This window comes from Alosa sapidissima, chromosome 17 (assembly GCF_018492685.1).
Source record: "Alosa sapidissima isolate fAloSap1 chromosome 17, fAloSap1.pri, whole genome shotgun sequence".
In the NCBI taxonomy this organism is placed as follows: domain Eukaryota; kingdom Metazoa; phylum Chordata; class Actinopteri; order Clupeiformes; family Clupeidae; genus Alosa; species Alosa sapidissima.
In genome coordinates, this window is record NC_055973.1 from 34,355,639 (window position 1) to 34,427,727 (window position 72,089).

At 40.6% G+C, this 72,089-nt stretch overlaps 2 protein-coding genes and 1 long non-coding RNA gene across 3 annotated transcripts; 2 read left to right on the forward strand and 1 right to left on the reverse strand.

The window, feature by feature from the left end:
• Nucleotides 1–5,336: 5,336 nt before the first annotated feature.
• Nucleotides 5,337–21,662, forward strand: enosf1 (enolase superfamily member 1). The gene is made up of 15 exons (XM_042068194.1): nt 5,337–5,514; nt 5,739–5,841; nt 6,497–6,612; nt 6,809–6,895; nt 7,400–7,426; nt 7,607–7,679; nt 8,409–8,447; nt 8,555–8,637; nt 9,334–9,456; nt 11,443–11,577; nt 13,919–13,960; nt 16,287–16,416; nt 18,060–18,159; nt 18,272–18,353; nt 21,344–21,662. The coding sequence occupies exons 1-15, from the start codon at nt 5,431–5,433 to the stop codon at nt 21,434–21,436; spliced, it is 1,317 nt and encodes a 438-aa protein (XP_041924128.1). The 5' UTR covers nt 5,337–5,430; the 3' UTR covers nt 21,437–21,662.
• Nucleotides 21,663–23,240: 1,578 nt separating this feature from the next.
• On the reverse strand, nt 23,241–35,784 carry tyms (thymidylate synthetase). Its single transcript, XM_042068195.1, has 7 exons — nt 35,394–35,784; nt 35,113–35,186; nt 32,372–32,546; nt 31,094–31,195; nt 30,155–30,330; nt 23,831–23,902; nt 23,241–23,654 (listed from the first exon to the last, which is right to left on the reverse strand). Exons 1-7 carry the CDS (start codon nt 35,779–35,781, stop codon nt 23,517–23,519), a joined length of 1,125 nt encoding a protein of 374 aa, XP_041924129.1. The 5' UTR covers nt 35,782–35,784; the 3' UTR covers nt 23,241–23,516.
• A 17,880-nt stretch (nt 35,785–53,664) lies between these two features.
• LOC121688391 lies at nt 53,665–55,354 on the forward strand. The gene is made up of 3 exons (XR_006024573.1): nt 53,665–53,711; nt 54,640–54,684; nt 55,059–55,354. It is a non-coding gene; the product is annotated as an uncharacterized LOC121688391 (long non-coding RNA).
• The last annotated feature ends 16,735 nt before the right edge of the window (nt 55,355–72,089 follow it).

The following is a 72,089-nucleotide window of genomic DNA, read 5'->3' on the forward strand; positions in this document are numbered from 1 at the left end:
TTAGTGATGAAAAATGACCTTTCTGCGCTCCATATCTGTCACGAACTGTGATTTATAAACATGCTGCCACAAGAACAGACAAAAACGTGGGGTAAGTTCAGCTATATGAAGTTATTATTTTGCTGTCATTTCGTCTGTTTTTATAAGCCAGAAGGATGATAAACATGGTACCAATGGATAGCCCTGTGTCCCCTCTTTCATCTGATATGCTTGCCATATCGATGCGATCACGGGTTCGCGAGTAATTCAAACGAGAGTAATGGGTGTGCAGGTGAATGCAGAGAAGTATAGACTGTAAATATGATGCAATTTGATTTAATTTCATGTTTGTTTTTTTTTTATTTTCATACTTGATCGTACAGACAAGTGTGTAGTCTCTTTGGAAAGCCCCACGTCTGCTCTGTCATGCAATAAAGGTTTCATCTCGCTGCGATGAACAGTTCCGGAGCAATGTAACAGAGAAGAAAGGGTGTGTTTTTTGATGCACTTTGCGTCAATCGGGTTCTAAGGGTTAAATGTGTAGTTAACATTAGGTAGGCTATTAAGTTTATTGCACACATATATTTAATTAATTGGTATTACTAGTGGTGTTGAGTGCCTGATTAGATGCTTTGTAATGTTGTAAAATTGTCTGACTAACTTTATTGTAACTTTCTTTTTTGCAGATAAGATATGGGTGATGGCTGAATGTACTGGAGGTGGTGGCAAGGTAGTCTCCATGGTCTACATTAGTCTGCAAGGGAATGCCTACGTGAAGTGGTTTGGCTGGGGTGGTCTGAGGAGGCATGTCTTTCCCCTTTCTCCAAGTCCCCTAAAATCCATCTCCCTGACATCATCACCCACCGTCACTGGATCAACCTGAAGCCCCTTATACATGGGACATGGCATAGCACCACTATGTTCTGAAAACACATGACTTTCAATAACTTGCGTAGCACCAAGAAAGGTCTGCCGCTGCTCTGAACCTTCTGTTAATGTGACATCATTCATACTTGAGGCTGTACACATCCCTTTGTTTCTATTTTCTTTATTGAAGTCACCCAAACTTCAACTTTCTGAATGCCCCTGAACTCACACAAATTGTAAATTGCAATGCACCATTTAACCAGTGGTGTAGTCTAGTTAGCTGTAGTGTTGGGTATACTGTGAGCAACCCCAAATGTTATTAAATACATATCCTTGCCTATTTTAAATGGGTATACTGAGATGATGATGCTTTTTAAATGGGTTTACTGTGTAATCCTGTGTATCACATAGACTATACCACTGCATTTAACTGCCTTGGTATTTAAAAGTCAGAGGCCATTGCTTAGTATTTAACAGTAGCCTACACAAAGATGTAGAAGTTAGAAGAATATTAATATCAGAATAGTTATTGGTTGATACTAAATCAATATTGAATGTTTTTTATTCCTTTTGTTTGATACATCATTCAGAATGCTGCAACATGACTGGTCTTCAATCAGCCAAAGAGGACACATTGTAACTCCTCTCCTAGTTACTCTCCATTGGCTCCCTACAGTAGCCAGAATTAAATTTAAATCTCTCACTTTGGCCTATAGGACATTGACTGGATCTGCTCCTTGTTATTTTAATTCAGTGATCAAGATGTACATCCCCAACCGCACACTGTGGTCTTCTGATGAGCGTCTGTTGTGTAGACCAGTCTTAAACGCTAGGTCAAATTCAAGACTCTTTTCATCAGTGGTTCCATGTTGGTGGAATGAGTTGCCCAGTGCTCTTTGTTCTTGTGATAGTTTTTGGTCTTTTAAGCACTTCTTATACATTATGGTTTGTATGCTGTAGTACTGTTTTATTTTCATTATAGGCTGTTGATTAATTTGGCGTTGTTTACTATTGATATTCTCCTTAATGTAGTCTTACCATTTTATTGTTATTATATTATTGATTGAATGTGCATTATTATTTATTATTGCCCCCCCCCCCTCATTGTTTATTTCATTAGGCTATTGATTGAGCCCTGTTTTAAGTATTATATTGTTTTGTATTTGTTAAGTGTAACCATAACCATCATCATCATGATGTGGTATTTTCTCATGTACTTGAAACAAAGAATAAAAATAAGTTTCTTTAAATGTAGTACCACTTTAAACACATCACACACTGAACAGCAAAGTAGCTTCCTGATTATGTGTAAAATGTTTACAGAGTATCCTGATGTAGTAGGTCCATGTTCTCATATTTTTACAGCTGGCATGAAGGCTGCAATATTACATGTTTTAATAATAATGGAGCACCCTCTCTGGTGAAAGACTAGCAAGCCTGCAGAGGCATACGATTACAGACATATTGAGAGAGCCTATCAATGAGTTGTCACAGTTTTCAATTTATACGTATTATTTTGAAATGGGGTACATCTACGGGAGGATTTACACATCACTGGCAAGACCGAACGCATTTTCAGATACCGCTGTTCTGAGCATACTAAGCAAATTGGCCATTTGTAACTTTGAATCCCTCCTCACGTTAAGCTATGGTCCAATATGTGTTCACTAAAAAAACAAATAATGTTATTTGTCGGGCTAATTCATAAATGGTCATACCGAGGTTGTCGACCTAGCAGGCTAGGTGACGTTTGTTGCCATTCGTGCAAAACTAAGCAAGAGTTAACGTTAATGAAACTTAACATCGCCTTCTCCCAGTGACTTAAGTGTATTCAAATGAAGTTGCAACGGTGGTGGCGGCAATCACTGGTTACGTTAAACCATTTGAAACAAGTATGAGCTATAACCAGAGACTTTCTAATGAGGAGACACAGCACTCAAAAAACCCTCCATAGAAATGCATTTGTCTACACATATCCCACCCCTTCCTCGGGCAAAACGTTGACATGTGAATACATTGAGCCAATCATGTAGTGTGATGTGAATACATTGAGCCAATCATATGTTGTGTTGTGAAGACATCGTGCCAATCATGTGTTGTGAACTCGCCGCTGGAGCAAGATTGGTGTCGTGAAGCCTTGCGCACGCGCATTTCTGCTGAATAGGATGCCCGATGAGTGCACTGCTATATGGTCACCGAGTGGAGGGACTTGCCTAAAATGACTTTGGTTAAACCATTTGAAACAAGTAGGACTGTAAATGATGGTGACTATGGCTAACGTCACTTCGGATCAATATAGACTAACAGAGCCCTTTTACTTTACCTATCAACTGGCTAATGCTAGCATGATTTAGCATGCTATGAGCTAACTTAGCATCTACGAAAGAACAGCACATATCTTTTTTCACAAAGAATCTGTCACAACTAACAACGATGTCTCTTACAAACAACTGCACAATGTATGACTATCAATATGTATTTAGTCAGACTGTGATAAGATATAGCCTAATGATAATAACAGCAACACTGATTTAGGGTAGATTATGTGTCGAAATCTGGTGTAGTTAAAATAAGGGAGCGATGACGTGGTCGTGTCTGCAGCCTAGACGGTAAAACATAATGGACAAAGCGTTGTGTCTGCAGCCAGCCAGATGTCAATCATAGGTGTAAACACGCCCTTTTTAGATTTGTTAATATAACATTAAACAAAATAATTTCAGCGAGAAAAGAAAAATTGTGTGTATTGAAGCATCTTGAAAAATATTTTTTCGAATAAAAAGTTGTAGATGCAAAAATAGTTTTAGGTGAGAAAAGTGACACGGAAAGTTGGCTACTTGGCCATTGAAATACATGGGGATGGGCGGAGTTACACATTGTACTGCAGCCAGCCACCAGGGGGCTCTGGACTAACGCTTGCATCACTCTGGACGGCAGACGGCACACTGTCCAGTTCTATATATACAGTCTATGGTCTTAACAGCTACTACTGTACCATTGAATTTCTAGACAGCTCTGTTCTGAGTTTGACGGGCGTAGTAACAATAACTAGGGGGCGTGGCTTTTGCGAACGGTCAATTACATGAATTTATTTTAACGTTGGGAAATCCCATTCAAGTCAATTGAGCGTTCTACTAGCATTCTGAAGAGCCGTATAATAAACGGTAACACTAAAACAAGGGGCTACATTGAGATTTTTGGTGGAAAAGATCAAGCAGTCTGCCAAGAGACCTGTCCCAATGGGCATCATTTGACCATTAAACCACACAATGATCCAAAACATACAGCCAAACAAGGCAAGAAATGGTTAACTGAGAATAATATCAACATTCTAGAGTGGCAGAGCCAGAGTCCAGACCACAATCCGTCAAAAAAGTGAGCGCAAGGCCAGAGTGATGGCAAATAATCGTTTCTGACTGAAAACCCGGATTGCTGTTAATTGCTGACATGGAGAGGCTTGGTAGATATTATAAGAACCATTTTGAGAGTTGTGAATGCAAATAAACATGTTTCCATTGATTATTTTAAAAGGGTATGAATAATTTTGGACATGCCATTTTTCATAAAAATGTTAAAAAAGATGAAAATGCTTCTCTTTTTAATTCCATGTTTCTCCCACATTGTCTTACAAACTTTTGGCATGTGACAGTATCAGCATTAAATCAATATTTGCCAGGAGTATGAATAATTTTGTTCTTAATTGTATGTTGTGAAACTTTCAATAAAAAGTTAAACACAAAAAATATATACATAAAAGCTTTTATTTTTAGTGGTTATTTCATTATTGAATCTTAAATAACATGTAGGCCTAGTATAGCTATTTTAAATAACATTTAGGCCTAGTATAGCTATTTCATGATTGAATTTTAAATAACAAGTAGGCCTAGTATAGCTACTTTAAATAACATGTAGGCAGGCCTAGTATAGCTATTTAGTGGTTATTTCATTATTGAATCTTAAATAACATGTAGGCCTAGTATAGCTATTTTAAATAACATTTAGGCCTAGTATAGCTATTTCATGATTGAATTTTAAATAACAAGTAGGCCGAGTATAGCTACTTTAAATAACATGTAGGCAGGCCTAGTATAGCTATTTTAGCAACACTGAACTCACTTTCACGTGTACAAAGCCTACTATTTTCCATATTCTATAGTATTATTGCAGACTATATTCTGCAAAAGAAGACTGCCAGCCTTGGGTTTTCTCCTATTTTTCTTGAACACCGGAGACCATTTTTTTAAAACCTCGCACTTTGGATCCTGTGGGCACCCTGAATGATTCATTATTATCAGTAGGCTAATCCTAATATCGCCTAAAATGCCACTAAAATGCCGTTACGCCTGCCTCGGGTTTTAAATGCCTAAAATGCCGTTAAGTTTATTTAGCTTTAGCTCACACACACAGAGACACATTCTAATTTGGGAGGCAGATCACCAAAATGACAAGCCACCTTACAGGACCTGTTAGGTGTCTGTGGTTTTAGCCAATGAAATCGCAACACAGGAGGAGCTTGGGAAGTCGGTGAGTTATGTGTAGAGGAAATAGAATCTGCAAATTCAGAACTTCTCCGAACAGCTTAATACAATGCCTTCAGGGAGAATCTGTGGTCTGGCAGTGAAAGATGTGCGCTTCCCCACATCGCTCGAACAGCACGGCTCCGACGCCATGGTGCGTAACATTTTGGCGAACTTGCAAATCCGCGAGCACCGCCGCGTGACAGCTTCTGTGTGTCGGTGCAGGATCAACGCGTGATAAAGTTCAGCTTTGATCCCGTTTACTGCAACTGCGGGCTACTGGTGTCTACGGAAATAAATGCATTGTTTGGTGATAGCACAATAGCTCTAACGTTAATGTCTCATTGACCTGTTGAGTTTGTCATGTGACTTCAACAGCACACGGATCCCGACTACTCCGCAGCCTACGTCATCATTGAGACGGACTCGGGAACCCGGGGCTTCGGCCTCACCTTCACCGTAGGGAAAGGGACGGAGATCGGTACTACTATTTTTGTTCTCTTGAAGCGGCAGAAAAAGAATAGAAAGAACTGACCGGGTAGAGTCAGATATCTTGTAATGTAGCATCATCTGGTGGCCGGACGGATACGCACACACACAGACATACACACACACACACAGATATCTTGTAATGTAGCGTCATCTGGTGGCGGGACGGGACTCTGCATTGTGATGGATGAATGTTCATAGGTCCACCTCGCAGCCCACTGCACTTTTAAATGTATGGGCTGTGGTGAAAGAAGACAACCCTTACTAACCTGATATTTTTCTCTGTATAAAATAAATCTGTTCAGTGTCTAAAAGAGTTTTAGTGATGACATTTCAAAATCCCACGATAACAATTGACCATTAGTTGGGCAGGTTACAGCAGACTGACACAAGCATAGGATACATATGGACACAAGCATATCCATGTCTTTATAAACTTGCAACATGCTTCCATTCATGTTTGGATCTGTAATAGAACTTGTTAAAATGTATTGTGTGTGTGTGTGTGTGTGTGTGTGTGTGTGTCTCTTTCTCTATCTGTGTGTGTGTGTCTCTGTGTGTGTGTGTGTCTGTGTGTGTGTCTCTGGTCTCTGTATCTGTGTGTGTGTGTGTATGTTGGCGACTGTGTGTGTGTGTTCCCTGTGCAGTGGTGTGTGCTGTGCAGGCTCTGCGTCCATTGGTGCTGGGGAAGACTCTTGATGACATCACCGCAGACTTCAGGAGCTTCTACCGTTTACTCACTAGTGACGGACAGATGAGATGGGTCAGACACACACACACGCTATACACACACTATACACACACACACACCATGTCACTGCAGGAAAGAGGACCAGCAGCACACACACACTTAAAGGGAGCCAGATTCTCTCTACCAAGTGACTAACTTCTACCACTGAGATGTATGAGTGTGTGTGTGCGTGTGTGTGTGCGTGCGTGTGTGTGTGTGTGTGCACCAGGTTGGACCAGAGAAGGGGGTGATTCATTTGGCCACGGCAGCGGTGCTGAATGCCGTATGGGACTTGTGGGCACGAGCCGAAGGAAAGGTGAGACACATGCACACACACTCACACACACACACACATACATACACACACACACACACACACACATATACAAACACACACACACACACACACACACACACACACACACACATACATACATACACACATGCACACATACATTCACAGACTTTAGTATTACTTAAAAATGTAGAATTAAAATGTAATACTTATTTTGTAAAGACTTTAGTATTACTTAAAAATGTAGAATTAAAATGTAATACTTATTTTGTAAAGACTTAAAGACTTTAGTTTTATTTGAAAATGTAGAATTAAAATGTAATACTTATTTTGTAAAGACTTGCTAACACAGGAGACTTTTACAGGAAGTTAGACACATGCAGAAGCAGGTTGATGACTGTGGGTATGGTTGTGTGTGTGTGTGTGTGTGTGTGTGTGTGTCTGTCTGTCTGTGTGTGGGTCTGTCTGTGTCTGTGTGTGTATGTGTGTGTGTCTGTGTGTGTGTGTTCTCTACTTCTCTTTCAGCCGGTGTGGAAGCTACTTGTTGATATGGTGAGTGTGTGATGACCAGTGTGTGTGATGACCAGTGTCTGTGTCTGTGATGTGTGATGACCAGTGTCTGTGATGACCTGTGTCTGTGTCTGTGATGTGTGATGACCTGTGTCTGTGTCTGTGATGTGTGATGACCAGTGTCTGTGATGTGAGATGACCAGTTGCTTTTCTCTACTGTAGACACCTGAGCAGCTGGTCTCATGTATCGACTTCAGATACATCAGTGATGCCCTGACTGACCAGGAGGCATTGGGTAGGACACAAACACAAACACACACACACACACACACACACACACACACACACACACACACACACACCATGACACTGCAGGAAAGAGGGCCAGCAGCTCACACACACACAAACACACAGACAGATACGCACACACACACCATGTCACTGCAGGAAAGAGGACCAGCAACACACACACACACACACACACACAATGAAGTTAATTGATGACAACATTAAAAGGTGGAAATATTTCACCGTAAAACAGACATGCGCTCTCATGGGCAGTTGTGGTACATACTGTACAAGGGAATAGCTAATTAGGCCCCTTTTACGCTTCTCCATCTTTCAACACGCTACTCCCACTCTCCCCTGCCCCTCCTATGAATGCATATGCATGAGACGGAAAAGTGCAAATTGCCATTCTCAGCTCCCGCGACAGGCAGTCTGCGCTTTTACCACCGTGCCCTGCATTAATGTGTACTGAGGGAAGTACGGGAATTGGAATTCACAAACACACACACACACACAAACACACACACTATTGAACACAGCCTGTTTCTTCTCCGTCTGCCCTGTTAGCTGATAGGTGCAGATAGATGGTGATAGCTGATAGATGCTTTGTTGTGTTGGTGCCAGTGGAGATGTTTATGTTGACATTAGTGTTTGTCTGAACTTCAGCTCTTGGTCTGATTGTGATTTAGCAGCTCTAAGTGCTTTACTGGGTTTTAGCCGCCTGTCTCTTTTCCAGACATACTTCGCAAGGGCCAGGAGAGTAAACAGCAAAGAGGTGTGTAAACACAAACACACTTTCTCTTTCTCTCTCTCTCTCACACACACACACACACACACACACACAAACAGTGATGCTGTAATGCTATTGTTGTTGTTGGTCAGAGGAGCAGATGATGATTGAGGGCTATCCAGCTTATACCACCTCTTGTGCCTGGCTGGGATACCCTGACCAGCAGCTCACACAGGTACACACACACACACACACACACACACACACACACACACACACACACACACACACACACACGCGCGCGCACACACACACACCAGCAGCTCACACAGGTACACACACACACGCACACACGCACACACACACACATGCGCACACACACACACACACATAAGCACACACACACACGCGCACATACACACACCAGCAGCTCACACAGGTACACACACTCACACACCAGCAGCTTACACAGGTACACACACACAGGTACACACATAAGTACATACACACACACACACACACACACACACCAGCAGCTCACACAGGTACACACACACACAGAGGTACACACACACACACGCATTTGATTGTGGATTCAAATAAAGAATTAAAATGTGTGTGTGTGTATGTGCGCCTGCACACGCATGTATGTGTGTGCGTGGGTGTGTATGTGCGCGTGCGTGTGTGGGTACGCGTGTGTTTGTATGTGTGTGTGTGTGTGCATGCGCGTGTATGTGCGCCAGCATGTGTGTGTGTGCGTGTCTACTGTATGTGTGTGTGTATGTGCGTGTGCGTCTGTGTATGTGTGTGCGTGCGTGTGTGTGCGTCTATGTGCGTGCATGCGTGTCTATGTGTACGTGCGTGTGTGTGAGTGTACGTGCGTGTGTGCGTGTGTCTGTGTGTGTGTGCGTCTGTGTGCGTGTGTGTGTAGCTCTGCTCCCAGGCCCTGGCTGATGGTTGGACGGCGTTTAAAGTGAAGGTGGGGGCGGACCTTGATGATGATATTCGGCGCTGCCGTCTGATTCGCCAGATGATCGGTCCTGAGAAGATCCTGGTAAACTAACCTAAGTGTGTGTGTGTGTGTGGCTATAGACAGCCTTGCGTGTGTGTGTTTTTGCGTGTGTGTGTGTGCATAGGCGCCGCGGCCGTAATGCTGTACGCACTGTCCTGTACGTATAATTTTCAACGCTTTATTCATGAAATCATTCAATACAACAATACAAATAGCTTGTGTACTGTCTTAATTGAAACATGCTTCGCCCACAAATGATGAAAGAGAATGGACATCTCACAAATGATAGCCTATGTTTAGGGCAAAGAGAATGGACATCTCAAGGATAGGATGCATTAGAAGATGATGATTGGTGTAAACTTTGTCACGACATGATAAGCAGTTCTAGCACTTAAAAATGCAACGTTCCATTCAGTCAAATCATTCAAGCGTAGTGCTCGTCATGAAAAGAAAACAGCTTTTGTACTTTTTTACTCTTTTTTCAGGTGTTTAACAGTAAAAGGCGCACTGTTCTTAGCAGTTATGCTGAAGGCAGTGAGATTAGGCATTGCATCCTACACTCACTCTGTTTGGAACATCGCAGTTCGGGTTTCAAGATTGATAAGGTTCAGTTAATGCGTAGAGAATGGATCGTCTCAAAGTTGGGACAACCAAACAGCAGTGTAAGCAAATCTTTATTGTTAGGCTACCATAACTGTTTTTTTCTCTAGGCCTAGGCCTATCACAAATCCTTAATGTTAGGTTACCATAGCTACCTGGGCCTATCACAAATCCTTAATGTTAGGTTACCATAGCTACCTGGGCCTATCACAAATCCTTAATGTTAGGTTACCATAGCTACCCGGGCCTATCACAAATCCTTAATGTTAGGTTACCATAGCTACCTGGGCCTATCACAAATCCTTAATGTTAGGTTACCATAGCTACCTGGGCCTATCACAAATCCTTAATGTTAGGTTACCATAGCTACCTGGGCCTATCACAAATCCTTAATGTTAGGTTACCATAGCTACCTGGGCCTATGGCAAATCGTAACATGAGCTCATTGGTTTCTTTTTTTCTTTTCTTTCCCTTTCGCGTGTTGGGTAGTGAAGCGATAATGCATTTAAAGCAGTGTTCACGTCGCGTGTTGGGTAGTGAAGCGATAATGCATTTAAAGCAGTGTTCACGTCGCGTGTTGGGTAGTGAAGCGATAATGCATTTAAAGCAGTGTTCACGTCACGTTGGGTAGTGAAGCGATAATGCATTTAAAGCAGTGTTCACGTCGCGTGTTGGGTAGTGAAGCGATAATGCATTTAAAGCAGTGTTCACGTCGCGTGTTGGGTAGTGAAGCGATAATGCATTTAAAGCAGTGTTCACGTCGCGTGTTGGGTAGTGAAGCGATAATGCATTTAAAGCAGTGTTCACGTCACGTTGGGTAGTGAAGCGATAATGCATTTAAAGCAGTGTTCACGTCGCGCGTTGGGTAGTGAAGCGATAATGCATTTAAAGCAGTGTTCACGTCGCGCGTTGGGTAGTGAAGCGATAATGCATTTAAAGCAGTGTTCACGTCGCGCGTTGGGTAGTGAAGCGATAATGCATTTAAAGCAGTGTTCACGTCGCGCGTTGGGTAGTGAAGCGATAATGCATTTAAAGCAGTGTTCACGTCGCGCGTTGGGTAGTGAAGCGATAATGCATTTAAAGCTTGAAACGCCTCTAGAGTAGTCGTGTAGAGTAGCTTGAAACGCCTCTAGAATAGTTGTGTAGAGTAGCTTGAAACGCCTCTAGAGTAGTCCATCGTGTAGAGTAGCCACCGGTCATTTTATTTATTTATTTTTATTTTTTTGGGTGGGGAGGTAATTAGCGCCTGGGCCATGGTGCGTACTATGGAATACAACCCTTGCAGTGCCCCTGTGTCTGTGTATATGAGTATCTGTGGATAAGCTTAAGTGTGTGTGTGTATGTGTGTATGTGTGTGTGTGGTCCTGTCTTGTTGTGGTAGTTCTCTGTGACTCTTTGCTGATGTCACGTTGTATGTTCTGTGATAAGATGATTGACGCCAACCAACGCTGGGATGTGGGCGAGGCTGTTGCCTGGGTAACGCGCCTGTCGGAGTTCCAGCCGCTGTGGATCGAAGAGCCCACCTCTCCTGATGACATCCTCGGCCATGCCCACATCTCTAAGGTTACTGTTACTCTATTCTAGTGTATGTAAAATATTACTGCTTCACACACACACACACACACACCACCTATCTAACACATACTGTATTTTCCAGACTATAAGTTGCTCCGGAGTATAAGTCGCATCAGTCAAAAAATGTGTCATGAAGAGGAAAAAAACATATATAAATTGCACTGGACTATAAGTCGCATTTATTTCGAAAATCCAAGACCAAGAACAGACATAAACTGGAAAGGCAAGTTATTCAACTACACAATAGCACACAGAACAACAGGCTGAATAGGTGTCCGGTAGGTATGTTAACGTAAGACAGTTATTCAGCTACACTATTTAGCCAGCTTGATGTTGGTTAGCTTGGTGACAAGGAAATTAAAATGTCAGTTCTTGGTTGCACAGTTTGTTGTGATGTCAGTTTCTGGTCACACAGTTTGTTGTGATGTCTCCTTTCTGGCAGATGTGGAATATTAACGATAAAGACGCTTGTTTGCTTACCCTCATTTGATGTGGAATATTAACGATGACAATAAAGACGTTTGTTTGCTTACCCTCGTTTGACTTGCCATTGTCCTTTGCTGTGTAATTTGTTAGCTAGATGCTAGCGGTTGGCTTTTTTGGTGTTGTTCATACCTGGGTGGCTGAATAGGCTAAATTAACATAACAAGCCAGCGAGTCACAAGCCTAGAGCGCCCTCTCGCGACTGTAGACGGTAATGTTTACTTCTTGGTCAGCAGGAATTAACATTTAACAACAGGTTAAATTATATATATTTTTGTTATATATAAGTCACACCTGACTATAAGTTGCCAAACCAGCCAAACTATGAAAAAAAGTGACGTATAGTCTGGAAAATACGGTACTATGGGAAAACTGATGTCTACGGTATGATGTTAGCAAAGGCCTGACGTTAAACTAAATTAGCTTACGTAAGCTAGCAGGCTAACGGTATAAATTAGTTAAACGGCCGGCAGACATATCAGACCAGACGCTATTAATGGTTACAACAATGGCATAATCAGATAGTAAATTGTTTATTTCTCATCTCAAATCTACAAATCTAAGCAAAATAAGGTCACACAAATGACATTTTAAACAGATTCAGCAGCCATTACCGATGTCATCCGCCATGTTTGTTTACCTTTCACAGCTGTTTCAGACGTTGCCGCAAGCGAGGCTGCCTCCAAAAATGACCGTTATTTGGGAATTCTAAGATATCTTAGAAGGCAGCAGAATATGTTTTTTCGGTTTCGAACCGCACTTGCTGCCTTGCTCCCCAGTTAGATATCTTAAAAGACAGCAACTTTACCCGTTTGGAACACACCCATAGACTGGAAAATACGGTACTAAAGTGACGTATAGTCTGGAGAATACAGTACTATGGGAAAACTGATGTGAGTATGTAATGTAATGAAAATACGGTACTAAGGGAAAACTGTGTGTGTAATGTAATCTGTGTGTAGTGTGTGTGTGTGTAATGTAATCTGTGTGTGTGTAATGTAATCTGTGTGTAATGTAATCTGTGTGTAGTGTGTGTGTGTAATGTAATCTGTGTGTGTGTAATGTAATCTGTGTGTAATGTAATCTGTGTGTAGTGTGTGTGTAATGTAATCTGTGTGTAATGTAATCTGTGTGTAGTGTGTGTGTAATGTAATCTGTGTGTGTTTAATGTAATCTGTGTGTAGTGTGTGTGTAATGTAATCTGTGTGTATGTAATGTAATCTGTGTGTAGTGTGTGTGTGTGTGTGTGTGTGTGTGTGTGTGTAATGTAATCTGTGTGTGTGTGTAATGTAATCTGTGTGTAGTGTGTGTGTAATGTAATGTGTGTGTGTTTAATGTAATCTGTGTGTAGTGTGTGTGTAATGTAATCTGTGTGTGTTTAATGTAATCTGTGTGTATGTAATGTAATCTGTGTGTAGTGTGTGTGTGTGTGTGTGTGTGTGTAATGTAATCTGTGTGTGTGTGTGTAATGTAATCTGTGTGTAGTGTGTGTGTGTAATGTAATCTGTGTGTGTTTAATATAATCTGTGTGTATGTAATGTAATCTGTGTGTAGTGTGTGTGTGTAATGTAATCTGTGTGTAGTGTGTGTGTGTGTGTGTGTAATGTAATCTGTGTGTGTGTAATGTAATCTGTGTGGTTCTTTTTTTTGTTGCATGCATGTGTGTATGTGTATGGTGTCTGTGTGTGTTGTTGTGTGTGTCTCTCTAACTGTGTGTGTGTTTGGATGGTGTGTCTCTCTAACTCTGTGTATGTCTATCTATTTGTGTGTATGTATGGTGTGTCTCTCTAACTCTCTCTGTTTGTGTGTGTGTTGTGTGTGTGTGTGTGTGTGTGTGTGTGTTTAGGCTCTTGCTCCGCTGGGTATTGGAGTAGCTTCTGGAGAACAGGTTAGTGTTCCTCTCTTTAATATAATCCCTCCAGGAGAACAGGTTAGTGTTTATAAGTATATACTGTTTATATACAGAACAAAACAGTATATATACTGTTTTGATCCCGTGAGGGAAATTTGGTCTCTGTATCCCAATCCGTGAATTAGTGAAACACACTCAGCACACAGTGAGGTGAAGCACACACTAATCCCGGCGCAGTGAGCTGCCTGCAACAACAGCGGCGCTCGGGGAGCAGTGAGGGGTTAGGTGCCTTGCTCAAGGGCACTTCAGCCGTGCCTACTGGTCGGGGTTCGAACCGGCAACCCTCCGGTTACAAGTCCAAAGTGCTAACCAGTAGGCCACGGCTGCCTCTATGTCTTTAATATAATCCCCCCAGAAGAACAGGTTAGTGTCTATGTCTTAAAATATTTTTCATCCCTCCAAGATTTTGTGATGTTGCCATCACAACAATTAACGCAAATTCAACCAATCCCCGCAAATTCTGGACAACCTTGCAATTTTGTCCAAACGCCGCAACTTTTCCGCAAATTTGACCAATCATCGTAGTTTCCCTGTGAAACTACCACAACAGTCCCACCACCACCAGAGACTGCCCTATAACTTGTTCGTTCCTCTGCAGTTTTGATGACAACAAAAAAAAGGCTAACGTTAATCATCTGCTGACTTGCGTCTGAACTCGCGAGATGAAAAGGACAATGTCGGAAATGTGTTAAAAATTATTACTTAATTAATAATATCATTCATTAATAAATAATAAATAATTTCGAATCGGGTTTGGGAAAAAAAGTTTGGGAACCGCTGCAGTAGGCTATGCAACGATTTGGCAAACTTTTATATCAGGAGATATCCTTCTTAGCTCTTGTCATGTTTGCTTGTAGTTTGTGTAGTGCTTACCAAAATCATAGAAATGAATAACATTGCAAGACACTTATCTGTTCTATGATCCAAAAAAGATCATTCAAGTAATTTTTTTGACATTTATTTTTAACAAATGACATAGAAAACATACCGAATTGCATCCACATATTCTAATGCAGTACGTGTAACAGGTGTGATCTTGCGTTGTGTAGTTAAGCACCATACAAGAGGATTCCCAGTGAAGTATTTTTATTCTGGTAATAGACAAAATAATGCAATCATTCAACGGTCTTGAATAATGATTGGCAATGCTGCAGCTAGAAATATAGAAACTCTTATGTTAGCAAATACAGTACATCTTACATAGTAGTTAGCTAACCTAGCCTACTACGCAGCCTACATGTCATTATCAAAACAAATACAATGAATGTGCAAATCTCTGATCAAACAAAAGTCTATCAGTATCCCTAGGTACATATACATTAATATAAGAACATTTTTGAAACCAAGACAACCATTATTATTAAAATAATCTACAGTGTGCATGTACTCGTGACCTTCCTCTTGCGCAGGCAAGATAAACTAGGAAGAGCAAAAAGCGCGTCATTCCCATTATAAGAACAAGCTTGGTCACTTAAAGTGACAGAACACAATTTCCCCATACACATATACATTTCTGGTGCAATGGCAAGTGGAAGCATTATTAACCATGTTACATACGCACAAAGTTATTTCCACTCTTAGCCAAAAACATTGAGATGAAAGCCTTCCAATCCACTCAGTACTGTAATTAGGCTACTCTCACCTCCTTAAAGTGACAGGCACTCAATTAGACCTGCACACATCTTTAGTAAGATCAATACTCAATTAGACCTGCACACATCTTTAATAAGAACACCAAGAAGATCAGTGTGATTTTTCTCTTACTACCCTTAGAACACTACAACTTCCATTGCAATTTTTTAGAAATATGTTTCTGCAAAATCAGGCAGAAGATATATTTGTATAGCACCTTTAAAATGTAAAGCACTTTGAGCTGCATTCTGTGTGTAAAAGGTGCTATACAAATAAATATTATTATTATTATTATTATTATTATGTGAGAGGAGGAGCGGCTACAGTAGAACGGAGAAAGCCAATGTGTGCTTCTTTTGCCGATATATTTACCAATATCTTCTACATTGCTTATCCAAACAACGCTTCTTTTGCCGATATATTTAACGATATCTTTTGCATTGCTATTTCAAACGTCAAACTGGCCACTGCACTTACTACGTGCCCGTAGCAAGAAACCTGCCAAGTTTGAAATCAATCGGACAAACTGTTTCGAGAGATGCGAATAACAGACAGACAGACAAACACAGACAGACATTCCTGTTATTTATAAATAGATAATAGGGAAATGGAATAATGCCTAGTGTGTGTGTGTGTGTGTGTGTGTGTGTGTGTGTGTGTGTGTGTTTAGTGTCATAACAGGGTGATGTTTAAGCAGTTTCTTCAGGCCGGAGCCTTGCAGTTTGTCCAGATCGACAGCTGCAGAGTGGGCAGTGTCAATGAGAACCTGGCAATCATGCTCATGGCCAGCAAGTTTAATGGTGAGTGTGTGTGTGTGTGTGTGTGTGTGTGTGTGTTTAGTGCCATCATGCTCATGGCCAGCAAGTTTAATGGTGAGCTGTGTGTGTGTGTGCGTGTGTGTGTTTAGTGCCATCCTGTTCATAGATATATAGATAGATAGATAGATAGATAGATAGATACTTTATTGATCCCCAAGGGGAAATTCAAAATGCTCATGGCCCACAAGTTTAATGGTGAACTGTGTGTGTGTGTGTTTAGTGCCATCCTGCTCATGGCTATCAAGTTTAATGGTGAGCTGTGTGTGTGTGCGTGTGTGTGCGTGTGTGTGCATGTGTGTGCATGTGTGTTTAGTGCCATCCTGCTCATGGCTATCAAGTTTAATGGTGAGCTGTGTGTGTTAGAGAATATATATCTTATGGTGAGGTGTGTGTTAGAGTGTATATTTTATGGTGAAGTGTGTGTGTGTGTGTGTGTGTGTGTGTATTAGAGAGTGTATGTCTAATAGTGAGATGTGTGTATTTGAGAGCGTATGTTAAATGATGAGGGGTGTGTGTGTGTTAGAGTGTATGTTTAAATGATGAGGTGTGTGTGTGTTAGAGTGTATGTTTAAATGATGAGGGGTGTGTGTGTGTGTGTTAGAGTGTATGTTTAAATGATGAGGTGTGTGTGTGTGTGTGTGTGTGTGTTAGAGTGTATGTTTAAATGGTGAGGTGTGTGTGTGTGTGTGTGTTAGAGTGTATGTTTAAATGGTGAGGTGTGTGTGTGTGTGTGTGTTAGAGTGTATGTTTAAATGGTGAGGTGTGTGTGTGTGTGTTAGAGTGTATGTTTAAATGGTGAGGTGTGTGTGTGTGTGTGTTAGAGTGTATGTTTAAATGGTGAGGTGTGTGTGTGTGTGTGTGTGTGTGTTAGAGTGTATGTTTAAATGGTGAGGTGTGTGTGTGTGTGTGTGTGTTAGAGTGTATGTTTAAATGGTGAGGTGTGTGTGTGTGTGTGTTGGAGTGTATGTTTAAATGATGAGGTGTGTGTGTGTGTGTGTTAGAGTGTATGTTTAAATGGTGAGGTGTGTGTGTGTGTGTGTGTGTGTGTGTGTTAGAGTGTATGTTTAAATGGTGAGGTGTGTGTGTGTGTGTGTGTGTGTTAGAGTGTATGTTTAAATGATGAGGTGTGTGTGTTAGAGTGTATGTTTAAATGGTGAGGTGTGTGTGTGTGTGTTAGAGTGTATGTTTAAATGGTGAGGTGTGTGTGTGTGTGTGTGTTAGAGTGTATGTTTAAATGGTGAGGTGTGTGTGTGTGTGTTAGAGTGTATGTTTAAATGGTGAGGTGTGTGTGTGTGTGTGTTAGAGTGTATGTTTAAATGGTGAGGTGTGTGTGTGTGTGTGTGTGTGTGTTAGAGTGTATGTTTAAATGGTGAGGTGTGTGTGTGTGTGTGTGTGTTAGAGTGTATGTTTAAATGGTGAGGTGTGTGTGTGTGTGTGTTGGAGTGTATGTTTAAATGATGAGGTGTGTGTGTGTGTGTGTGTGTGTGTGTGTGTGTTAGAGTGTATGTTTAAATGGTGAGGTGTGTGTGTGTGTGTGTGTGTGTTAGAGTGTATGTTTAAATGATGAGGTGTGTGTGTTAGAGTGTATGTTTAAATGGTGAGGTGTGTGTGTGTGTGTGTTGCAGTGCCTGTGTGTCCTCATGCAGGAGGTGTAGGCTTGTGTGAGCTGGTTCAGCATCTCATCCTCTTTGACTACATATGTGTGTCCGGCAGTCTGGAAAAAAGGTTAGTTACACACTCACACACACATATTCAAATATTATTCATATTTTAATTAATAATTAACTTCATATGTGATGGATTGCCATATTTATGTCATACATGTGTGTGTGTGAAGGATGTGTGAATATGTGGACCATCTCCATGAACACTTCAAGAACCCCACCATTATCCACAACGCCCACTACATGCCTCCTATGGTATGTCACGCAACACACACAACCCACACACACACACACACACACACAACCCACACACAACGTCCACTACATGCCTCCTATGGTATGTCACGCAACACACACACACACACAACCCACACACAATGCCCACTACACGCCTCCTATGGTATGTCACGCAACACACACACACACACACAACGTCCACTACATGCCTCCTATGGTATGTCACGCAACACACACAATCCCAAACACACACAACTCGCAACTCACACCAGGGGCGGCCCTAGCAGTTGAAAACATTCAGGGCTTGGCCCATAGAGTACACAGTTCTCATAACTCTGCCTGCCCTTGCTTGAATAGTATGGACTATTATATTTTGACAATTAAAGGATGTAATGATCTACAATTGCTATGTTGACATATCTGTTTGCTATTAAAAACGAACTATAGGCTATAGCCTGCCTAGCCCTAGCCACCTAGCAGAGTGGCATTTTAAATAGCAATAGCATCATATGGTGCATGTAGTGCTTAACTTAGTACAGTGAATCATTGAAGACTCACTAATTCGATTCTATATAGGCAAAGTAAGTATAGGCCAGGGCCTGTTTCCCGATAACGATGGATACACGCACTTATGACGGTTTTCTAGGATTCGTCTTAAGATTGTTCATTTGGTTTTTCTGACTGCTCTTAATAGGGTTGCCACATGCACTGGATTTCCCGGGATTGTTCTCTTTTTTGAGTGACTGTCCCGGATAATTAAAAATATTTCCCGGGACACACATTGTCCCAGTTTTTGGTGAAAATGAACTTCTGCATCAGGGCAAATATATCGGTGAGAAACTATAGGAGATGTGTCAACATCGTATTCACCACGAGCATCACGCACAAGGGCTCCAAGGGATAGAGGGGGTACCGTACCAACATGTAGGCAATAAATAGCTTTACTGCTAACTGCTTTTCTCTCTTCGAGAATGTTTACGATGTCAAAATGCACCAACTTCGTGTTACATGCAAGGATGATCATGCAGCAGCATCTAACTTACTTACTCTAATTAATTGGGAACGCATCTTGAGTGTGCACCAGAGAGAGAGAGATAGACTGGCAGGTTCCAGGTATCATTATTGATATCCCCTTTGAAAATATAGGAAACTTATAACTCATAACTGCTTGTAACAACTTAATATTATGCACAGTATTGTTAATATTGTGTTATCAATGTGGCACAAACAAACAAGGCTAGTGTTTATGGATTAGCCTTATATCTTAAGAGCTGGTGAAAGGATTTTATGAGAAAGCGTAGACTGAGCGACCTTAAAGTGACCATGCATGCACCATATAGCCTGTTTAACAGCATACAATTAGCAGCATTTCCTAAATATATATTATTTAATGTGGGGGGGGGGGGGGGGGGTCCCGGATTTTCATAAATCAAATGTGGCAACCCTAGCTCTTAAGGGGAGCTGTCCGCGTTAATAGTTCTGAAATATCCTCTAATTTGATGGTGATATCAGGGACTTGGATATTTTATTAATTCACATCAATACAAAAATAGAAACACTTTTACATCTGCATGTAAGTGTCCCAAGTAGGCTATATACCAGACACCAACATAAATAATTGTATTTATTTAAGATTAGATTGTTGCACCGTTTTTATGTTTGTTGGAAGATATAGGCTTAGGCTATAGCTTACTCAGTCATGTCAGTTTTTTGGTGGCCGTCTCACAAAACCACCCTTGCAACTGTGGGCCGGCGGGTCGACGGCCTCAGTGTCGGAACGAGTGTAACGAATTGCTTTACTGCATTCAAATACACATACACGCCAGGCACCGGCTAGAAAAAGGTAGCGATGGAGTTTCTCAGACATTCGTCATGACAAAGCCAGCGAAAAAGAAGCAAACCCCGAGAAAACAGTAAGGAAATTGCCAATACTGCATAGTTTACCTTTAAGTCCCATAGACCTATTCTTAAAAAAAATATTGTGAAGCCAAATCAGCGAAGTTATCCACCAAAAATATTTTTCAGTGTGTATACAGTAATAATCTTCTAACTGTAAAAATGTCAGGCCCTATTTTGCCGAAATTTATTTTTGTTTCATAAATGGACTACAAAAGAAGTCATGTGACTTTACCCTCCGACGTTACTCATGGTAGCATGGTTTGTTTATTAGCCTGGTTAGCATTGACACTTAACACTTACTGCCAGCTCTTCATGTGAGTAGAAGCACAACACCAGTTATCCAGACATAAAGGTAATCACCACACGGTTTACATCGCGCTCCGTTATTACAAAAATATGTTAAGCCAGTCAAGCAAATAATAGATATAGATAGATACTTCATTGATCCCCAAGGGGAAATTCCGAAATTGCCGTTTTGATCAGTTAAAGATGAAGCGCCCAAACCGATGATGTCACATGCAACTGTAGTTGTTACAAAAAAAACTCAAAACAATTCAACTGATTCTAAAAATATGGTATGACCACTAGAAGCAATAGAGGTGAGTGACCCCAGTGCCTAGCAAATGGAAGGCATTCAATTAAGTTCCCAATGTGCACCGAGATATAATCCCATCCACTCGGCTAAACTCTGCCAGGTGGCGCTGAGATTACTTTCCCTCCCTATAGCCCCGCATGGCCATACCTAACGACGCCACTGACTCACACAACACACATCCCGAAACTCACACACTTAACCCAACACTCACAAACCCGAAACTCACACACACACACAATCCCCCCACAACTGAGATGTGTGTGTTTGAGAGCATATGTTAAATGGTTAGGTTGGTGTGCATGTGTTAGAGTGTATGTTTAAATGGTGAGGTGTGTGTGTTAGAGTGTGTGTTTAAATGGTGAGGTGTGTGTGTGTGTGTATCCCGACTCAGTCACAACCCGAAACACACACAACCCGCAGCTCACACATACAACACACACAATTATTCACTGACTACTTGCAGCAAAATGCCCCAGAATGCCTCAGTGTGTATGTGTGTGTGTGTCCTCCTCAGGCTCCAGGGTTCTCCTCGGAGATGGTGGAATCCTCTGTGGAAAAACACACGTTTCCTCAGGGCGAGGTGTGGAGGACCGTCAATCAGCTGTGACACACACACACACAACTGAGATTTGGAACAAACTAGCAAAAAATCACACTTTAAACAGAAAACTAACACTTGCTGCTATCCTCACTACAAGATCATTCTATGCTTAAGAGAGATTAGTAAACTATGGCTGATTAATGTTTGATTCATGAACTAATAGCGATTAATGTTTTTTTAATGTTTCTTTTTTTTTTAAATGTTACCACACAAGAAACATCTGGGGCCTGTACTACGAAGCGGGGTTACTGGCTTATCTGGGTAACTTCGAGAGTAACTTGATCACGTGTGGCGTAACTTCCCGATTAACCCGTACTACGAAAGGTGGATAGGTTTTAACCGAGGTATGCTGCCATGGCCATTTACGCTGCACCTCAAACCTGCTCCGAGCAGGTTATGTTCTTGGTTAACCCGAGGTTTCCGTTAACCACACCCTTTATAAGTACCACCCCTCTACTAACAATTCGAGACAATGTCGGCATACCTGGATGATCCATAGCCTACGACATTGGAGCGCAAATCGTGAGGGGCTCTCTTCGCAGGGCGAGGGGTTTTAGAGACCGCAATATATTCTCTATGAAGATATAGATTGTCAGCCGAGGGAATTCGTTATCTTTGTCAGATGATCTAGGCAGAAGTCTGTAATGTCACCCGTCATAGCAATGCCCTTACGTGGACATTCATGTATTCCACGTAACTAAATACTGTATGTCCAAAAATAAATCGGACATAGGCCTAGCCTAGGCTACAGTAGGCCTAATAAATTAAAATCACCATTTTAACAAACTTGTTGAATTGAATGTCATATTACTGTACCCTGCACATAAAGGCTACACATTTCCACAGCACCAGAATCCGACCGAATGCCTCCCTCAACCCCCTCCATAATCGGCCTTCCACTATTATTTGCGATGGCCAACTCCTCTGCTACTGTAAAACACTCTGGTGCCTTTCCTCCTACAGTAGTGTTCAAAGACACCTTTTTCTTGTTAGCTGTAAAACAGAGGCCAAGTGAAGGCTATAAGCATACTAGGCCTACATGTTTTCATAATTAAGAAATATTAATGCAAGCTATAACTATAAACCTACTATTCTGAATAATGTGTTTGTGTTTCACTTTCACCTGCTGCCATGTGCGTTTAGCAATGGTGTTGCATCTGAAATGTTCACAGGATTAGGCATACACTAAATCAGTCAATGGGGGCTACATTCAATTATCCTATTACTGTAATCAATATGCCCACTTCTGAATTGTGTTGCATCTGTAGGCATTTCTCTGTACTCAAAATAGGCAATTTAATTATTTCAACTCATTTCAGACATTCCGCAAGCTATTAATCCTCCGTAACACATATTTGAAGAACATGTGGAAATAAAACTTTACTTTTAGGCTACCCGATCTGCAATACGTTGCCAACAGCCTTGCCTTGCTTTGTTCACTGCCGACGTATTTGATTTTTGTCGTAGAGTGGGTTTTAATTACTCATAACAATTGTACATTCCTCATCCGTAAAATAAGGTGAACGCGTCATCACTGAAAGTGGTGACCTGCACTGCAACCCGCCCCTTTTATGTGAACGCTCACAAACTCCAATTAGGTTAACCCCGGCTCAACAAATCAACTTCATAATCAGCGTCGTAGTACCGAGTAACACCACTTAAGATAACCAGGTTTTGTCAACCCTGGTTTAACAAAGTAACCCTGGGTTACATCTGGGTAGGTTAAGCTCCCTTCGTAGTACAGGCCCCTGATGGTCATTCTGCTTCAGCTTTACCACAACAATAAACAAATAACTCAACTACCACAACCTTATCAATAAAGTCCCCTTTATTAATTGAATAGAAAAATACCATAGCAACAATTTACTCATATTTTAAAATACCGGAGCAACGATTTGACATTTATTTTATAATGTAACAGCAACTATTTGACTCCTATTTACAGTAGATGCTAAACAGCATTGGGACAGACACCAGGGTAGGCCAATAGAACAGGGCTAAAGGGGTGGGGGTGTGTGTCGTGTGTGTGGTACACATGTGCTTTATACACACACACACACACACAAATGTTCTTGTGTGCGAGTGTTCACACAGCCATCTGCATCTTAATAGTGGGATGAGGGTTGTAGTCCAGGATCTCAAAATCTTCGGCACGGAAATCATCGATGGTCTGCACCTCGCGATGAATCTGAAGCTTGGGGAAGGCACGAGGCTCCCTCTTCAGCTGTACACACACACGCACGCACACACATACGCGCACACACACACACACACACACAGTAAGAATGTCAACATTAACAACACTAGCTAAATGTGATGGCACGTAAACAAGATGCAGCCAGATCCACAACAAGGGCAGTAGACACGTAGACAGACGTACGCGCACACACACACACTGACCTGTTCTTTGAGGGGCTCCTCATGATTGCTGTAGATGTGAGCATCACCCAAAGTGTGAACAAAATCACCAGGCTGTGGGAGAAACACACTCAGTCACTTACACACTTCCAAAGAACACAACCCATGGTGACTCTATACCCACAGTCCCACCCCCACTGCAGAGGGTGTGTGTGAGCAAGGATTAAAGTTCTCCGTCGTACGACGGATTTCCGATTTTAGAAATGTCATATTTGAGATGGATGTAGATCCGATGACAAAAAAAATAAGAGGGGGGGGGGGGGGGGGGGGGGGGCATTACCTTTTCTTTTCCTTTTTTTAACCCTTAGAACCCTAAGCTGTTTTAGGGCATTTTCACTACCTTTATTCATAAGGATTTATTCTGGTCATTGTGAGTGCCACACACACATATTATATATTGTTTTTTTCAGCAGTCTAGGCCAGCAGTCTAGGCTACCCAGATCTGCCATCATGTCATGTATTAGTACTAGCATTGATTTTATTTTGATTTTTAAAGGTGCCATGTGTAAGAATTGAGGTAAAAATATCCAAAAGATGAGCTACACGCATCAAAAGAATAAGAAATAAGGGCGATGATGTCATTAAAAAAATAACAAGGTATAGTGCTGCAGATATATCAACCTGAATTAGCATGCTAAATTACTAGCCACAGCCCGACAGGTGTCATAATACCAGTTTCGGCCATGGGAGGCAGTATGCGGACAACATATCCGCTAACCAAACTGCAATACACGGGTCTCGGTTGTTACTCTAGGGTAAACCAGCTCACTTTCTGGAGGTATACTGCCCCCATTTTTTATGGAATGTGGAGTATGAATTGATTTTTGGCGGACATTTAAAGAATTAAAATATAAAAAGCGTATTATAAAAATTCTTATATTTTGACCTGTATCTCACCATAGCAAGCTCATAGCTCTACATGCATTTCATGTGTGTGTAGGGCAGACTGTCCTGAATCGGGCAATATAATTGCCATGTTGGAGGGATACTCTGGGGCTGAGCAATTTACAGAAATATGTGGTGTGTGATTTATGGAAATAAATGCCATTTTTTATTTAGTGATGAAAAATGACCTTTCTGCGCTCCAGATATATGACACGAACTGATATGACCTGACTTGACCCAAGTTTGCGTGTTAGCATGTGTGCCATAATGATTCTCAACCCTTTACTGCATTGCCATGAACAAAGTAAAGGCAAAAAAGGTGTTTCTTTGTTCAACAAATTGGGATGCAATGTGAGCCTTGAATTGGATGCCATGCAGGAATTTGCTAGGATCTCAAAACCGGATTATGAACATGCTTTGCCGTAGAGAAACACACGATAGCGTTGGATTATAAACATGCTTTGCCACAAAAACTTGGGGTAAGTCCAGCTATATGAAGTTATTAGGTAACACTCCATAATAAGGTGCCATAATAAATAGCAAACTAGTAATTACCTAACCCTTTGTTAATATTTGTTAATTGTTACCAACATATCTATTTGCCACAAGTTAATAGTTTTCTCATCATCAATTAAATATTTGTTGTTTGCATAAAATCTGTATGTTAATGTTTTAGCAAATCTATTAACTAATATTGTATTAATAGGTGTTAATAGTTAACTGTCTTTTTGGCACTAATTAACAGTTATTTCTTACATCATTTAAATGTTAAATGTTTATTTACAAACTATATGTTAGTAGAAAAGTTAATGACTTATTATTTAACGAATTTTTATTAAACTGTGCTTCTGCCTATCCCAATATGAACCACTCCCCATAGGACCCTTACAATAGATAGATAGATACTTTATTGATCCCGAAGGGGAAATTCAAGAAAAAAACAAGGAGCTACCTTGCCATGCCGCCACTCTTGTCGGCGCCAGAAACGCTTGCAATAAAGTTGGTTAAGCCTAATTAATATATTAGTAGTATATAGCTATAAGCGTGGGGCCCCTTATAATAAAGTTGGTTGACCTTAATTAATATATTAGTAATATATAACTATCAGTATGGGGGACCCTTATAATAAAGTTGGTTAAGCTTTATTAATATATTAGTAATATATAACTATTAGTCAGACGGTGAAGGGACTGAGACCAAAACTGGCTTATCACATTTATTCCTTTAGGAAAAGTTAAAACAAAACATGCCTTCAGTCACTGGCATACATAAAACAGCATCTGCACAAGCAAAATAAAAAGAAGTAGTTGAATGGGCTATATTACATGCAGCATTCATATACCATCACTGTCAACCCTACTAGCAAGGGAGACATGAGACATGGAATGTTCATGTGCACAGAACGAGTTTATTAATATTGTGAGACTCACTAAACACTCACAGACGTAGACCATACGGAGGTAATGCATAAACATAATGCTAAACTAAATGTACATTCATTTGCTGCTAGACTGAATTGCACTTTCCATGAGCACTAAGCTAAACTACACTGAATGCATGGAAAGTTGCTAGCAGAGTTTACAGCTAGTCACGTTAATGTTAGACTCGTGTGTATGAACTCCTGGTCATAATGAAAACATTAATAAACTTTCTCTATGATGCTAGAATTGCACCCAAATCCTGACAATACATGTAAAGTAATATAATACAGGTGGTATATCGACGTTTTCAACTTAAACATTTTACAGTTACAAAATTAAAACAAAGTGGAGAGTGCTTTATACGGTCAACCTACCCAATGCAAAGCATACCGCTTCTGATCAGCTATGGCAACAATACAAGGACAAAACGCAGCAGAGCTGCAGTATACCGTTTCTCCAAAGGGGGCTCCAAAACACCAATCTCAATAAAGCTGCTTAATTACGGCGAAAATCACATACAAACACTAAACCACATTTCTAACTCTGTTACACCCCCTCCCCTGAATTTCACCAAATTCAAGCAGCAATCAAATAGTACTTCCAAAGGCAAAGAGTACACTACTTTCAAACACTAGACAGAGGGTCACCAATTACAGGACAGCCAACCACAAAGGTATCCGATAAGGATGAAGTGGAAGACGAGGAGCGCAAACTCACACAACCAACCACTGGCAGTAGGGTGCCTTATACACCCCACAAGACCATAAAGCCATAAACCATAAATTCCAGAAATTCTCCACAAAGCTAATCAGAAAGGTTAGATAAATAATAATATGTCATTAACTTTTAGTATATAGTTTGTAAATAAACATTTAACATTTAAATTATGTAAGAAATAACTGTTAATTAGTGCCAAAAAGACATTTAGTTAACTATTAACATATTAATACAATATTAGTTAATAGATTTGTTAAAACATTAACATACAGATTTTATGCAAACAACATATATTTTTTATATTTTGCAGTCACTTAGTCTGTTTTTATAAGCCAGTAGGATCAATATACATGGTGCCAATGGATAGCCCTGTGTCTCCTCTTTCATCTGATATGCTTGCCATATCTATGCGATGACGGGTACGCGAGTAATTCAAACGAGAGTAATGGGTGCGCAGGTTAACGCAGAGAAGTATAGACTGTAAATATGCTATTTGATTTAATTTCATGATTTTTTTTTTTTTAATTTTCATACTTGATCGTTCAGACAAGTGCGTGGTCTCGTTGGAAAGCCCCACTTCTTCTCTGTCATGCTATAAAGGTTTCATCTCGCTGCGATGAACAGCCGCGGAGCAATGCAACAGAGAAGAAAGGGTGTTTTTTTTTAAATCATTGATCCATTCATTTTTTCTATTAGTCTGACATCTCCCAGGTTGCCAGATTGTGTATGAAATACACCCTACACATACACGATCACTTAGTTTCAATTTCAACCGTTTTGTCAGGCTAAAACCAGGCAACCCAAAACCCAAATAAGGAAGCGGGTGCCGACTGCGCAGCCTGAGTCTCGTTGTAAGCAAGCGGGCTAGTTGAATGGCCTACTCCAGAACTAGCTGTTGTGAAATTGTTGAATTTAATTGATTAACACATCACATAAACTGTTATTGAGTGTTGTTGATGCACTGAACTTGTGCCCTCGGAACCAAATCTGACAGCAAGCAACTTTGGAGTTTTGGAAGTAGGCTGCAGACAGGCAGCTGGTGGATACATAACTGGCATGCGTAAGGTAATGGTAAGGTAAAAGCAACGACCGAAATGCAGTGTTGAAACACGTGTATGAAACGTATTAAATATGCAAACACAGATCCGGTATAAACACTGAGCCCCCCCGCCCCCCCCCCCCAAAAAAATCTCCCGTTTTTGGAAAGCTAAATGTTGACAGGTATGCCTTAGTGTTCTTGAGAACTTTCTGTGTCTCAATCAGTGACCGCTCAAGAAGATACGTCAGCCATGAGTTTCGCTTTGTTTATGTTGTAGCTACACGCTTGTCTCATTGGCCTTGGGCGGTTGCTTAAAAAAACAAGAACACGTCTGGAGGACTAACGGTCTAAAAGTTGGATTATAGTGACACAATCAAGACAGCTGATGAGGTTGCCCAATAACATTTTTGGATATGATATTGTGAGGTTGTGCGAATTCGGAGAAGAAGTGTAGGCTGTGTTCTTTCCGTGCATCAATGTAGACAATTTCTTACTATCGCAAACTCTTGTCAGGGGAGGTCATTCATTTTGGGTGTCACCTATGACTTGAACAGATAGCCTGCTATGCCACCCGATGAACTATTATTGTTACAGTTTTTAATCAATGCAACTAATATTATGTGTAAAGCGACGCATAAACCGTAGCCTATGCAATTTATTATCCCGTCTGTTATGACATGTACAACAATGTTTTTCACAATTTGCGACAGAAGGTTTTGACTGAGCGTGTTAACATAAAATAATAATAATGTCATCATCACGAACTGTGGAGTAAGCGGGTCAGTCGTGTTTGTGACGCACAGACAGCCTTGTAGCCTATTTTGCTTGGGCCTCACTTTTAACGACAGTAGGTTGTGAGTGTATGTTGACAAAAAATAACCATGCAATTAAAAGTCAACTTAACACTTTGCTATTATTAATTTATAGCACAAAATAATAACCAGTAGGCCAACAGAACCTCGCATATTAGCGTCATGATGTGTGTGCGTCTATTTGGCAAGGCCACTAGCTGTCATGGATGCGTTGTTGCTATAGGAAGGCAGGTGTCAAAAGGTAAAAAATAAATGGAGATGGGCGGCTGTTGGAAACGGGGGAGAACTAACAAGCCATGGTGTAAAGAAATTAAAGTGCCAGGGGTTTACTTTTGCGCGGTTTGCGTTAACGTTCGTGCACTTCAGGACATCTTCCCAATACCTGGTGCAACTAGCCACCACGACAGAGTTATCTATGGCTGACCGTTTTTGCACTCAGAAAGTAGACTACACATATTCTTTCATAGCGCAACACGACCTGTCCCTCACCATATCGCAACCTCTTGTCAACCTTATACAATCTGTTGCTGAAGACAAAAGCGCCCTCTCCAGATTGTCGTTATCATGCGCAGACATCCTGCATGAGCACACACAGTATTGCTGCTCATTGGAAAACTGAGTTGTCTGTAAAACTCAAAATGACCATGTTTTCATTAAATGCGGATGAGGCAACAAATGGAAATATGAACAATATCTAGTTTTTTTTTTTATTCTTTACTGTGATGAGGAAATGGGAAGTCTTGCAAACTTGATTTTATAGATTTTACTTGGTGTTGAATTGCATATTAACAAGAAAAAAAATCTCCCCTTTAAACACTTTTGGCCTGAAGTAATTAAATAAGAGTGTAAGTTAAAGCCTTTCTACAATATTTCTGCAGTAGAAAAGAACAGCAATGGCTAATCAGCAATGGTCAGGGATGGTACTGAAATATTGTTTTGTTCATCAGGAAAACTCAATCTCAATCAAGAACACTCTCAATTCGCCTTATTCACATGGCGGCCATTGGCGGCTAAAACGAGGCTACAGGGTACACAAACCATAGGATTGTTATGTGCTATGCATTCACCTGTAGGAGGAATTAATTATATAGTAAGTGTACCCTGTAGCCTCGTTTTGGTTTAAACAATGGCCGCCGTGTGAATAAGGCGAATACTCCCTTTACTTTGCTGTTTGCATCTTTTTGTACATTAAAAACCTGCTATCTCTATAGGTAGATATGAACAACATATGACTTATGGCCTAAAAAAAGTTCAGTCAAACTATTTTTTTTTTTTTTCACTTTAATCCCTGGTGAGCAGTTTCAGTGAGTGTGTGTGTGTGATGTAGGTGAGCAGGGCATAGCTGGCGATGTGTGTGTGTGTGTACCTTGAGGCCTGTAATGTGGGCGATCATGTAGGTCAGCAGGGCATAGCTGGCGATGTGTGTGTGTACCTTGAGGCCTGTGATGTGGGCGATCATGTAGGTCAGCAGGGCATAGCTGGCGATGTTGAAGGGCACCCCAAGGCCCATGTCTCCTGACCGCTGGTACAGTTGGCACGACAGCTCACCCTCACACACGTAGAACTGGCACAGAGCATGGCACGGAGGCAACGCCATCAGAGGCAGGTCTGCACAGCACACACACAGGAAGAGTGTGTGTGAGTGTGTGCAACTTTGGGGTTCCAGGCACACATGATTTTCCAGTCCTCTGTGTGTGTGTGTGTGTACCTTTGGGGTTCCCTAGGGGTAGCCTAGGTCATGTACATAGGTTGGCGGTCCGTGGACTTTGCATTGGGGGACTATATAAAACTAAGGCCAAGCAGCTAGTGAAGTACTGTTCCATATCAGCAGTTATAGGGAGCATGTTTATTTGGAAGAGACGATGCTTCCTATACCCTTGAATCTGTAAACTCATGATAGATTTCTGAACTGCTTTAATCTACTGGATTATTCAGAAGATTTGATTCCTAATGTAACTTGACTTGTAAGGTGGAATCAAATAAAGTATATAAAAAGTGTACCTTCTGTGTGTGTGTGTGTGTGTGTGTACCCTTTGGGGTTCCAGGCACACATGATTCTCCGGTCCTGTGTGTGCGTGCCGTGCGCGTGTGTGTGTGTACCTTTGGGGTTCCAGGCACACATGATTCTCAGGTCCTGTGTGTGCGTGCGCGTGTGTGTGAGCGTGCGCGGGTGTGTGTGTGTGTGTGTGTACCCTTTGGGGTTCCAGGCACACATGATGATTCTCCGGTCCTGTGTGTGCGTGCGCGTGTGTGTGTGTGGGCGGGTGTGTGTGTGTGCGTGGGTGTGTGTGGGTGGGTGTGTACCTTTGGGGTTCCAGGCACACAGGATGATTCTCCGGTCCTGTGTGTGCGTGTGTGTGTGTGTGTGTACCTTTGGGGTTCCAGGCACACATGATGATTCTCCGGTCCTCTGGATTGGCTCTGATGGTGTCAATCACCTTCTGCAGCTGGTCCACCCCTTTCCCTGTGTAGTCTTACAACACACACACACACACACACACACGTCACTACTTGTGTGTCTGCATATATATGTTTTAAATAGTGGGGCATATTAAAATATAAGTGTGTGTTTCAGGTATGTGTGGTGTGTTATAATTCTAGGTGTCATATAGAGCTGTCAATCTTCCTCCATAATGCTCAAATTTTGCCTACTATTAATATTTACTATGCATGTCATTAGATTGTATAAACAGGCTTTTGCATTGCCAATGCCACTATAAGCGCGTGGTTGACTTGTATTGAACGATATTTACAGCTTGAGTGGTTTCAGTTTGTTTTGTGCAGACGCGCGCACACACTGAATGAACGCTCATACCACGACCACTTAACTGTACGCCTCTATGTTTGATGACGTCAAATTAGCAAACATTTCTTGATTGGGGAAAAGTTTGCTTTCTTTTTTTTCTATCGGCCCGTGATTCCATGAACCATTCTGCCCATCAGACAAGTGACAAAAGCACCGGACATAGAGGAGGGAGGTAAAAACGACTCATTCTTGCTTTAGCTGCGGTTTCTCGACCTCGGGCTGTTTAGCTACCCAGCTTGTCAGGGTGTAGTGTTATCAGACGTGCACTCAGGCTGCTCGCTGTCGAGTGATATTTCATTTGGGCCTTAGCCTACATATTCTACAGATTACGAGATCGTTAGCCTACATATTCTGCAGATGACGACATCGTTAGGCTACATATTCTACAGATTACGACATTGTTAGGCTATATATTCTACAGGTTACGACATTGTTAGGCTACTTGTTATTTCTGTTTTCTGATGGAGATCCAAAAACGTTCCACATCAGAAGTGGTGATCTCCGTGGTCCACACATCGCTTAAATTGTCAGAAGTGATGATCTCTGTGGAAGCATCGCGTTCTGACATTTTTAGATTGTGCAGACGTGACAGAAGCATTTTGTTTTCACACATTCGCTAAAGTTCGCCAACACATTAAAAAACCCACATTCAAATAGTTCTCAAATAGTCAATAATTTCTAAATTCAATTAGTACTGATTTTTTTAAAAATTTGATTTATATTCGACTTCCAAAATTCGTTCCAACAGCCCTAGTGTCATACCGGAGTGTGTGTAACCTGCATGTCTGTACTCTACTCCATAGTGTGTGTGTGTGTGTGTGTGTGTGTGTGTGTGTGTGGTACCTGCGTGCATGTCTGTATACTCTGCTCCATAGTGCCTCCACTGGAAGCCGTAGACTGGCCCCAGGTCGCCCTCCTCTCGGTGCTGGAACCCGCTGCGGTCCAGGAAGTCGCGAGAGCCGTTGGCGTCCCAGATCTTCACGCCTTTCTCCGACAGCTCCTTGGCGTTGGTGGAGCCCTGGGATTGGGATTGGGGATTAAAGTTAGGGCCGCAAGGGAACTCTCAGGATTATACCCGTCTGACATGCCCTGTGCCCTCGCTCCTGTAATGACCCGCTGTGTGACAAATGGAACATTCCATGACTATTCCCTGACAAAAACCTGAATTTCCGTAACCTGTAATGAATGGTACAATATACTGACCAAAGATTGTGGCAGGGCAGCCACGTAGTGTTCAAGAATCTCTGACTTTCTTTCTTAAAGTGGAAGAATAAAAGGCATTGAATAAACAAAGTTGGGCTAACCAAAACCACTCAAACACACAGTGAAGCTAATAACCAGATATACACCAATTCGGCGCAGAAATATATTTTTATTGATGTGTAAATATTAATAATAAATAATGTATTCATTTTAAACTGCTACAACAAAATCCCCTGATATTCCATGACCCGTGGAAACCCTGATTTATTTTAATTTATTACCAGTATATCCTATAGACCTCTCCAGAATAAGTCCCGCCTCCTAACTTCCGTATCCATCCAACCTTCGGTCGTCAAATGTCTATGGGAAATAACATGGCGTTTTGAAAGATCGTACCTGTCAAACTCTGTAGGTGACAAAGTAGAAAAAGCTGGTGGGTAGATTGGCCTACACACTTCTGCCATCTAGTTTCCACTGGATTTTTTGATTGTCGGTGCCGTTTAAGTAGTACTGGATACGGAAGTTACGGAGGCGGGACTTATTCTGGAGAGGTCTATGCCCACTAAGACATAACCAACCCATCAACATGAGAACGAGGACATATCCTAGCCATAAGTGTGCTACATGAGAACTAGGACATATCCTAGCCATAAGTGTGCTACATGAGAAGATTGACTACCCATTAGTCAAGTCAAGTCAAGTTTATTTATATAGCACATTTCATACACAGAGGTCATTCAATGTGCTTTACATAAACAAAACCACACGATAATACTGTAACAAATAAAAGCATAGAAGGGCAATATAGTCAAATAATAGTTAAAAGGTAAAGATCATAATAAAAAGAAAACATAAAACACAAGGTAAAATCATTTAAAAATAAAGAATAATTAGTAAGCAAAAACAAAGGCAAAAGTAGTAAAAAAAGTAATAAAAGACAAAGTAGAATAATTATCGAGGCAGATTCAGAATTTGTAACTCGGCACAGTTAGCAGAAAGCGTCTGAGAACAGTTTGGTCTTAAGTCTAGATTTAAAACTGGCTACAGTTGGGGCCTTTTTAATGTCATCCGAAAGTTGGTTCCACAGCTGAGCCGCATAGCAGCTAAAAGCTGCTTCACCATGTTTAGTTCTAACTGTAGGTTTTACTAGCAGGTTTTTCACCTGGGACCTGAGAGGACGAGAAGGTGTGTACTGCTGAAGCATGTCTGACAAGTATTTAGGTCCTGCTCCATTTACTGATTTATAAACAAGCAATAGTGCTTTAAAGTCAATTCTGTGACTTACTGGAAGCCAGTGCAAGGACTTAAGAATTGGAGTAATGTGGTCAGTTCTTTTAGTTTTTGTTAGAGTCCTAGCTGCTGCATTTTGTATCACCTGAAGCTGTTTAATAGTCTTTTTAGGAAGGCCTGTGAACAGTCCATTGCAGTAATCAACCCTGCTGGAGATAAATGCATGAATGAGTTTTTCTAAGTCATGTTTTGACATCAGCCCTCTGAGTTTGACAATATTTTTGAGGTGGTAAAAAGCTGATTTAGTTATCGCTTTCATGTGGCTGTTGAAATTTAGATCACTATCAATTAATACGCTATGGTTTTTAACAGTATCCTTTGCATTAACAGCACATTGCCTACATGAGCACTAGGACATTGCCTACATGAGCGCTAGGACATAGCCTACATGAGCGCTAGGACATTGCCTACATGAGCGCTAGGACATTGCCTACATGAGCGCTAGGACATTGCCTACATGAGCGCTAGGACATTGCCTACATGAGCGCTAGGACATTGCCTACATGAGCGCTAGGACATTGCCTACATGAGCGCTAGGACATTGCCTACATGAGCACTAGGACATTGCCTTCCCACTGGCGTAGACCATGACCAAAGATTGTTAAGGCGGAGCAAGATACTTCGTCGTAGTTCATGTCTATGGGCGCGAAATGGGGATCGAATCCTGTCTGCATAAAGAGGCGTGTCGATGACGTATTGACGAGCGTAAGTTGCAACCGGCCAACAGCAGCGGCAGAAATAACCGGCGCACACCTGATATAAGGTTGATTTTCTCCAGACTGGATTGCTCAAAAATGCTAAAAATGTACCTGAAATGTTCAGAAGGGTTTGAGGATCATGAAAATGTGCCCGAAATTCACATTCCTAACTCTATAGAACCAAGATCTTAGCATATGTGGTGAAATTCTGAGCTATAACAATCTTTGCCATGACTCCCTGCTGCAGTGATGAGTAACATTAGGAAAGCTAGCTTAGCCTAGCACTGTCAGGTGATTTGGCTTTCACGTCATTCCGACTCCGCGCCTTAGCGCTGGTAGGTTCATATCACTTGATGTGACTTACTTTAATAAACCACACTTAATGTGACTTACTTTAATGAACCACAACAGCTCCTCCAGGATGGCCTTCCAGAACACACGCTTTGTCGTCAGCAAAGGAAACTGGTCTGCCCAATAGAAAGATGATAAATACAGATGTTTTGTAGCATATGCAATGTATATAAATTGAAGCTAAATCACATCGCACTTAACTCGCCCTTCAGAAACTGGAAAAGCACAGTCCGCCTTTGTTCACCAAATGTTTACCATTTATCAAGGGAATTGGCAAACGTCTTTACGGAGTAACAATAACTAAAGACTGAAACACTACTCACCCCGTAAACTGTATCTAGCTTGTAAACCGAACACTGAAATGACTCCGGTTCCAGTACGATCGCCTTTCCGAACCCCGTTCTGCAGAATGTACTCAATCTGGTTCAGATACCCGCGTTCATCACAAAACAAGGAGAAAGCCGCTTTCTCTGGGCATTTCTTCTCTTCGTCTTTCTGTTCGAACGGTTCCGTCTTCCCGGTGTCCGTAGTGGCAGGCATGTTGTTTAACGTTGCTGCAGTATCAAAACAATTTCGAAAAATCCCAGCGAGTGGAGAGGCACACTCACAACTCTTGAGATGTATCGCGCCAATAAGTATGCCGTTGTGGTGAAACATAACAAAACTCCCGCGTTCTTCTTCTTCTTCCTTAAATTTAATGGTGGTTGTCATACCAACTTGGTGCATTACCGCCACCAACTGTTTGGGGTGTGGAGCTTCAATGCGGAATTAGACGCCTGTATTTATCGTTTATTCGTGTAAAAAAAAAAAAAAAAAAGAATGGTGTAATCTTAAATTCTACTGAAAAGACATGTCTCCTTGGGTCAATGGGTCAATGACGTGACGCTCATTTTTTTGTGTACATATGGGTTACATACATTTAAAATTGTTAAAATTTGAAAATAATTTGAAAAAATTATTTTCAAATATCATTTTCATCAAACCCTAATCTTAAAGTTTTGGATTTATTTAATTTTGTATTAAATAAGTATTAACTGAATATTAACTGAATTTGGGTAAAATTGTCAACACAGTGTAACCACACAAACATGAACCAAATAATTACACTTGCTGAAAAAAATGTGAAATTCTCTCCAAAATCCCTTCTAAAATAATCTGGCATGATCTTGCACAAGAACTTTTCTATATTTAATACAAGTAATGAAACCCCATTGTTCTGAATGTTTGAATTAATATGGGGAATCGTGTCTGTCACATCAACCACTTAAAATGTCAAGTGGTGTAACCACCATTTAAGGAGCAATTTTGTATGTATTATGTCAGAGAATCATGTGACAGGAAATTATGTCATAGAGAAGGACCCTTCAAGACCCCAACTGCTATGAGTCAAGGTTAGCAACTCTCTTAAAGTAACATAATAGTGTTTTTAGGCCATGGCCAGGCAAGCTTAGGTTACATGTCTGTAAAAATGTTGATAAATCAAATAATCATACAATATTCAATTTAATGTAAAAACTGTGTTTGAATATTCACATAAAGGTGAAGTGTGTACATAGTTGTCCATAACAATGCCTGCAAATTTTGCTTTTAAATAGAAATGTCAAATGGTGTAACCGGTTACACCATTTGACTCTTTTCTGTTTGAGACCAGTTTGATCAGATTCAGGGCCAAGAGTATGTAATTTTAGGTGCTAATTATATTATTTTTATAATTTAAATAGTGACTAACTGTTTAGCATGAACAATAGCTTTAAAAGGGTTTAATTAGATTGCAATTTAAGCGATTTTTGAAATGTCAAAGCTTTTCATTTTAAATTTAAAATTCCATAATTATTTTTTAATATTTTATTATGATGTATGTAAACAGTATGTTCAAATTATAAATAAATAATATAAATACATTTATTATATGTATCTTGTCCTCCAATGGATGCCACTTACAAGCAAGAAATACTTGTCTCTCCACAGAGTACATGTGAACGCAGATCCTGCTGTTGGTTGGTTGTTGAGAAATCATCATACCCACTCTTTCACTCACTCTTATTCTCTCTCACACACACTTTGGGCCCTAATTTAGCAATATAAAATGCATGGTCACTAGCAAATAGCGTAAATACATTTAGGGGTTTGTCCAGTCCACATTCGGGGTGGTTTTGTTATCAAACGTCAGGTGCCTGGTCCAAAAAGGCGGCTCTTATGTTTCTTAATCAGTCATGGGTGTGTTTTGGGCTTAACATCCTTTAAACCAATGAGGAGGACATATGTCATTCCCTTTAACAGCAAGCAGGGCAGCTTCAAGCAGCGCATCAGTATTTTGATAGTCAGCGGTGTATTTGAAGGAATCTGCTTGTACGCAAGACCGTATGGAACAGGTATTCCACTAAGAAATTCTTTACTAAAACCGAGGAGAGTATAGGCTACACACATCTGCACTTGTCTATTAATTGAACATATAGGCAAAGTGAAACTAACTTCACTGTGGTGTTATAGTCAACGACAAAACAGTCATACACAGTTAATTACTTTCAATATTGACTGACAATGGGTTACCAGCAAAACATAACCTGAAAAAAGCAAAACTTCCCCCTATAATGTTCGACTGACTGAATAAATAACCTAAGGACATTTATTCTGCAGAGGAATTGCTGCTTACTGTACATCTCGTGACAGTGACGTGTTTCATATGCGCCTTTCGCTATAGACCAGGCTTTTCTTGGTCAGTGGCATAATGCTTTTTAGACGGTATAAGATAGCGATTTTTAGATCATGTGCCAGACCACACCTTATGTCGGTAATTGCCAAGTGTAAGATAGGAAAAAACTTTGCGTCAGAATAATAATACACTTTGCACCAGGTTTTGCATCACGAAAATAGGGCCCTTTATCTCACTCTCTTTGAAAATAATGGGTATAGACTGAAATTGTATGAGAACTGAATTGAAATCAAATAGAACACAAGTTTCTTCATTGATGTTATGAAATGATATTTGATATGGAATAAGATGAATGACATGAATACATCAAAATATCCAATTCAGTTTACCTTGATGCCTATTTTCTGTGTCAATTTCTTGTCCTATTGCTATAAACGTTTTATGGTCAATTGGTGTAACCGATTTATGTCAATTGGTGTAACCAGTATTTTGTCTAAAATACTAATAATGTACAAAAATATTAATATGGATAATGATTTAATACTCTACTTTACTGTAATAATAATGTTAATGTTTAATAATAAATAAAACAAGATGTTTACAGCATATGGTCTTGCTCAGTACAATGAAAAACCCATATAATTTAAATTTAGAAATAAATATAATAAAACATATTCTCATAGGATATTACAAAATAAACTAATAATTTCATGAGAGCAATTGCATGAACTCTAGGAGGTGTGAAATATTAGATATTTGTAATTTTTGTGGTTACACCATTTGACAATTTAACAGGCTGTTAGTTCTATCTTTTGTTAAAAAATAGCATACACGTTATATTAAATAATATGAATACAACAGAAATACAAAGTATACACTTTAGCAAACCTCAGGCATGTTTTGTTTTAAAGGTTTAAAGATTTTTAATTTTCTCATCTTACCAACCCTTATCTGTCACTGGCCCAAATACAGATGGCAGCAGCAGGGGACAATTATAGGATGACTGTATTGCATGATATTCTCAGGGTCCCTGCAATATAAATGGTACTGACAGTAGTTTTGAGAACATGCCTGGACCCAGTAAGCCCATGACATTCTCTATTCCTGTATTGACAAGAAATAGAACACAAATGCATCGAGCTTATAGGGTAAACCAGTCCAATCTCCTACCCGTACCACATCAACCTCAGATTTCCCCCATGGATCATATTTCCAACACTTACAGCAAAACTAGCACTCCTAAATATCAGATCTCTTTCAAACAAATCATTCTTAATTTATGATCTAATTTGCACACACAACCTTGATTTTTAACTTTTAATTGAGACATGGTTAGATCAAGCAAACAGTGCTGCTACTCTCATCGAATCAGCTCCCCCAAATTTCAGTTTTTTGAGTGCTACCAGAGCAAATAAAAGAGGTGGGGGGATAGCCACAATTTTTAAGATGTCTTTTCAGTGCAATCAGTCGTCATTCGGTGACTTTACTTCATTTGAATATCTGTGTGCATGCATTAAGTCTTCTCCTCAGATTTATATTACTGACAATTTACATTACTGACAATTTACAGGCCTCCAAAACATTCAGCTAAAGTTTTTCTTGAAGAGCTAGGTGAACTGCTACAGTATCAGTTGTTTGCATAGAGTTTGACTGTCTTATTATATCAGGGGATCTAAACTGCATGTGGATAATCCTGAAAACAATTATGCCAAGGAATTCATTGCACTAATCGATACTTTGTCCCTAACACAGCATGTACAGGGGCCAACACACTCTCTCGGCCATACCCTCGACCTTGTTATCACAAAGGGTCTCGATGTCTCTACAGCTGTTAAAGACCTGGCCTTATCTGATCATTTCTGTGTGTTCTTTGATGTGTCTATGTCCCCACACACTCAAAACACAGCTATGATGGTAAAAAGGAGAATCATAAATGATCAGACAAGTGCTCTCTTTGAGCAAGCACTTTCACTAAAGTCAAGTCAACTGTCAGACTCTGAAGACTTATTTTAATCACTTTAATGCAAAAATGGCAAACATTATGGATGACATTGCTCCATTACAATTCAAGAAAGTTAAGGACAAACCGAAAGCACCATGGAGGCTAAATCCAGCAGTTAAACTTCTAAAAAGAGAGTGTAGGAAGACTGAAAGAAAATGGCGTAAATACAAACTTCAGATCCACTATGAAATCCATAAAGAGATGCTCCGCACATATAACTCTGAAATATGCAAAGCAAGACAGTATTTCTTTTCTAACATTATCAATAGAAGTTCAAATAACACTCGTATTCTATTTTCAACTGTTGATAAGTTAACAAATCCCCCCTCACAATTAGCGCCTGAACTTCTTTCAACTAATACATTTTCATCTTTTTTTAAAGGTAAAATTGACAAAATCAGACTCAACATATCTGCTCAATTACAAATTCAACAACCTGAACTTCCAGCAACAAACAGAGGGAAACTAAACTTGATGTCAGAGTTCAGCTTGATAGACTACGAAACACTTGAAAAAACAGTACAGAATCTCAGCTCTTCCACATGTGTCTTAGACACTCTGCCTACCAATTTCTTCAAAACTGTTTTTCACCTCATAGCGGCGGATGTCCTTCAAATTGTAAATGTATCACTGCTGTCTGGCACTTTTCCTAAGTCACTGAAAACAGCTGTTGTAAAGCCACTTCTCAAGAAGAATAACCTGGATGCCTCCATGCTAAACAATTACAGGCCCATATCCAATCTACCTTTTATTGGCAAAATTATTGAAAAAGTAGTCTTTAATCAATTAACCACATTCCTAACATCAAATGGGTATTTTGATTACTTTCAGTCTGGTTTTCAGGCAAATCACAGCACTGAAACAGCTCTCATTAAAGTTTCCAATGACATACGCCTCAACACAGATTCAGGTAAAACATCAGTCCTAGTGCTACTGGACCTTAGTGCAGCATTTGAAACTGTTGATCACAATATTTTACTACACAGACTAGAACACTGGGTTGGATTTACAGGCATAGTTATCAGCTGGATAAAATTATATCTACAAGAAAGGAGCTTCTTTGTTGCCACCGGAAACTGTACCTCAACACCAATGTCCTTGACCTGTGGTGTTCCCCAGGGTTCGATCTTGGGGCCACTATTATTCAACCTCTATATGCTCCCACTTGGACAAATCATTCAAAATAATTTGATTTCATATCATAGCTATGCAGATGACACACAAATTTACTTAGCTCTATCACCAAACGACTATGGTCCTCTTGAATCTATGTGTCAGTGTATAGAACAAATCAACACCTGGATGTCTCAAAATTTTCTTCAGCTGAACAAAGAAAAAACTGAAGTAATTATATTTGGTAAAAAGGAGGAAAGACTTAGGGTTGCCACTCTCCTTGACACAAAAGGGTTGAAGGCAAAGGAAATCTTGCTGTTAAAAATCTTGGTGTATTAATTGACAGTGATCTAAATTTCAACAGCCACATGAAAGCGATAACTAAATCAGCTTTTTACCACCTCAAAAATATTGCCAAACTCAGAGGGCTGATGTCAAAACATGCCTTAGAAAAACTCATTCATGCATTTATCTCCAGCAGGGTTGATTACTGCAATGGACTGTTCACAGGCCTTCCTAAAAAGACTATTAAACAGCTTCAGGTGATACAAAATGCAGCAGCTAGGATTCTAACAAAAACTAAAAGAACTGACCACATTACTCCAATTCTTAAGTCCTTGCACTGGCTTCCAGTAAGTCACAGAATTGACTTTAAAGCTCTATTGCTTGTTTATAAATCAGTAAATGGAGCAGGACCTAAATACTTGTCAGACATGCTTCAGCAGTACACACCTTCTCGTCCTCTCAGGTCCCAGGTGAAAAACCTGCTAGTAAAACCCACAGTTAGAACTAAACATGGTGAAGCAGCTTTTAGCTGCTATGCGGCTCAGCTGTGGAACCAACTTTCGGATGACATCAAAAAGGCCCCAACTGTAACCAGTTTTAAATCTAGACTTAAGACCAAACTGTTCTCAGATGCTTTCTGCTAACTGTGCCAAGTTACAAATTCTGAATCTGCCTTGATAATTATTCTACCTTGTCTTTTATTACTTTTTTTACTACTTTTGCCTTTGTTTTTGCTTACTAATTATTCTTTATTTTTAAATGATTTTACCTTGTGTTTTATGTTTTCTTTTTATTATGATCTTTACCTTTTAACTATTATTTGACTATATTGCCCTTCTATGCTTTTATTTGTTATTATTGTTTGGTTTTGTTTATTTAAAGCACATTGAATGACCTCTGTGTATGAAATGCACTATATAAATAAACTTGACTTGACTTGACTATAGGCTATGTATGTATATGTGTATATATATTTGGATGGAGCCTAGTTGTAGGCCTAGGCCTAATGTTTAATGTGAAATAAAATAAGTAGCCTAAAAGGCAACATTCAAAATGAGGAGAAATAAGGCAAGATAAGAGAAAAACTGAGTAGCCTTGGCTATTTTTAAGATCTTAACGTGAACTTAAAATAAAATTTGAGCTGAGACAAGGATGGATATTCCACAGCTGGTTCCTTGAACCCATTAATCAGCAAGTTTAATTTAATTTTTTTTTTTTTTTTTATGTCGACCCGAAATCCTGGAAACCCAGGAACATCACGTTGTTGGGCAGTGAATAGATGTAGGCCTAACTAGATTGTGGTGGATCAATTGCCCTCTTAAATCATAAAAAATCAAGTCAAGTCAAGTCAAGTCAAGTCGGCTTTATTGTCAATTTCTTTACATGCACTGGTCATACAAAGAATTGAAATTTCGTTTCTTACTTTCCCATGCAGACATAGACATGCTTTAAATACAGACATAGACATACTTTAGACATAGACATAGCCATAGACAATAAAAAATAAAAATATAGACATACGACATACAGACATTAAAGTGCGAGACTGAAATATAGAACATATATCAAAATATAGAAATATAGAACATATATCAAAAAAATAGAGGTAGTTGTGTTGTACAGTGGGTCCCAGTTAAAAATTCACTCACGCAGCTGGGTGAAATGTAAGTACAACTGCAGCCGCTTGGGGGCAGCATAGTCCGCTGTGGCGTTTCCGCAGTCGAACCAGACAGCAAGGGCTGTGATTGGCCAAGTTTTCAGTGTGTTTCTCTCATAGACAGGAAAAGAAAGGTTTCTCCAGAGCCCGTCTACGGATCTCTCTGTTTTTAGCAGCCCCTGCAACATGCTAGTCCACTGTAGCTTATACATAATGTTAAACATAGTTTTGGATTCAGTGGCAAGATTTCTTGATTGTAGGCCTACAGTGCCTGTCTCTCAGTAATGTTTTAAAATGAGAGCTTCGTCAGCTGGCAGTAGGCTACTTTGTCGGCAGTCATGAGAAGTTCGCTTGCTAACAGAACATAAATATGCTGCCCAGAAACCTTGTCAATAGTTCTGATTTTTTTTACTACACTAACGAGGTTGAAATAGCCTTTGCCTACAGCATCTCATTGACAGTAATGTTAACAAAATGACAGCATTCATATGACAAAGGAAAACGAATTCGGTCAGTCAATACTGTGCCACAGCAACCAGTGTAGGCTACAGTCCTACCCAATAGGCCTACTCGAAGCAGATAGTGTTGTCTGACGGTCGAGTTAATGCACGTACCGTATTTTCCAGAACAGGTCTGCAACTTTCAGGCAGATCCGAGTTCGAATCTAGGCAGCAGCAGAGCCATATGAAGGCCAAGCCTATTGTTATCATGTTTTGCATGGTGTTGCTCCTGGCAAGACTTGTTTATAAGACGTTTGGTGATTAATTGATACCTGTTTTTGGGACACGCGCTGTTACAACTGTAGGCTACAATGATTGCAATACAAAAATATGCGCGTGTTAGTTTAGTTGGTTTTGTGATGTTTTGCACTTTTGCCTCATGTGTTTTCAGGTTTGAGGGGTTTTTTTTGGCAAAATTGACCTTGATTAGACTGCATTATTTCTCCGTATGGAAAATAAAGTACATTTTGCTGTAGTTGCTTGTTGTGACTAGTGAAACAAAAATGATTTTGGAAATATAGCCAAAGCCAAAACCTGTTACTTTGTGCCCCGCGCTCCCCCACTGCTTGTGAAAGAAGGGGATGGGGGAGGGGGGCTTAACGTGAAAAAGCTTAATGTCCCAAATTGGCAACGAGTCGTTTTAGGCTACTCCCCGCAGGCCTTCATAATGGTAGGCTACAGGAAGTGGGGGAGGGTATGGGATGACCAGAGCCGTCTTCGCGGTGCTATTCAGAAAGCATCTTCTATCGTCTTTCCAGGCGCACACAGCTCGTTACCATATCCTATCGACTGCCTTAACAGATAGGCTCTGCTCTTGGGTTTGGCCTCACAGCGAACTCAATCCTCTTGTTGCTTGCAGTTTGTTAAATAAAGCGATGCGATTACATTATTTATTTCTGATTAATTGCGTCTTTTGATATCTTTTGCAACATCTGCTTGTTAGGCTGGGCTACTGTCCTGTACAGGTAAATTTTCAACAATTGCTGATGTAGGCCTACAGGCTATAATCAATTAGGGACTGTTTGTTATTTATTTAAGGGGCTACCGGAGGAGTTTTGGGAGCGTTAGTCAAAAAAGACGTGACCCTCCCTCGCCAGCAAGAATTTTTTCTATGACCCTCCAAAGTGATTGAGAAAAAAACGCATGACCCTCCCTAGTCCCAACAATTTATTGATGCCTTCTGTAGGCTACTGGGTCAATTTGGGAGCTTGCATGCTACGACTCATTCCTTAAAATGCCTTGAAAAGGCTGTCGTTTGCACAATTTCACAAATAATCACCTGGACCGAAACAAACCTGTCAACTTTTCCCGGGTTTATCGCGTATTTTAACTTTTTCCTCACTGTCTTAGGAGGAGCTGCAGGGTCGTCGGGGGTGCGAGGCCCTGCGCGAACTTGACAGATGCAAGGCCCTTTTCACATACTTGGCCATATGGTGTTTATCATAGGCTACATTGTTTGTTTGTTTGTTGTTTGTGTCTACGTTCCGCCTCAAGCCCTCCCGGACACAGCGTGTGACGTCATTCACTCTACAGTCGCTAGGCTCCAAACTCAGCACAGTGATGCCTTCTTTGCGATCTCTGGTGACTTCAACCACATTACACTGGATTCCACCCTCACAAACTTTTACCAGTTTGTTGACTGCCCAACTAGGAAAAACAGGACAATAGATCTCATGTGAGGGATGCTTACAGTGCCACCCCGGTTCCCCCACTGGGGAAGTCGGAACCGCTGTCTCGCTATCCGGCAAAAGATTCTTTGGACGCCGCTATTTATGGATTTCCGGCTCCCATTGACTTACATTGAACACATGTAAACAAAACGTCAATTATGTGCTCAAACTAACGCCGCTAACTTATGAAAACAACCATTCCACTTTGATACGAAACTACATAATTGTACAACATTTATACAACAAAAATCACAGAATTTGGATCAAGTAATTAGGAGAAATCTTATGCAAAGTGTCAACCCCTAACAATGTGCCCATTGCCCAAATTTGTGGTCGACTAATGTCGAATGTCAGAGTAATGACATTGAAAAAGGTACCTTCATGATACACTTCAATTTATAAAGGTACGAAGTATAAAAAGAAAAACACAATTTATCAGATGGATTACCCAAATAATAACATTTATTCGAGGGCACATCTATTCCCAGAACTATAATGGGTGTTAAATATTCCACAACCACTAGATGGCAGCATGACACAGCACATAAAGTACACATACGTGGTGCTGCGACCTGAAGGATGGCGTGGTTGAATATCCACTTCTCCTGCACTTCGGGTCTAATAGCGGGTGAACTGTATGACCACCAGATGACGCCATTTCACTACACCTCGGGCCTAATAGCTGCTGTAACTTCGTTTAAGTAATAAGCCTCGAGGAGCCGACAGTTACACTTGTTTTAGGGCGTTGTTAGCCACGCTGCACAAGCCGGGTAGGCTACAGAAGAAGCCAATAGGCTACAGTCGCGTGTGTTTGTGGTGATTTATTCCATGTATTAACAAAATAATAATGTAACATTAAAGAAATAGCCTACATAGATAAAAAAAAAACTAAATAATTACACCAAAAAAGTAAAGAAGCTTTATCATTGATATATAAGCTTACTGAAAATCAAATATAGGCCTAGCCTACAATTGTGTTCCACAGACAATATGTCCTACAGATAATAACAACAGTAAGAACATAGGCTAACCTAAGTCATGACGACATGTGGGCTTAAGTCTCATGTTGGCCTAAGACTACATAGCCTAGACTACCAAGCACGTCTGGGTCTGCAACAGTGAAATAGCTCCAATATTGTGGCGCCAATGAATATATGCTAACATGAATCTCATCAGTCACCTATAGATAAGGGTTAGGCTATAACATATGTAGGCTATAATGTAAAAATGGGGTCATATCATATAATGTTGACTTATTAAGATGGGGGAGAGAGCTGAAGATATTACACTGAACTAATTGTTCATTGTTGAAAATCAATCAAAAGTTTGTAGTTGATCCAGATGTCATTGGTCGCAAGGACTGTTAATGGGTGTATCCACAATTGGGACCTTGTTACAAGTTGGTCTTTCAGCTGCTAATGCAATCAGTGGCCGTCAGAAAACATGTTAGACAACTGAGGAATGAGATGCCACACATAAAATGTACAGTCAAAGAGAATGCACAAACATCAATGGGAATCCACCAAACACAGCAGGGAACCATGTTATTGTCAATCAGCACTCTGCCACGCTAAATCAGACCCTGCTTATGTTTGTGCAGAGCAGAACAGATATTTGTAGATATGATGCAGGACCTGTTAAGAGAGATTGGCAGCTCAGTCTCCCTCATACTAGTCCCTACGGTGAACGATGTAATAGCATAGTGTAACAAACGCTCTCTAATGCTTTCGGAAGTGAGGGCTACAATACGCATCAAAAGGTGCGGGCGACTATTCCATTACACTTGCTGGCAATCAAAGTAGTGGACATGCGTTAAATAACCAAAAAATACAAACATGGATCGTCCTAGCAATAACCCCAGGATGTTTTACCAAACACGGTTGAATAACACAAGGACACAAACGTTAAACCTCCGTGCTTTATAGAAATATTGTACCGGCGGGAATCTACAGTATAGGCCAGCTCCATTCATTCACTCATAAACAAAACAAAGTGCGCGCATCGCGCCAGCAACCCCAAAATACCCACAAAACAACCCACAAAACAATTTGTCAAGTATATTGTTCAATAGGTCAAGACCGTGGAATAACTAAATGTCCGAGAAAACAAAACAATGTCCTTTTACGAAGTGGCAGCCTCTCCGCGAACGCAAAAAAATAAGGAAGGACACGGCGGTCCGGTTTTAAAAACCCCGCGTCTCACCAGCCTGTCCTTGTTGGCAAACGTCCGTCCAGATGAGTAATCCCCATATAGAAAAAAAGGCAAGGCATCCAACAATGTCCTTTAGAACAAAAAAGGGTAATCCGAGACCGTGCGACGATACTCCACACTCACGTAGTCCAACATGTCAAACACATAGGCCTGTTCGCGCTGCCCCCACCTAACGTGATACCAGAACCTAAGAAAACTTTGAGCCTGTCCCACGAACGCCTCCCATTGATTGACAGGCCAATTGATGGGAGTTCCTCATTATCAGAGTGAAAATCAGTCCTATACCCGTGTGTTTACTTAATTTCTGGTAGCCTATCTAATGTTCATGACTCACATAATTACTATTATACCAGCAGTAACATTCAAAACCATATGAGTAGGCTACATGCTCAAAATAAAACACATCATTTTAATGGGTGACCATTACATTAGTGCTGCTGCTTCTGATGTGCAAGACAAGACAGGGTATATATTCATAATGTGACAGGCAGCATGTATTTATCATTATGTTACAACCTCTGAACAACTACTATTGATGTTAGAAGAACAAAACAATACATCTTCAAATGTTCATTGCTTGAACAATGAACATTTGAAGATGTATTGTTTTGTTCTTCTAACATCAATAGTAGTTGTTCAGAGGTTGTAACATAATGATAAATACATGCTTCAAATGTTCATTGCTTATTATTGTTATTGTTATTATTATTATTATTATTATTATTATTAGTAATGTAAATAGCATCCCATTCTTTCCCTCCCCCTTTTATTTACATTCTTTGATAACTTTACTAATTTCACTCTTTCTCTCTGCCTCTCCCATCGTTATTCTGCCGGGGCCCCATTGGACGGCTTGGGAGACTCAGTCCTGGCGGGTCGCTGTGTGGTTTTGGCATTGGTTGGGTCCTGTGGGTTATCTATTGGCCCTGGGCCCCCGGTGTGCACCCTCCTCATACGCTCATGCACACGCCTTGTCCTGGAAGCACACAGCACGCTTTACTCTCTTTTAATCGCACTACATGTTAGGTGACATACATAAACAAAAACTACATAACAGGCTAGGGTAAGAGTGGAGTGCAGGTAGATGCCTCATCAGGTGTCTATCTGCATGCCTCACTTATTTTAATACACACATTGTTGAGGCATACATCTTACACAGGGTAAGTGTGGTGTGCATGGGGAAATCCTGACAGATATTCACTATGCATGCCCACTTCTTTTAATGCTACACTCTAGATAGACCCCTCAACCTAGCCATTCACATACTGTACATATTTAGGTCAAGAGTGGCGTGTTGGGTGAAGGTCTGGGGGCGAGGTGTGGTTGGTCGTGGTAGTGGGGGATGTGTGCATATGCTGGGGGCCTGGGGCGATGGGTGGCACGCAGGTCCTCCCCTCTGTCAGCTCGTCGCAGTATAACTGCAGGGGCTGGGTGGAACTGTGGCCATCAATGGGTGCCCAGGTTGGCAATCAGTCAGGCAATCAACCAGGCAATCAGTTATTCCTATTATTATACTTATCATTAATAGAATAATTACAACTCCTCTCCTCTGAAACCCTCCCTCTCTATGTTCCAGCTTCTCTCCTCCTGGCCCAACAGCAAACCAGCCTTATACATATGCGCACACACACACACACACACACATACATCCTCACATACTCACTACCCCTCACCCCCCATCCCCACCCCCATCCCAACACCACCTCATTCACACTCTTAGAGCTACCATCCGCACCCCCCCCCCATCCCCCCTTCTTTTCATTCCGGTCATCAATTTCATCCCTGATAATCATATCTGTAATCATCCTGGACGCAAATCATCCTTAGCCTTTCTGTTATTAATGTTATGTTGTGTTATGTTTGTGGAAGCCAAGTCAATGTTATGTCTTGTTAAGTTACAGTATGTGTTTATGTAATGTACGTCTGTTTGTCGTATGTAGTATTCATGTGCATGTCGTAGTGTTGCATTTTCTGTAATGTCAATGATGTTTGCAAATAAAAAAAAAAAAAATAAATAAAAAAAAATGTTCATTGCTTATTACATGTGTTATAAAAACAAAATCCTTGTCTGCTTTCTGTGTTTTTGCATGCACTTGTCAACAGGGGTGTAAAGACATATTTGTTCACCATGCACTTAGGCTGTTCTGAGTCATTGTTTGTATGTTATAGTATTTGTTGATTTGCATTTATTGCCCATTGATATTGCATTCACATTATTGTTTATTATTGGTATTCTCCTTATTAATGTAGTGTCACCAACATTTAAAATAATATCAACTGACATTGTTATTCATAGCCATATTTATTCTGCTCTTATAAGGTAATACAGTGCACATATTTATATTTCATTTATACTACTCTAAACCACCTTCTGAAAATCAACTGTACAGTATAGTGTTTCACTGCACCATATTTCTTGACCTGTCTCACCACCTGCCTATAGGCTACTTACACCACCTTACTTACAACACTTTGAAGAGCCAAAAACAAAGCTCAGCACACCTGTTCTGTGCATCAGCAAAGTTGGAGGGTTAATTTATGAACCATCACTTCTAGCTGAAACATCACTTCTAGTGACGTGTAGGCTAGAAGAGAAGTCGTTATTGTCCACTACTGGGGAAATTCATCGGCAACACTTTATTTTAATGTGCGCTGTTACAGTGTACCTACCTAATTAGGTACAGTGGTACAACCTGTGTAACAACATGTACTATCAGGTACTGTACTATCATTGTACTTGCATTATGTATTTATGTACATAGGCTATAGTTGTTACATTGTAATACTGAGTGCTTTTACAAAACGTTGCCAGAGAATGTCTAATAAGGGGAGAACTGCCACTCTCGGAAAACTTCCGGTTTCTGAACTGGTTGCAGTTCCTTCTGTGGTTCCACATGAGGGCGCTCGTCCACGAGTGCAGAATGCATGGAGGTCTATGGAGCTGTACCCCTCAAAATCCACTTTTCTGGGGATATCATATACACTTGGTTGAGTATTATATTTTTAAAAGTCACTTAATTGTTCTAAAAAGCCTTTCAAACGTATCAATGACGTCACTCATTAGCACAATGCTAGCGTGTTATGGGCAACAACGACCCAACCTGTAAGAAAACAAAAGGACAGTACTCGTTCATTCAACTTTTGACCTATAACCCATGTTGAAGTTATACAGACTACAATCAAATCTGAGATTTGTCAACGACAATCAGGTGAAAGAGACAGATTTAGCCGTCTAGCTCCATTGACTCCCATTCATTCTGCACTCATGGCGATCGCCCCCAGTGGAAATCTGGTGGAACTGCAACCAAAATTCGTTACAATGGGACTTAATACGGAGTGGCCAGGCTCTCCGTAGACGGGCTCTGACGTTGCCAATTTGCCTAAATTTTCATCAGAGGCAAAGAGCTGACCTGAGACCTGCTGGATGGGGTAAATCTGGTCATGAAAGATTTGACAAACAAATCATTCTTAGCTCCAGTCAAGGCCTCATTATCTTCAGTGTACATGTAACAGCTGTGCTGCTACAACCTTGTTACTCTTTGATACAGTGGAATAAACCTATTAAGTGTACCAGTTAATTACTTACATGTACTTACATCTTCAATGTCTTGGAACAGGTCTACTAATTCACATGTACTGTGTGGTGTAACAGCAGACAGGTTTCAACACATCAATTACAGGATGCATGACATCATTGACAGGATGTATATAATATGTACATGTAAGTATTTAACTGGTACACTTTATTTGAATGGGTTTATTCCACTGTATCAAAAGAGTAAAAAATAACACAGTTGATACATGTACTACAGTATGTAGGGTAATGGCAGACATGTTCCAAGACACCAATGACACAACATGTAATGTAATATGTAATTGTAAGTGGGCAATTCCACGGAAAATAGACTTTTTGTCACATCCATAACGCCAGTGAAATGCCTTGGCAATTGTATGATGTGAATGTTACTATTCATTTTTTGTGCATTTTTTCTCATGTACATTCTTCAGCCAAAAATAGCAAATGCTCAAATTTCATGTAATCATTCACATCATACCATACCATCACATTTTATTGGCGTTATGGATGTTAGAAAAAACGTAATTTTCCATGGAATTGCCCAAGTACTTAGTACTTATGCCACTGTATCAAAGAGCAATAAGTGTGTACCAACACAGTTGATGTAGTGAATTAGTAGACCTGGGGCCCGTTGCACAAAACTAGGATAAGGGATTAAGCCGGGATATCTTGGTTATCCTGGCTCAATTTATTCGTGATCCAGTTGCACAAACGCGGGATAGGGGGCAGCAGGATATGTTATGGTATAAGTTACCATGGCGATTTATTCTGTGGAGCTAGCCTGCTCCAGACCAGGCTAAATTCCAGGATCTATTTAATCTCATCCCTTAACTCAGTCAGCAGTCACCATAAACGGAAACCAATAATTTTTCCACTGCCCACTACACATTGTTATCACATATACCTAGACCCACTGTCATTATTTAAACGTTTGTGATCACTAAATAACTTTTACATACTCGCCATTCCCGACCTGTCATGCGACAATGTGACGTCACGGGAGTGCCTAACCATTTCACGCGTGGTGGTCGCGGCACTAGTTGCAATATTCTCCTAAACAGAGGTGTTGCTGTTTGTTGCTGTTGTGAAAACCTATCGCTACCTACTTCACACCGTAGAAGAAGCAATGAAACCACTCTAGTTGCCATGGTGAATCAGTGAATCTGTGATCGGTGGCGGGGTCTATTTGAGGGAGCCGTGAGCGCGCACTTATCCAGGATAGGTTTCACCTGGCTTGATGAATCCGTGTCTGCTCATCCTGGCTTGCTCGTTGTGCAACCAATTAAGCCTGTACGCTCTTGTTTTGGATTCATTGAGCGCAGCTCAGTAACTTATCCCGGATGTCTTAATTCTGCTTTTGTGCAATAGGCCCCTGTTCCAAGACATCGAAGACACAACATACATGTCATATGTACATGTAAGTAATTAACTGGTACACTTAATAGGTTTATTCCACTGTATCAAAGAGTAACAAGGTTGTAGCAGCACAGCTGTTACAAGGATACAAGGAAGTTTATCGTCACATGCATATAGTTACTGGAAGTAAGAAATGCAGTGAAATTATGTCTGGTGTCAGCCTATTTGTGCAATTATATAAATGTAGCGTGACAAGTGTGATTACATACAGCAAAAACTCTTCTGTATTGCCCTCTCTCTCTCTGTATGTATAAATACATTATATATATATATATATATATATATATATATATATACATACATACACACACACACATTACATACATACACATATAAATGTAGCGTGTATATATATATGTGTGTGTGTATATATATATATATATATACACACACACATACAGTATATCCATGCATATACATATGTATCTATTGACATGGAATGAATGAACAGGCACACGTGACTATGGAGTAGGTCTACTTCACAATTCAGATTTATTAGATGGTGCGTTGTGGCTGACAAATCTCGAGTGTCTAGGTTTATTGCTGGTTCCTGGTTGCTGTAGTGCAATGATGTCATCTGCTGGCCGTGCCGCGCAATAGCGCCACAACATATGTAATTTCTCTGGACATTACGGTAAAAATCTTGTTTTTCCTTACTAATATTCGTGTCACATATTGCTTAATTCTTTTGACATTTCGTTCCTTTATAAATTGTAATGTAATATAAAGGTACGTTTTTGAATGTCATTACTCTGACATGTGTCATTACTCTGACATGTGACTCATGGACAAGGGGAAATGCCATTAACTCGGCGTCACGCAGCGGCAATTTTCTTAATATCGATATTTCTCCACATTACTTGATCCAAATTCTGTAATTTTTGCTGGATAAATGTTGTACAAAAATGTAGTTTCGTATCAAAGTGGAATGGTTGTTGTCATAAGTCAGCGGCGTTAGTTTGAGCACATAATTGAGGTTTTGTTTACATGTGTTCAATGTAAGTCAATGGGCGCCGGTATTCGGCCAATAAGCCTATCTCATCTAAAAATGGCGTCTCTTCCGTTTTGCTACGTTAAGACGGATCGCTACTTCCGGTCATTCGGAACACCGTTCATGGTGAATGGCAATTGCACAGATGATTTGCACAAGGCGCTATTATGTACCTCTGTGTACCAACAGCAGATAAAAACAACCATATTTGAGCTTTCATAATTTTCCCCGCAATGTGGACCATCGAAGTAAATGGATTCAAGCCATCAGGAGAGAGGAAGGCCCACTGTTTAACGTCTCTAATAGCACAGTCGTTTCTAGTATGCACTTCCATAGCAGTGACCTGTACAAAACACCTAGTGGTTTTAACAAACCAGAGTTAAACAAGACGTGGTACCTTTTGTTTTTTCATGGGTCTCTGACACAACCCAAGCCAGGAAGTCTGTTTTTGAGAGGACAACTGAGAGACTGGGGTTTGATGTTCATGAACAACCTTGTGGAAATGAAGTTGGTGTTGCTAGCTAGCTTAGCTACGGACCACGACTACGACACACGACCATCCCCTGGTAAGATTTGATCTGAGTAGATGAACTGGCAAGGAGATAAATAGCCAGGTGTACATTTGCATATACAGTATGTTTATTTGGAGGATTTTACTGGCTCTGTGCACTAGATAATGAGTACTTAAATTGTACCAAAAACGTAAGAAATAACATTACAATGTGCAAGTGTTAAGCTTCTTAAAACCACGGGTGACTGATTAGCACTGCTGTGTGCCAGTCTGCTCGGTTTCAAGTAGATATTTAAACACAATTTTAGCTTCCACCTTTTTCCTAAATACACCAGCCTACGGCATGACATGAAAGACGAACTTTGTGTTTGTGTTATGGTGGGTGAACGGACGCACGTTTCTTGCTCATTGTAATCGCTTTTAAAAAACACCTAAAGATGAATGCTTCAGTTGCTGTAAGTGTTCTTAAACCCGTGGGCAGCTCCAAGGAGCACTGCTGTGTGCCAGTCTGCTCTGTTTCAAGTAGATATTTACGTGATTTTAGCTTCCATCCGCCTACATGCACTACGTGGAGTTTGTCTCTAGTGCTGCACAGAGCCAATAGCCCTAGGTAACAAAGCAAAGATATATAGATAGTAATGTTAGCTAGGTTTAGACAGCAAATTGTGTTAGTGTGTCTGTTTTAAACTAAACGAGAGATTATTTCATACATTTATATTTCATACACCTTTTACTGAAAAACAGATTATTGGGATGTTATTTTGTGTCACAGCACTCATAACTTACTACAGTATGTCATCATTGCACACTACAGTAATTGTAGTGTACCATAATTAATTAATAAGCATTGTTGTTTACAGTTTAGCAGGATGTCAGCATCAGGAAAATAAGCTATTCTTGATATGGACTGAGTTTAAATAGGTGCTGTGATCTGTTTAATTATTTCTCTACTTTTTCTCTACTTGTCTATTTGTTTACATCAGGTAGGTGCATTGGATGCAGCTCACACGAGGATAGTGGAACTGGAGGTGCTGGTGTTGTCACATGAGTATTTTCACTAAACTTGTTGTTAGTAATAATCACTGAATCCGAAATCAAGAAAATACATCGAGAAATATGTCACACACACATGCACGCCCACATGCTGATCAACAGAATAATTGTAAAACAGACAAATTGAAAATTGAATAAAGCACGCACGCATGCACACACGCACACACTTATGTCTTGTCTCCTCCGTGGGATAGTAGGAAACGCAATTTCGATCTCTTTGTATGTCTTGACATGTGAAGAAATTGACAATAAAGCAGACTTTGACTTTTGACACACACATACACATATACTATTGAAGAAATACGTCCATAAATGTGGAACGATAAAAAATATCTAATTTGTCTTTCAGAACTTCAATGAAGGACTCGTCTCACCAAATCCTCTCCTCTACACGGAAATGTCTGACTTGGTGTCAGTGACTGTCACACCAGGGAAGGCCAGTGACCGCAAGCTGACCTTGCACCTGGGTGAAATTCCAGTGACTCATTTTTAGTTGAGGTTTCCCCCCAACAAACTTTATGTGAGGTGCCTCGTGATGCTGGTGATGTCTGGCCATTTCACCTCCATTAGTATAGTGGGGAACCTGCAAAGGATCAACCACCTGACAATCTAGGCTTGCACCCAGATGTATCATAACGATGCTGCAGTGGGAGAGGGAGACCTTGACCTACCAGAGATCCACGTAGTGGTGGAGCACTTCTGGCTCCAGCCCCTGCTGCATATCTGCGGTTTGCCACGTTCCCTTGAGGATCCTCCCTGCCAACCACTTGTTCCTTTATATATATATATATATATATATAATTGGTTTATAGTTTGTTCATTGTGTTCATTTTGGGTGTTCATGTATTGTTCCATGTTGTGTATTTCTATGATGTCCACAAGTTTTTCAATAAAATATGTTTCTTGTTTACTTGTTACTTTGACACTAACCTTTTATAGGGCATATATAATGTGGATTTTACTCTGCAGCGTCCCGATGTTTTTGTTTTTTTAATGACCAACTGGTTAGGTTACGTTTACCTGAGTGCGTGGCATGTGCACCAATGTGATTACAGAGTCCTCTACCAACACACAAAACAGCATATCCCCGCAGTCTTGCTGGCCGAAGTAGTGTTAGTATTAGTAATAGCACGGTGAGTGGAACATATTAGCAAAAGTTTCTGAACCTTAACTTGTGGAACAACAACTAAAACTTTTAGGAAAGAAATAAGAGCTTTGTCTTCCATAGTGTTGCAACAATTTGCTACTTATGGGTGTTTCTATGGGGAAATGTTTTGGATATCATACAAATTTTACAATGTACCTACATAAAAGGCAAGCTTACATAAAAAGCCAAGCTGGTATATCATTGATTAAATGCCTCGTGTGTATATCTGTCCTTCATATGACCATCATTTCTATGATATCCAAAACATTTCCCCATAAAACACACCTAACTTTCACAAGTTTGGCTCATTACTGTAGTCTACACAGGAAGGTGCATTTGTTATTAACATTGCAAGATGCTCAAACATCGCCCAGGTCTCAGACATCGACACTGTTGCAAGTAAGATGTCATCCTTCAATCAACTAGGCTTCAGTGAAGTTTAGCACGAAAAACAGGGTAGGTAGCGTTTGTTTGTCAATTATTGATGCATACTCTAGACAACGTTTTTGTTGACAAACCATAGCCATTTGTGTTGAATCTTTTTAATATTATTTGGCCAACGCACCCCCTTCAAAAAGACTGTTGTAAACAATAGCCATTTCGGCGTACTTGTTCCTTTTGCCCCTGACAGATTCAATGTTCACTACACCTCGTTTGTGCGGCTCCTCGTTTTTTCTAAGAGATTGGTAGCACAGTGATCTCACAACGACACTACCATCTAGGCCTACTACGTTGGAGACTATACAAAAACAACATGCATGTAATAATTTCAAAATAAAATACTGGATCATTTCTTTACACAGCTTTATTGAAGTGTATTTACAAGCTGTTTGGATCTGATGTTAGCCACCTAGCTAGCTGACATCAACGTTACCTTCACAAAACATAAACTGTTCATGGAACAATCTTTATCTACAATCCAATTCTGATGGTTTAGTAGAAGTAGGCTACAGGATAATTTTGTTACACTGCTTTATTGAAGTGCATTTAAAAGCTGTTGTGTTTTATCTAGTATTATCCATCTAGTTATCTGGTATTAGCCATCTAGCTAGCTGACTTGACTTTACCTTCATATTTATATAAACTAAGCGATCCAAACTGGATTCCATGAACAATTTATATCCCCGATCCAGTTTGGATCGCTTAGTTTTCGTGTGATGTTACACAATATCTGCCACCTGTGACCGATTAGTATTTGGCAGATGCCGCAAATTCCTTGTAAACTTGTAGATAGCTCCGATAACATTAGTTTCTCCATAAGACATTGTTAACCGGAAGTGGGTTTACGGCTTATCGATATTCAAAATGGCGGCGTGAAATAGGCGAATGGCGGCGTCCAAAGAATCTTTTGCCGGATAGCGAGACAGCGGTGAAGTCGGACCATAACCTCATTCAACACACGGTTGCATTTACCGCCACCAACTGGACATTTACATAACTACAGGTATGGCGTTTCAACGGAGGAGTGACAAAGAAAAATAAATAATAATAATAATAATAATAATAATAATTGTAAATCCTCAAGAGAGAGCCTGGCCTGCCCCAGTTCTCTAACCTATTCCAGTAATATACCTCTTTCTATGCTGTACGCTGGGCAAACTAATAAAACATGTTGAACTGTCTCCATTTCCCTGCAGTTATCACAATGGCCCGTGGCATGTTTGCCAATAACATGAAGATGATGGTTCAGCCTAGTGTGGCCTATCCTAAGCCTTGTTATTATTTGCTCTTCTTTTCGGCTCCAGCTGCACTGTCTCCTGGTGGGCACCTGTTTTTGTATAGTGCGAAGGAAGCTACCCTTACTCTCCCTGTCCCACTGCCCCTGCCATTCGCCGATCATTTTAGTTACTATGATATGCTTAACTTCTGCTTTACTGAGTGGAATGTTAATCTGAATCTCAGAATTTAAAGCACCTTTAGCAAGCTGGTCTACAACCTCATTCCCTTCAATACCTGAATGAGATGGAACCCATACAAAAATAACTAAAATATCTTGCTGATGCAGTCTAAAAAGACTTTGAAGAACATCATACAGTAGGTCAGGTCTGCACACTGACTTGCCGTGCAGAATACTAGTCAATGCTGACAATGAATCAGAGCAAATAACATTACACCTTAATCTCTTCAATCCATTCTAGTGCAAGGCAGATTGCAAATAGCTCTACTGAATAAACTGCAAGGTGGTCAGAGAGTCTGTTTTGAATTCCTTTCTTATACTTTGGGATGCAGCTGCGGTCTTCCCTGTAGCAGGGTCTTTAGAACCATCTGTAAAAATGTGAACCCCGTCAGGATATTCGGTGTGTATATGCACATCAGTGAGATGTCTCACATCCCTTTCCTCCTCAACCTCATCACACATTTTGACTAAAACGATATCCACTGTGGGCATAACAAAAAACCAGGGAGGGGTATGTGGCAGTGGAACCACAGAACTATGGGACAACTTAGTTAGTCCAAGTTTTCCAGCTTGGCTATTCCCAGTCCACCCAAAACTATTAAAGTTTGCTTTGCCGTGTTTCCAACACGGAGTCAGAATATGCTTAGTAGGGTGATCCTCTTTATGGCCTTGCAAGTTCGTCCAGTACACCATGGCCAACTGCTGACACCTCAAAACCAAGGGCATTTCCCCTGATTCTACCTGGAGAGCGGGGACTGATGAGGTCCTAAATGCCCCACTGCACACGCGTAAGGCCTGTGCTTGAATTACATCAAGTTTCATCAAATGTGTCTTTGCCGCTGATCTATACGCAATGCACGCATAATCCAAAGTAGATCTGATAAGTGCAATATATACATGTTTTAACGACATCAGTCACTCCCCACTAGGCACCTGAGTATATTTACTGCCTTTTTACACTTAACAACAATTCTCTGAATATGATCTCTGAAAGTCAGCTTACAGTCCATCCAAACCCCCAAGAACCTCACTACCTCAACTTGTTTGAGTGGCTGTCCATATAGAGTAATATGTACAGGGGGAACAATTCTTCTTTTGGTAAAGCAAATAACCTGTGTCTTTTCCACTGAGAAACGGAAGCCCCACTTAATGCCCCAATTCTCTACAATACTAACTGCTGCCTGGAGTTTCTGACTAATATGAGCTGAATTTCGCCCCCTGATCCACAGTGCTCCATCATCTGCATACAAAGATCTTCCAATATTAACGTTCATGTCTGAAAAAATGTCATTAATCATGATACTGAACAGCAGAGGGCTGCATACACTGCCCTGAGGGACACCATTATCCACATGATAAATATTAGAATGTGATTGTCCAACCCGCACCTCAATGGTTCTGTTTAACAGAAAGTCCATGACCCAATTATAGTCTGCCACTTATTCCCATTGCTTTTAACTTAATAAGGAGCCCCTTGCGCCATAGCACATCATATGCTTTTTCTATGTCAAAGAAAACAGCATTAACCTGCTCTTTATTTGCTTGGGCTTTCCTTATAGTGTCTTCCAGACACAGCACAGGGTCCATAGTCATCCTTCCCTTACGGAACCCACTCTGACATGAGCTGATTAAGCCTCTCTTTTCAACAATGTAAGTTACCCTATCTGTGGCCATTGGCTCCATTAACTTACCTAGATTAGAGGTTAAAGCAATAGGCCTGTAGCTAGTCGCCTCACTCTTTTCCTTACCTGCTGTCAGAATTGGTACCACAACAGAATGCTTCCAAGCAGATGGAATATTCCCTGTCTCCCAGATCATATTAAAAAGTTGCAGAAGTACCATTTGCACTTGAGGACATAGTTTCTCCACCATTATGTAACAAATTTCATCCTTACCTGGAGATGTAGACCTAACTCCGCTCAGCGCCCGCTTTAACTCAAACATAGAAAATGGCACATCAAAAGAATTATCTACATCAAGCTTCTTCTCTAAAACATTGGGATGCACCCTTACCATTTCTTCTCTGGCCTCAGGAGACAAATTATTCACACTGTGAATTCTAACAAATACTTTTGCCAGCGCTTCTGCTTTATCTTTATCTGTTCTCATAATTTCCTCATTAAACTGGATAGCCGGCAATGAAAACTCCCTCCTCATTCCTCCCATCCTCCTCATCATCCCCCACACATCATTGGTTGAGGTATCTCTTCCCCACACATCATTGGTTGAGGTATCTCTTCCCCACACATCATTGGTTGAGGTATCTCTTCCCCACCACTCTCCCTTTGTCTTCCTTATGACCCTCCTGACCATACAGTAGCTTGAGCTCTTTTATACTCAACCAGGTCAGCAAAAGAGAAAGTTGATTTGACCTTTTTAAAAGCATTATTTCTTACCTGTATTGCTTCCCTACACACACCTGTCCACCAAGGTACCATTCTACGCTGCCCACACCTTGTTGTTGTCCCGATGAATTGAAGGGCCGAAGAGTGCAATATCTCCTAAATATCACCAGTAATCCTGCTGTTAACATCATTGACATTTCCATACTGTTCTACATTAAAACTCATCAAACTAGCACTACAATTCATACTAAAGTCATCCCATTTAGCTTTTTAAAAATCCCATCTAGGGAAGGTTACATCTTCAATGTGGACTGTCCCCACTCCAATCTCACACAGTATAGGGTAATGATCACTACCAATACAATCATCCTGTATGACATTCCATTTAGAACATCTAGCAAATTGCATTTGCAGCCAATGTACAAGCCAAAAGTTCAGATACTACCAGTTGCCACGCGCACCTTCAGGAAGTGGACACCGGAAGCGGATGAGGCTCTGAGAGACTGCTTTGAGTCCACTGACTGGAGTGTGCTACTGAATGGAGAGGACTTAGAGGAGGTCACACATTGCACTACTGACTATCTGAACTTCTGTATGGACATTGTTGTTCCCACAAGGACTGTACACTGCTATCCAAATAACAAGCCTTGAACTAGAAAATGCAATTTTCAAAATTACCATTGCATGTAAATGCAAAAAAGCTGCTGTGTATAACATTATATTACAGTATGATTATTCAGATTACATAGTCTTACAGTATTCTTGAAAACCACTTACTTGGTTAGATGTTAGCTTAGAGTATATGACAGTCAGTAAAAATAAATTGTCAATTCAATATTGATCAACATTCTTTGTTTTAATACAGCAGAATGATACTCAGAATACACTAATGAACACTTACCAATGTAAGCTTGAAGTACAAATCACAGTTTTGTATATATATACAGAACTTGATAATGCCAATCATATTATCCTAAGACAGATCTATTTATCAGTGGTAAATCTGAACTGGCAGCAACAGCTAGAGGCCTCAGTTAATGGTATTAGGTCAAATTTGATGGTGATATATACACTGAAGAATAAAAGAGTCAGCCCTTCAGATGATCAGTTTTAGACAGAACTTAGGTTAGAATCTTATTTTTCACACAGCACAGCTCAGGTCTAAAAAGAGAGATCTAACAGCACAGCTATGTTTGTTACAGCACAGGTATGATTCAGAGGTATGAATGATTCACAAGTATACAAGTTACAATGTCTCAGTGTAGATCTCGGATAAGTCTCAGTATGGTTAAATGGTATGTGTACAGATATGTTGAGATATGGTCACATGTTTGTAAGAATGTATGTCAGTAGGTATGTTGCTAGCAACATTGTCAGAGATGTATGGTTGGCAGGTGTGCACACAGACAGGCACACACGTAATGTCATACACAGTCATCACCACTGGTCTGGTCTGGAACCTAAAACACAAAAGCACAGTTATACTAAAACAATACAAGGAATGTCTGCAATTGTACAACTGTTCAATACAACTCATTTATTTAAGTGAAGTTGTTACATTACCTTAGGCTGACACACTTTTAACCTAACGGCTAACATCGTAAACAGTTTAAGCTTTAAACAATTCTCTCAACAATTATTCTCTCGACAATAAAAATAGGTAGAGTATAATCCAATTGTTGTACCATCAAGCTACTGGTAGTTAAGCTTAAACACTAGCCTATAGTATTAAATTGCAAACAAAGCAGAATTCTGTGTTTTATCGTTTTCAGTTTAAGGATAGTTGATAGCTAATCATATTTTTTTACATATAAAACGTTAACAGCTTAGAAAACTTTGCAGGCAATGGGTTTGTTGTTGCTGTTGATAATCATATGAGTAAGGACGGATCATTCTGATAAGTATCTTGATAACCAACTGCTATAACTTGAACAGCTTGCTAGGTCTGTCAGCCACATTTTTTCCTACAGATTACAATGTACTACAACTGGAAAGCTTGATTCTCGGGCCAGGCTACACTTTAATTTATAGACCAGAACAATGCAGAAATGAGTAGGCCAAGTAAACATTGTAGCCTATGTTGACAACACAAACATTATAGCTCAACTTAGTGTGTTTTAACAAGACTTTAGTCGTATGGTCCATTTCCTAACAGTAGCCTATTCATGGCTTTCATAAGGTCCCTTTCCACAGGAGTATTAATAAAGCACCAATGCATTCATAATCTAGGTGCTTGATTGATAGTGTTTACTTAGGCTACGTAAGAATTTAGGAGCGTAGAATGAAAACGTAGCCTGGCCTATTTGATACACAAACAAGCGGTGTACAACGTTAAACATTTGTTAAAATAAAAACAGGACCATATCTGCTAGCTTTAACTAAAATGTGAAAGGTAGAAGCTATAACGTTATGACCATCAACAAGTAGCTAACGTTATTCATGCCATGAATGAAACCCATGATGGGTTTCATCAGGTCCCTTCACACAGTAGCCTAGGCTACAATCAAGCACCATGCAGTCTGCATTCATAAGCTATTCTAGGTGCTTGATTCTGCCGAAAGTGACCTGATAGAACCAGAGCCTAGTATCTATATGCCTAACGTTACTTCTCTGGTTTACGTTAACGTTGTAGTTAAAACGCTGCTGGTTAGTAGGCCTATGAACTAATGCACTAATTAGTGCATTACGTTTGATTGTCGTTCGCTATCGAAACCTACAGCTAATCGGTCACTGTAAAGTTGACGACATATTAACGTTGATTAACAGTGGGTTTCTTTACATAATACATATCAACGTAGCAAGGTGCTAACGTCAACTATTTCACTAACGTTACCTAACGTTATAACGTTAGTTTAGTTATTTGTGACCCATCATTTCATACATATAACGCTAACGTTACATAATGTTTGACGACATAAATGACTCAAATACCAAAAAACCGGAACACTTACCTTGTCTCTAATTAGAGAAATGTGCCTCTGAAGGTTTACGAGCAAATAAAGTGACCACGGCACAGCAGGCGAAGACGTTCAGAAGATTCACAGCTCCAGCGGTAGCTCGCGTTCAGCTGTTAAAGGGAAACTTGGCAGGATTTCCCCCTCTGCTGGAGAAATTGTGCATTATGCTATTTTAAACTGTGGGAAAAGGTAACGATAAAGCACATGGATTTGTTTACAAGCTAGCGAACGGCTAGCATACGTTTGGCATAACTATGTGGATGTAACAAGGTAAGAAACACAATTTAAAACGAGTTTATTGTTTCTCACTTCTCTTTCCGGGACGGTAGTCTCAATGTTGCAAGGTTGGTTTTCCGCCTGGGGACGCTAGGCGCAGCGGTGAAAGTCACCATTTTCACCGGAACAGGTCATTTAACCATCCAAATGATTTCTAAACGGGTTTATTACGTTGAAATAGTTGCCAAGTTCCCATTTAATTGTTTTCAGCTGCAGGTCACGTCATAATGCTTAAGGTTGCCGCCATGGAGGTCAATGTTAACCCTTTAGGCGCCAGAGTTTTTTTTTTGAAACGTTCGATTTTGACATCTTCATTTCAAAAGGCTTTATCTTAAAAGTGATAAGAGATAGAGACTTTCTGTAAATTAGAGAAATATTAAGGATGACCCAAAGTTTATGTAGGGATTAAATGTTTATATCTAATTTGCATATTATGACGTCATATGGTGGCGGCCATCTTGGATTATAGAATTTTCATGAAAAGTCGCATGTTTGAATGCACCACTTCTTTCCCCCCAAAATGTCCCTCACCTTCTGTATGCTATATTGCACAATACTGAATGCTCAGGTAAATACTAAGTAGTAAACAAACTATGTAAATCATTACTAATAAATGGCAGAAACAAACCAAATGCATGTAGCGGTAGGCACCTTTTGCTGTAGAGATTTTCCATTTACTACAGTAGGCACTCTGATTCCATGTATGGGGCACATATATATTATTCAGATGACACACAAACACAAGTAGACAAGACCTGTTTAGTTCAAAAGCTCACTTGCCACGGCAAGGCACAGATCAGGAGTGAGATGACGAGACAAGACAAGAGACAATGTTAGTATTTGTTTTCTTTTTGTTGTTTTTGTTGATGTTTTTAGCTGACAAAGACACACACACATCACAAGGACATGAACACACAAAAAAGGACACATATATGTCCTAAATGGTCAGGGAAATAGATAATCAACAGTGTAAATCATTACTAATAAATGGCTGACAATTTTTTTTTTTATGTAGCAGGCCTTTTGCTGTAGAGATAATGACTATCCATATCCATATCCTATCCATACAGGGCCGGCATTCCCATCATCTTGTGATAGACTATGCATGGCCTAATGGCTCTCCTGCCCCGTGTCACCACCTCTGCTCCTGTTGCGATCAGCATGGCCAGATCTGCCTCGCGCTCGCGTCGAGTGGAGAGAATTTGCGCAGCTCGGACTAGGCCTACTGTCATTCTCATTGCGACTCCCCACACTGCCTCTACGTTCCCCCCTAACTGTCCTATGAGCACTTCGACCTCGTCTAACATACCCAGTGGCATTAGACAAAGGCTCCACCATGTTACTGTCGCAGCGATTGCGGAGAGGCACACGTTCAGAAGCTTGCGCTATGGATATTAGGCTACCTCCAGCCTCGTTCGCCACACCACTAACACCCTGCTAACTTCCTGATGAACACTCCGAACCCGTGAAACATTATTCCCACCAGTGACATTGGGCAAACGATTCAACGTTTGTGCTTGGTGTAAGCTAAACTATGGAGTAAACTCTCACTTTGTCCAGCTGCATCATTGCAAGGCAGGGACGCATCTGAAGCCTCACTAAACGAATCACCGTCATTTTCTGAAGGCAGATATTCCCCTTCAGAATCAGGGTCCGCGAATAGAAGACCCAACACTTCATTTCAGGTAAACTTTTTTGATGCCATTAGACGATAATCTAATGCAAATACTCGCTGACGTTGACAATATCGCTCTGACAAAGTGGCTCACACGCACACTAGCTCCGGTATTTCACGCACTGATTCAATATGCTGTAGCTAGAAGGTTTTGTTTAAAGCGTGCCCTTTTTTCGACTCAGGGATGACGTATGACATGTCTGCCATCTAGTGGAGTGGAGGTCGAACAAAATATGACACCCTATTTGACTAAATCGGCCGTTTTATTCAGTACCGCATCTTGTCGACCGTGGCGCCTAGAGGGTTAAGTCAATGGGAATTTATTGCTCTTTTATCGTAAATATCTCAAAAAGTATAAAGTTTACAAATGTAAAAATGACATTGTACAATTGTCCGTTACAAGACCTTTGTAGGAGTGTTTCAATGACGTGAAACGGTTCAGTGGTTTTAGTGTCATTAAACGTCAAATTTGGTCGGAAGAAGAATAATAATAACTAGAAATGCAATTCCAAGGAATTACCAGTGCATGAAAATGCTAAAGTTGTGATGTAAAATATCATGTATCATAGTTAAAATAGATAATACAGAGATGGTTACTACGGTGATGCTAGGATAGACATGGTGGCTGCATAGCTTAATAAAAGTTGATAGTTTAAAAGTAGACTGTTTAAAAGCTGAATGTAGATAGTTTAAAAGTTGTTGATAGCCAGTAGATAGTTTAAAAGTTGTTGATAGACAGCTAGTTTAATAGATAGTTTAAAAGTAGACCGTTTAAAAGTTGAAGGTAAATAGTTTAAAAGTTGTTGACAGACTGGAAGTTTAATGAATGTGTATAGGTAGATAATATAACTAAATGAATGTGTATAGGTAGATAATATAACTAAACTAAATATAACGATAATTTGACGAAAGTTGGAATGGCTCTATAGTTTGCTAGCAGTTATGCTAAGATTTTTAACTATGCTAACCATGCTACTTAGCTAATGTTTTATAGCAGTGCTAGCAATGCTAACCATGCTACTTAGCTAACTTAGCTAATGTTTTCTAGCAGTTTAATGAATGTTGATATTCAAATAGTTTAATGGCTGTGTATAAGTAGATATTTGACGATAACTGAAAGTTGGAAGTTGGAAAGTTGGCTCTGAACTGAACTAGGGAAAACAGCGTCGGAAAGATTCAGTTGCTATCAGTTGATAACAGACATGTTGTACAACACTGCCATCTGCTGGTTGTTCAGTGGAGGGTGTCTTCGCATTCAAATCTAGTGGTATTTATTTGTGGATCTTGGTGTGCAGTAGGAATGTCTCAAAATTACGTCATCGACATAAAAGCAAAAAGGAGATTCACAAATGCAGATTCCACATACAAAGTCAAGCATATTTATTTTCAAATCTCGAAAATATATTTACAAAGACACGTTTATTTATATAAATTTGTTTATTTATTTGTATGTCACATTTTTATATTTGTATTTGGATATTTATAAATGTATGTATATGTATATATATCCTTTTATATATATTTAAATCATTTTGAGACAATCCTCACTCCATAGTATTATGATGTCACAATCGGCAATGTTAAGTTGCCGGCAATGTTAAAAATCCCGGCTATGGGGATTTTTAAAAAAGTTTTTCTTTAATAGTTTAAAAAGTATAAAAGTTTCAAAGTTGAAAAGACATAGCAGCTTCGTCCGTTTGAATACCTACGTTACAAAGTTTGAATGAAGTTTCTAAGTTAAACTGTTCAAGAGAAATAGCGTACGGAAAAAGTGGTAAGCGGAATAATAATAAGAAGAAGTTGTTGCCTAGGAAGAACAGTACAGTGCATTTTCATGTAAAAACAGATAAGAAGAACAGTGATAATAGTCCATTGCATTTACATGCAATGCAATAACCAGTAATGTCAAGACCCTTCTCAATAGGAAAAAGATAGCGTTTAAGGAGTGGAACATGGCAGAGCTGAGGCGAGTACAGGGGGAACTCAAGATTAAGCTGAAAGAGGCTAAGGAGGACTACAGAAGGAAGATGGAACAGAAGCTGCAAGATAACAACATGAAGGAGGTGTGGGACTGTATGAAATCTATCACTGGCCTTAAGAGCAGCAGCTCTGTGGAGGGAGACCTGGACAGGGCGAACCAGCTGAACCACTTTTACAACAGGTTCGATTGCCCATCCCCCACCCCACCTCATTACCAGGGCAACACTCACCCCCACCATCACTGGATATTGCACCCCTCCCCCACATGGCTACCACGAACAAAGAGGTGACAACGACCTCAGTCAACAGCCATCAGACACACAGACCTCAGATGCTGCCCCCCTCCCCTCCCTTCCCCCCCTCCATCATCACTGCTGATCAGGCTATCGCACCTCTCCCCCACATGGTGACCACGAGTAGAGCGACAACAATGGCTTCAGCCAATGGCCATCAGTCTCTAGCCACACGACAACCCTCACAAAAGCACCCCTCCTCCTCCTCACCCTCCACTCCCCTCATCCCCCCCATCATTTCAACGGACCAAGTAAGTTATCTCTTAAGGAAACTCCATCCTCGTAAGGCAGCCGGGCCTGACAGACTGTGTCCAAGGCTGCTCAAGGCCTGTGCTGTTGAACTGGGGGAGCCACTGAAGCACATCTTCAACTGGAGTCTACGTCTCGGACAAGTTCCAACACTGGAAGACATCATGTCTCACCCCCGTTCCCAAGAAACCACACGCCAGCGAGCTTAATGACTTCAGGCCTGTCGCTCTAACATCACATGTGATGAAAACAATGGAGCGGCTGGTCTTAGGTATGCTCAGACCCCAGGTACGCCATGCACTAGACCCGTTACAGTTTGCATACCAGGAGAAAGTGGGCGTGGACGATGCCATCACTTATCTTATCTTCTACACAGGACACATTCTCACCTAGACAAGGGGAAAAGTGCTGTTAGAATCATGTTCTTTGATTTCTCAAGTGCTTTTAACACCATCCAACCCCTCAGACTGGGAGACAAGCTCTTGCAGATGGGTGTGGACGCTCACCTGGTAACCTGGATTACAGATTACCTGACCGAGCGACCACAGTTCGTCAGACTGAAGAACTGCCTCTCTGACACTGATCAGCAGCACCGGAGCGCCACAGGGAACTGTGCTCTCTCCAGTCCTGTTCACCCTGTACACATCTGACTTCTGCTACAACAACGAGTCATGCCACATGCAGAAGTTTTCTGATGATACTGCAATTGTGGGGTGTATCAGGGACGAGCAAGAGGAGGAGTACAGGAGCCTGGTGGAGGACTTTGTGCAGTGGTGCAAACTCAATCACCTCACCTCCAACTCAACACTTCAAAGACCAAGGAGATGGTGGTGGATTTCCGAAGGTCTAAGCCCGCTCTGCTACCAGTCTCCATTGATGGGGTCAATGTGAAGGTGGCAAGCACCTACAAGTATCTGGGTCTCCACCTGGACAATAAACTGGAGCGAACACTGATGCACTCTACAAGAAAGGACAGAGCAGGCTGTACTTCCTGAGGAGGCTGCGGTCCTTCAATGTGTGCAGCAAGCTCCTCAGGATGTTCTATCAGTCTGTTGTGGCCAGTGTCCTCTTCTATGCAGTGGTATGCTGGGGAGGAAGCACAAAGAAGAAGGATGCTGGACGACTTGACTGGCTGGTAAGGAAGGCTGGCTCTGTAGTGGGAGCTGAACTGGAGTGCATCATTTCAATATCTGACAAAAGGACCCTAAACAAACTGATCAACATCTTGGACAATGAATGTCATCCGCTCTACAGCACAATCAAAAACCAAAAGAGCTTGATCAGCTGGAGACTTCGCTCACTGCCATGCACAACTGAAAGGCTGAGGAAGTCATTTGTTCCTAGGGCCATTGAACTGTTCAATGCCTCACTAAAGGGAAGAGGAGAGATAGACTTCTCTGCTTAGTCTGTCTGCCTCTCCACCCTCTCCATGTCCATGTTTTTTGAGTACTGACTGCCCGTTACTGCTTACTACTGTTTTACTATTGTACACAGCCTAATGTTTTCACTACTGTTTTACTGCTACACTGTTTTTCATGCTATAATAGCACACATGATCAATGGCTGCGGTCAGGCTTCTGATACAATACTGAATGAATGAATGGCTATAACCCTATTACCTCAACCTGTTCTTGCACTGAAATAGTTTTTTTATTTTACCTTGTCTACATTACACTTTACTCTCCTATTTGTCTATATTATTTATGCTGGTCTCTAGACCTTGCTCTTGCACTGTTGCACTGTTGGACTAATGTTGGACTACTTTTTGCACCTCCACCATGACACTCACTCTCGAGCACCTTGCCAGGCACACATAAGTAAGGACTATGGTTGGACTACTGTTTGCACCTTCACCATGACACTCACTCCCTTTAGCACTTCACCAGTCCCCCCATATAGTGTAATTAGTATTTAGTTTTGTTAGTTTTCTTATCTGTCTTATCTTCTACTGTCTTTATTGTACAGTGGAGTTTAGTTATATGTTTATACTTATACTTATGTTTACCATTTCTGCTGTAAGTGCATGTTGTGTGTTTCTTCTGTATGCTACTGAGACCCTTGAATTTCCCCTTGAGGATCAATAAAGTATCTATCCGTGCTGAACGCTATTTGTCAGTGAGCAGAAACACACACGACATTCAAACTATTGATAAGATGTGCACTATGGAAACTGGTCTGTAGGCTAACATTGGACAAATAAATGACACTGACTCGCCATTCAATTCACCATTTTCAATTCATAGAAGGGAGAGCCCAGTCTCTCCTGTGACATGGAGGTGCGCAAATAGTTTTTTTTAACCTGTTCAACTTCGAAAAGCTTCGTTCACCCGATGCCAGTCACTGATCGCAATTTCAAAGTTCGGGAAGCTTCAATCTTTTCAAGTTTTAAGTGCAGTAGGCCCCTATCTGCCCCCTTTGGAATTATATCTCGAGCCTATTAGGTCCAGTGCATTATGTCCTGGGATTCGGACGTGCTCAAAAAGAAAAGAAAAAACACTGCTGGTGTAGGCCTACAGGCTATAATCAATTACCGGTAGTTAAATAATTTGTCCAGCTGTACATTTGTTCGTGCTACATAGCCTACAAACGCAAAAGGTGCTTTGATATCTTTGAATGTCGGCAAGCAGGCATGCTGTGGTTGCAATGAATGAGGATAATTGGTTTTATCTGCAGATTTATTCTTGCATTATTTTGAATATGACTCACTCCAGTCTCAACAGCACGTCTGCTTTTTCCACACGCATCTACGTTCTAACACATATCCCCTCTCGCTTTCTCTCTCTCCATCCCTGCGCACGGTGCTTTCTTAAAGGAGCTGCACCATTTTACAACAATTGCATCTACATTTTCATATTAGAATATTTTGTCAAGTGTAAGCTTAAACTACCGTGATCAATTTAAGTTCCCGTGCCCCCGCTGAAAGTCTCATGCACTTATCGTTAGGCCTACACTATCAAATCTATAAGTATCCGTGAGAAATAGGATATAAGATATATAAACTCACGCTATTGATTTATCATATATGTTTGGCAATGGCTCAACTTTCTCTGATTGTTCTACTGACTTGGAAACTGCGTCATGGAAGCAGTAAGTCAATTCGCATCAAAAATAGTAGTGGCAGAACTCCCAAGTGACACCTTGTGGTTGTTTGTGTCAACTGCAGTTTGTGCCATTTCTGCTGAGAAAATGGGGTGCGTGATTCATAAAGGAACCCGTCCAAACTTAACTGGGACCCACTGTATATTTACATAGTCCTAGCGTAACCTTCTGACAGAGTAGTAGTAGCAGCAGCATTGTGGCAGAGTGATAAATAACATTGATAACATTTACATGAAGTTTAAACTTGTGCTTATGTGTACTGTATATTTACATTGATATGCAGTAATTTCAAGTATATCAGGCTTGATATGAAGCAGCAACACGTTAGACTGCGCAGTAACAGTGCAGTTCCACAGGGCGGTCCTGGGGGGGTGTTGGGGGGGGGGGGTAGCCTAGTTTAAGCTTACACTTGACGGGGGGGGGGGGGTTAGGGTAGACAGGATCCTAGGTTCCTAGGTTCCTGGCTGGCTGGTGGGTGGGGGGGGGGGCTGTCAGTGATGGGAGAGTGGGTAGAGTGTTCAGCATCCTGATTGCTTGGTGGATGAAGCTACTTGCAAGTCTGGTGGTGCGGGAGCGGAGGCTCCTGTACCTCTTTCCAGAGGGCAGGAGGCTGAACAGTTCGTGTGCAGGGTGGGTTGTGTCCTTGACAATCATTAGTGCTTTGCGGGTGAGGCGGGTGGTGTAAATGTCCTGCAGGGAGTGGAGTGGTGCTCCAATGATCCTCTTAGCTGTGTTAACAATGCGCTGGAGGGTCTTCTGTGGTTTAAGTTCACTGTTGAATGGGTAGGCCTAGCCTACCCTATGCTTGCTCAAAATATATGCTTTTTTCTAGTAGAGGTGCTTCAAATTGCCTTTAAAAAATCACCTGTCTCAGAATATGTAGAAGATTCGGTCCAGGGCAATTCCGAGCAAAACTGCCACATCCATAACGCCAACATGCTGTGGTAGCCTATTTAGTTGGTGTTATGGACGTGACAGTTTTGCGTGGTATTGCCCCCATATCGTTATATAAATCTCTGTCCTCGCTGTCTAGCTTTCTCCTCTTTGAGCAATCTATGATTTGAAAATAACTGACTTATCGCTAACTTAGATATCCAGTGAGTCTCTTCACCATTGTAACTACTCACTGACTCGACTTTATCAGAATGTACAGATTTCACTGGCTGAGTAGCAGCAAGCGAAATGATGGTTCCTGAAGCTCCTGAAGTAAATGCTGTTATCCTAACCAACGAAACATTTAGCGCAGCTTTGAAATCTTACGTGAAAATCTAAATTAGGCTTTATGGTCCGGGTCCGGATATGTATTGTGGTTGAGATATGTATATATGTATATATGTATTGAGATATGTATTGTGGTTGAGATATGTATATATGTATATATGTATTGAGATATGTATTGTGGTTGAGATATGTATATATGTATTGAGATATGTATTGTGGTTGAGATATGTATATATGTATT

Excerpts from the sequence above, each read along its gene's own strand:
- enosf1 (XM_042068194.1), top strand. The coding sequence starts at position 5,431 with ATGCCTTCAGGGAGAATCTGTGGTCTGGCAGTGAAAGATGTGCGCTTC. Across the intron at positions 5,515-5,738 it reads AGCACGGCTCCGACGCCATG|CACACGGATCCCGACTACTC; the intron begins GTGCGTAACATT and ends TGACTTCAACAG. Across the intron at positions 11,578-13,918 it reads GCCATGCCCACATCTCTAAG|GCTCTTGCTCCGCTGGGTAT; the intron begins GTTACTGTTACT and ends GTGTGTGTTTAG.
- tyms (XM_042068195.1), bottom strand. The coding sequence starts at position 35,781 with ATGACAACCACCATTAAATTTAAGGAAGAAGAAGAAGAACGCGGGAGT. Across the intron at positions 31,196-32,371 it reads GTATACAGACATGCACGCAG|ACTACACAGGGAAAGGGGTG; the intron begins GTACCACACACA and ends GTGTGTTGTAAG. Across the intron at positions 30,331-31,093 it reads GTGTGCCTGGAACCCCAAAG|ACCTGCCTCTGATGGCGTTG; the intron begins GTACACACACAC and ends TGTGCTGTGCAG.